Below are 72,089 nucleotides of genomic sequence, written 5' to 3' on the forward strand. Positions count from 1 at the left end.
ATAACACCGAAATCTGAAAGTCCAAATAAATATTAATATCGATATTATCCGTATTTATAAGACGATTCCTAGCAGGTGAATACGGCCTTATATGAGATATAGAGAAATAAAATACATGGAAATATCAGTGGAATTACAACAAACTCTATTGTTTTAAAGAAAAGTACACGTATTGTTAAAGTACTTTCCTTAATTTATGAATTTACAACGAATGTCTCATTTCATCAGAGTAAATGTTAGCAAATAGATGTGGGTAATTATAGATGTTGCTTATAAGCATATATCTTGCAATTTTAAATTAGGATGATAGTTTAAAAAGGATACTCAAAGTTTAAATAATAGATAAACAGATGGATAATACTCTTTTTTTATCTAAGAAATTTTTATTTATAATGCTATGAATAAACGATTATATATTATTTTAAGTTTTAGTGAGTCTTAAAATCTTTTAAACACGAATACAATTAGTCGATTTGTCATCAAAATTTACTGAACGACTGTAATCGATAATAAATGTTAGTTCTCCATTAATCCTTAACTCTATAACCTATCGAATTTTTGTATCCAATGATCATCAAACGGAAGAGAATCGAAATTATAAAGCATCCATTTAAAACCATTATTTTCTATTTTATGTTATTACAATTCCAAGCAAATTATCGTCAGTTTGTGTTATATCGTATAGCTGTTTGATTCTACAATAATAATCGAATCCAGACTGTCCGAGTGTACTTGTGTAAAAGATAAATTTAGTTACGTTATAAGTTGCTTTTACCAGCATTTTTATTTTTAAATTTCAGAAATATTCAATAATGTTTTTATTATGTCAAAATAGATTTAGACGTGTGATATCAAATATAGACTCTCATTTCTTAATTTCAGAGATCATTTAACGATATGAAAACTTTATATAATGATTTAATTATTCGTAAAAAACCGTTCTGTAAATGTCTGTAAACATCCGAATATCTTTGTCAATCCGGTTTCTTTCCGTGACACCGCAAGGGAAACATTGTTACATAAAACTTATCGAAAGTTGTGATGCGATGTAATTTAGTTCACGTATACATTTGTTTTTCATTTTCTCCACTGTTCTTTGTATGAGTTTTTAATGGAACTCTCTTCTATATATCTTGTATATTTTCAATGCGTGTCGATAATAAGCTGACATCAAATCTACTATCTGACACTTCCCGCATTTTAAACGCCTGAGGCGAATCGAAGGGCGCTTCTCGTACTCGTTGACTGGACTTACAGCGATTCGAGATTTAAAAGCACGATCCCTAATAAAAATGAAAGCTTTTCACGTTTGCATTTAAATTAAGACATTTTAAAGTGTATCCAGAATTAATACAAAAAGCTTCGTCTGTCGTCACATATGTAAACTGTGGTCGGGTTGTTTTTGGCGGTAAGTTTTACACGACAGATATAGCATTTCTGTTTTATTAGAATGGTTACCCTTACCAAAGGTCAAAGTCTGTATGAGGATAAGAGTTAATGACTGTCAGGTGGTGATTCAACGCCACGATGATTAGCAATTGTTTAAAATTATTTGTGTGTGTTTCAATCAAGAAGACAGTTTTATTCGTTATGCTTAAACATATGAAACGATCGACGGTTGGTCATTAAATGGTGATGACAAAACGTATAAATGTATAAAAGAAAAAACCTGTACAAACACCTCATACGGCACAATCACGTTGGCACACCGGTTCTCGCTAAGTCACGAAGTTAAGCAATATTGAGCCTGTGTCACATGGGTGACCATTTGGGAAGGCTCGGCGCTGTATGTACGTTCTGGGAAGGTTGCACGTGGGGCCAGCATCCTTGTCCCCCAAAAGAACACCTCGCTACAGAAGCATCTAAAAAAGTTGTGGATGGCGTATACGTTTCCAGGGGCTCAAGGCTATGGTTGAATTGACAAAAACATCACATATGTATGAAAAAGTATTTGCTGTTAGAAATATTACAATATTGAAAAGTATGCTTAAAGATTGGATGGAGATGCATTCGATAATGTACGCGTTTACTGCGAAGATAACGATGCGCAAACGATGCGTAAACTGATTTATTTCAAAATCATTTATGTGAATGAAACGATAATGAATTCTAAATAATTGTTCAAAATTGTATTTTCTTTTTACTTGAGAGACACTGTTTATCAAGTCTGGAAGGTTACTCGAGTAAATGAGTGTCAGGTGGCCGGTGAGACAACGCTTTGATGATCTGTAATGATGGAACATGTGTGGTGTTACTTTATTAAAGAGGACGGCCAACGAGAATTTGTTTACATTATACTTAATAATGGACACATGATATTGAAGCTGTTCTAGGCTTTAGGAAGGAAATTTAGCTGAAGTAGTTTTCATTTATCTTATGCACAGATAAAGAGCAAGGGAAATTTTTGACAGTTGTTGTCACTAAATAAATGTTTAACGGGGGAGGGCAAAGATAGACGCTCAATTCATATTAGTCAGTAAGTTAAGTGTTAGATTCTATATCCATCAGTAAATGTGCAGACTGAATGAACGTCGTATGCCGTTGCGTCGGTTGAAATAACGTTTTAAAACACAATACATCGTTATACAGGCGCTGTATTCAAGTCGACTTGTAACGTTTCAAATTGTGATCGAAAAGAAATATTTTAAATCATAATATCTTATATATCATCTTTTTTTTAGTGTTCGGTCAACGCCATTATCAGAAATTATTTTACATTAATGTTTATATAAATTTTATGCATAACAAAGTATAAGGAAGGCTATGACCGAACATAATAATACGCACTTTGTTTCAATATATACTAGCTATGGTATTCAGCGTTGTTCGGGCTATTAAGGCAAATGAGAAAAGATTTAAAAATGTGTAAAATATTTCTCTATCTTTACCCATCTCTACCTGTCATTCTATCTTTCTTCACTTTCTCTATTCCTCATTTCCCTCTCTGTTTTTTTAACCTGTTCTTTCTCCTTTGCTTATATATAAAAAAACAAACGTAGGAGGCTTTAAGAGAGCTAGAAAAAATAGCCAACTAAAATTAAGGCGAGCTCTTAAGCACTGCCAAACCAACTTTTCCGGGTTTCTTAATACTCCTTTATTTTTGGAAGAAAAATTATGCTGAATCATTTCCTTTCCAAATAATCTATTATTTAAATCTAACCTGTCTGTTAAAATATATGCATGTATGTATGTATGTATGTATGTATGTATGTATGTATGCCTAAAATATTCGCCAGAGGCGACAGATTTTTACGACATTAGTATCGTTTTTAGCTCGACCCTCCAGACAACAAATATCGAAAATTGAAGAAAAAAATTAATTTTTTACCCTCAACTGGACACTTTTCTACAAAGAGGGGTCGCTTTCTTCGCCGATATTTTCGAAAGTCCCCCTCTTTCGATTAGCTATCTTAATTTAAAGCGTTCGCCACTTCCGGTTTGGCGATGGACGCGCCGGAAAGACATCACTATTTTTACGTTCGTTTCCTCTTTCTCGGTACGGTTTCGAGTCTGCCTGCCTACTACGACTTTTTTTTTTATTTTGCTCAGCACACACCTTCTAACAACGTCGGGCACATAGGATATTAAGGAATACCTTTTGAATGTCTGAGAATCCGAACCGCTAACAAAAAATGGGCTTGGTTACCAAAAGAGAAAGACCTATTTCTTTTAACTTTTAGATATTCTTCAGTAAGATCTAGCTAATAAAATATATCAACTTTGTGTATGTGTATTTTTATAGTTTATTTATATTTTAGGTGTGCATGATCACATACATGCACACATACGATAGGCTTTCCAAACTAATACCTCCTAGTTTTCATTCCTCAGAAGGAGATTGCAAATGCCATTATTATAATGACTGACTTTAGCATTCCTGATCTGAAAGTTTCATCCATCTGTTGTAGACATTGACTATATGAGATACTAAGAAAACAATATTTGGTGTTGTTGTATACCCTACGTTAATGTAGCCGCATATTAGAAGACGTTAGCCAGCCTCGTTATGATTTGCCAAATTAAAAAAAAAATAGACATTTTAGCTAAAGCTTAGTGCACCTTGCTTACATTGAAGTTCGTGAGATGTGTACTGTAGAAATGCTATGTAGATCTCCAAACAGTTTTACATTTTCTCATTCTGGTGTGTGTATAAACGGTCTTACATACATTGGAAACGCAGGTTCTGTATCATTCGTTGACAAACCGCTTGGACGCCGATGTTAATTCGTAGAACCCTTGATTAAAAACATTACATGAACGAGTTACATTCTTGAGCGCATAAAGACCGAGCGAGAAGGAAATAAAGAGATAAAGAGATGGAATACAGAGAGAGATAGAGAGAGGAAGAAAGATAGAGAAAGAGAGAGAAACATATAGATAGATAGATATCGAGTATATTTCGCTTTCTCTTTCTATCTCTCTCTCTCCCCCTCTCTCTGGTCTCTCACTATTCTGTTCTTTTAAATATTAGATCATCTCTGTGCAAGGTCTCACTGATTAAGAATATTCCAACTTCGTGTTTTTTTTGTGTTTATTATACATATTTGTTTATTTTTATATGCGCACATACGAGAGGCTTTCAAAAAGGAGTGTCTCCTATTGTTTTAAAATTCCGCTCGGATGTATCAGAGGGGGAAGCAATTAGCATTATTATAATGACTGAATTTATGCATCCAGGATCTTAAAGTGTCATCTCTCTGTTGCAGTTATTGACTCTATGAAACACTAAGAGCACAACTCCTGTCAGGGACTTGCGTCCAAAGCAGAGATGCGTCATTGAATTCTTGGCAAAAGTTCATTATTAATGGTGGTATCAATGTAGTAAATAATTCTGCAGCAATAAAAGTAACTTGTTTTAATGTGAACACTCACGTCTTCGTTGCTAATCATTTTCTTTTTACTTAAAATATAGTTGACTTTATTTTTTGAACCACGGCCTATAAATAGGCGAGCTTTGGGCGCATATACACAGTCATCGTTCTGCGCTGGAAAAAAGTGCATTAAGAATGGATACTATAGGTCGCTCGTTTATATGGTGCCACTCTTGCGTTCGTAGCTCTTCAATTCTTAGAGTTTAAAATTGTATGCTTTACTTTTGGAACGCTCCTCGTCCATATAAACATACATACCTGTCATTTATACAAGAGAAACATTGCACAAATGATAAAAGGAAATTAAGCAGTATCCAGCCTTATTAGCAGCTAATTCAGTTTTGTTTAAAACGTATTAATATATTATAATGGATGTATTTAAAGTTACAACAAAAAATCATGGAAATAATGTTTGCCTGATGAGTATTTCTACGTATTATGTATGTCTATATATTTATATAGTTTCATGGATATCGTTTAATCCTACAATAATTAACCGATCATTATGGATACGAGAACATATGGTAGTATAAAGAGTTAAAGTTTAAGCTATATTTTGCTACATCTGGGTTTGTAAGATTTTCGTGAAAATTCAGGTACCTCTGAGGTTTCTGAACTTTTAAAAATATGTATTATTCATAATTAATAAATATTGCCAGCATTTAATTTCTTTAGTAATAGATAATTTAAGGGGTTAATATAGACATGTGACAATCCCAATCTCTCAGATTGAAAACTTCATATACATTCGTACCTTATAAATATTTAGACAATATTTTTCCTAACGTTGTTGCTCAATGTGTATACTGTTATCACCCTTGCCATGGCCCAGTCGTAAAATACGCTTAAGTATAATTTTGAACTCATGAAAATGTTGTGTTTATTATTAATAATTCTCTATTCTATTGATTACTGCAATGCACATAATATATACTAGTTCTTTTAAGAGTAAATAAAAAAAAACTTAGGTTTCATGTACTAGAATCACCCCCAATACAAATAACACTTTAGTTTTAGTCGTTTCAGTTTGAGCTATCGTCAGATAAATGCTAAAACGTTAACCGGCTTTAACGTACGTATAAATGTAAATATGTGCTTGCGTACAAGAGCATTCCAGGTTGACTGATACCTGCGAATTTTAATGTTTTTTCAACCTATCCTCTTAGCAAATACTTTTACCGATTTAAAATCTAATGTGTTTGTGTGAGCGTATGTGTTGAAATATTTAATAGAAATACAATTGTTGAATTTGTTTTTTAATGAACACATTTATAAAAAAAAAATGATTATCGTCTCGTAAATAAATCTTCATCAGAATTTTATTTATTTAGCAACGATGGTATTTGATATAGTCTTTAGTTGTTCTTATTTAAGTTCGAACGTTTAATGCACAACTCAATGTGTCGACGTCGGTCAGCGCTTTAAAAACTAGAACATACACTATTGGCATCTCTTTTACGAGTGACGACTTAAATTTTTAATTAAAATATTGGTTTCTATTAATTAAATTTGCAATTAACTAGTCTTTTAATCGTTATTTTTCCATTTAACCCGTACTTATGCAGTTTAAATTCCATTTATTCATAATTGTTGCTCGGCAACGATCGGCGAACGACGAACACCGGCCAGTAAAATCCGAGTCAGCTTATTCACTGAGAAGCCGAGTGACCAAATGAGACGCGAGGGAAGAGACGACACCAAATTCAAAGAAAAAAAAAAGAAAGGAAAGAGAAAAGTATCATTCTCCTAAAAAACAAAAGAAAGAAAGGAAAGGGATGAGTATCATTGTGCTTCAAACATCAAGTCTTTATTCTAATTGCAAGAAAGAAAAATGAATAACTCTAGGCTGGAAGCTATTGTTAAGTCTCCGAAAACGGTCCTCGCGTGCTGAAAAAAAAAAAAAGAAAAAAAAAAGGCTGCGGTGGAAGAGGACGAGTCCGTCTTTAATAGATGAAAACATAATATCGGAAGGGTCGTCGAACTGATCCGGGTCTTCGAAGGATACGACCATGCTGCGAAGGAGTTTTGTTGTTGTTTTGTTTTGTTTTTGTCACAGTCATTAATTCACAGCCGAAAAATTTTCATGCAAAAAAAAAAAAAAAAAAATCCCGCTCCAAATCTTATAACAAAAAACAATGTTCACTTACCCAAACAAACCTTTTATTACCAAAACAAATAATAATAAAAAAAAACGGTTGATAAAACATTAAATTTTATGAATCCTTTAAGACTAAGTTTGTTTTGTTTTCAGCTTTTGTATTGACTTACGTTCGCTCTGTATAATCCGATGGTTTTCGTTGTTCGTCGGGCGTTACCGAGGTAGACTCAGGGTAAAAAAGGGATGCAAACTGCAGAAGCTAGGTAACATACAAATATCCGTGCATGAGGTCGCCAAGCTAATCAAGAACCTAGATTCCAGTAAAGAAACTGACCCTGATGGCATCCCAATTATAGTGTTAAAAAAGCTTCAACCATAACTTGCTTCCATACTTTCGAAACTATTTAAGAAGTGCTTTCCGACTCCCTGGAAGACCTCATCAGTTTGCCCTGTATTTAAGAATTCAGGTGATAAGTCATCTCCCTCTTAGTAAAGACCAAAAGGTCTCCTGTGTGTTATGAGTAAGTTGCTGGAATCCATATTAAATAGAAAAATAGTCAACCACCTCAGCAGGAATAACCTTCTTAATGACACACATATGGTTTCCGCTCTGCAAGATCTACCGCAGATGTGCTGACGGTTATATCCCACAGGATTAGTGAATCTCCTGACAAAGGCTTCCTTTCTAGGGCAATTACTCTTGACATATCAAAGGCCTTCGACAAGGTATGGCATAAGGGTCTACTTCACAAGATTTCCAGCTACGGTATAACTGGAAATGTTTTCTCAATCATTAAATCATTTGTCTCCGATAGGCTCATAAGAGTAGTAGTAGATGAACAAAAATCGGAGGCCTGCAATATAAATGCTGGAGTCCCTCAGGGGTAAATCCTGGGCCCAATTCTCTTACTGATTTACATCAATGACCTCCCTAAACACATACTTAAATCATTCATTGACATCTATGCGGATGACACGACCATCTACGGCAACACATCAAAGGCTGTAAATGACAAAGTTCTCTCTTATTTTCTCTTCTCTGATCTCGATCGCGTGGTTCAGTGGGGGAAGACGTGGCTGGTTACCTTTAATGCATCTAAAACCAAACTCCTATCTTTACATCATCAACGCTCTGATCCCCATCTAGCATCAATTGTGATTGATGGCTCTCGTCTGGGTGAGGCCCCGTGTTTTGACAAGCTTCTGGGTTTGACCTTTATTCCTGATCTGAAATGGAACACGTACATCAAGTCTTTTGCCAAGGTCGCTGGAAAGATGGTGGGATTCTTCTACCGCTCCAAAAGACATCTCACTACTGATACAATTCTCTATCTATATAAAAGCCAAGTACGTCTAAGGATGGAATACTGTTGCCATATCTGGGCTGGAGCTGCCAAAAACAGCCTATCCTGCTTGACAGAGTACAAAATAGACTTCGTGGCTTAGTGGGGATGCCCTTTTCTCTACCCTGCAACCTCTCTCCCACAGAAGAGACGTTGCGAGTCTATCCTTGTTTTATCGTTATTTCCATGGCAGGTGCTCGTCTGAACTCCAATCCCTGGTCACCCCTCGCCAATCTTTCACGAAAAACACCCGTCTAGCTGAATCCACTGTAAAAAATTCCCCCCACTCTATATCTGTGCCTAAATCAAAACGCGGAGTCCATGAACAAAGCTTCTTTCTTAGAACTGCATGCATGTGGAACTGTGTTCCGTCTGCCTGCTTCCCACCGGACTTCAACTTGGATGTCTTAAAGTCCAATGTTTACAAATTCCTAATGAGCCGCCCCCTTAAGTAAACACTTCATCATATCTCCACACTAATGTAATGTACTTGCAATAACTCTTATACCTGAGTGGCTTGCGGGCCTTGATAAGTGGTGATCACTGTGTAAAAAAAAAGTGCTATTTCAACATAACAATATTTTATAAACGATGGAAATTCTATTTTTTTTATACACGTGTACTTGCTAGAATCCTAAATCGAATCGTACGTAAAACGGTCGACCTTCGACACCAACTACGTGTTAGATAATAGCAGGGTAAAAAGGTTTTTATTAGATATTATCGATCTATCTATCTATGTATCTGTATATCTATCTTTCTATCTATATCTATATATCTATATATCGATCTATCTATGTATCTGTTTATCTATCTATCTATCAATCTATCTATCTATCAATATCTGTATCTATCTATCTATCGATCTATCTAATTGAAAGTAAAGAAGGGTTGACATTTGAAGCTACGTTTTAATAAAAAATGTCAAAACATGTTGAGGTGTAAACTGGACAAGTTGCACCGGAAGATATTAACCAACATCGGAAGTTCGTTTCTGTCTGTCATGTGTTCTGGTTAGCTTTGAAAATAGATGAGTTTGAAAGAGAACGTCAAACAGAGTGAAAATTTTAACAGGGAAGGAGCTGATATGTCTCAGAATGGAGACTAGGATTAACCACCTAAACAAAGATCGTCGATAACTCAACTGTTGGACGGAATGCCTGCGTGGAAAAATAAATTATATAAACATACACATCGTATTGGGTTCTCTGTTAAAGTGTTTTTAATTACACAGAATCCTTCTCCCCAAGATGGGTTGAATTTCTTCCAGGGCCCGACAGCAGAAAACCAGGTACGTCGTCAATAAAATGTGTTTATGAAATAATGGCTGCCACACACGCATGCGACACATTAAGACGATCACGGAACGTAAATAGTTTATAAGATGGTTAAGATACTAAAGAGTCTTACTATAAATATTTAGAAACAGAAAAAGAAGACCAAGTAAAATACCATCATGACTAAAAAAACACACATTTTCCTGATAAAAAAAACACATTAATATCAGACAAAAATTTGAATATCAAATTTGGATTCTATCTAACTTTAATATCCAATTTAGATTCTATCAAACTTGAATATCAAACTTGGATTCTATCAAATTTGAATATCAAACTTGGATTCAGTACGAGTTGTATGCTTTATTGAACAGCGCATAAAATGAAACTTACAACCTACTTTGACCTCATCTTCTAGTAAGGACGGTTAGTAATAACGTAAGGATAACTATAAGATCACTCTGCAATTTTTGTATTATTATTAGTAGTAGTAGCAGCTGAAGTAGTATCACTAGTATAGTTTAAGGAGTATATAATCGTAACATTTATTCTATTTTTGTACTTTATTTAAAATTATTTTAATTCATTTACCATTCATAAATATTTAAATGAAGAAATAAAAATATAAAATAAATAAAATAAAATGTAATAAATTTAAAAGATCATCGAAATTAACAACATTGCGTCAATAAAAATATATTTACCAGCTTCTTTAAGTGAGTTTCCATCCTTTTTTTCGTATGGCCTTCAAAATGATCTTCTTTAGCTGACATGCACTTATTGTACTGTTCCAACAATTTCTAGATAGCCCCATGGAACATTTGTGCGAGCTTGTTAATGACTCTCGTCACAGCCTTTATCTCCTCAATGGATTCATAAGAACAATTACTAAGGTTTTCCTTGAGCTTAGGAAATAACAAAAGTCACAAGGAGTAAGGTCTAGGGTTTGGTAGGATGAGGAATGGTCATGATACTGATCTTGATCTTCTATGAGCACCCTTGGGACAACTTTAGGGAAAATCGTCCGTATCTTCAGTTCTCCGCGAATATGTATCTGTTCAGTTCCTACACTATCATCAAACTGTGCACTTATTTCTCTATAGACACACGGCGGCCGTTGTCCATGAAATTATTTATTTGTCTAAACTGTGAGAAATTCCATTTAAATTAGGCGTCTGTTTTGTTTGTTTAGGCCGCCCACGCAGTTTGGTGGTCGGCCTTGACTGGTTAATTTTGAATGAGTGAAGTGAATTGCTTGGCGCCGTTTTTGTATAATGCTTCTATTTATTTAGTCCAAGCAAGGGATTGACTCCAATTCAGCATCTCTCACACGTGAAGGGAGCTACGTCAGTTTCTTCATGCTGTATCACCAAACTGTTAGTGAATAAAGATCCCATGTCTATAAGCAAAGACAAATTTATCTTGCTGAAATTATCCTAATTACAAGATGACATTCATGAACATTTCTTCTTGATTTTTTTTACCAAATATTGGATCTTATCTCAATTAAACTAGAATCCCAAGCGACTCGCATTATGCCTAATTATAGGGGCCAACATTCCCGCCGAAATTAAATGGATCCTTTCGAGGAACAAAGCACTAACATTCTGGCAATAGGGGATCATACTACCGGCTATAGCCGCAAAACTTGCCACCGTTTTGCAAATGGACAATACCAGAAGCAATACACTTTCATTGCTGTTACATTTGAATAAATCCTGTGTTTGAAAGGTATGCCTTTTTTATTTGTGGATTCTTTTGCCTCTGAAGGGTGTAAATTGGGAGGTGAGAAATAATTTCTTACAAATCACCTCTACTGTTCAGCTTTCCTTGCTTCTTCTAAACATCTCATTTCCTTCACAAACTTCCTGCCTCCCTTGAATACCTTATGTCATTCAGAAACTGATACTTAATCCGTGCAGGATAGTGCAATACTAGTGTGAAGTAATCTATACTTTTCTGCGGCATTTTGAAAAGTTTAAAACATAATTTTATTACATATCGTTTTTCTAAAGTGTCTTCACGTTCAGATGGCATTTTGTAAATTCACCAGCTGTTACAATCAGGTTTAATGGAATGTATTCCAATTCCTGCTGTAGCTATTCCTTCATAAAAGTTGCCCAGTCGTATCATAAGATGAACAGAAATAACATCCTAAATTTTCAAGCGTCTACGACGATTTTAAATGCATATACAGGGAAGTCTTGAAAGTTATTTTAAGTACCTACGAAGATGCATTTTAGGCCGGCCGTGCGCATTGCAGTTGCATACAAGATAGTTGTATAAACATGATTTCTAACGAAAAACATCGTTATTTTCTATTTTGTAAATATGTAGTTGGTATTTTAATTATTTCTATGCAATATCAAAATAAACAGTGATTCGAAATTAATTGAGGGAGTAGAACTTAATTACAGAGCGCACAAGTATCGTGCCTCCGAATTGTATGATTTGTATACAGTCATTTTCGTTGATCGACACTATTCTTTTCGCAGTGAAAATTGATATGGTTTTACTACTGGCATCGAAGGCAACCAGACTATCTAACTGCATCCGAAGTCGGGGATAGTTTGACCCAGAAGACATAAAAAAAATCAGATAAACATTCTCTTGTCACTTTAACTCAGTTACACTTTCACAATTTACCGTTCCGCAACTAATAGTTCTTGTCTTCAAAACGCAGAAGTAGAGACGACAAAATGACGACGCATATTGATGTCGAGTTATTTTCGATATTTACTTGAACCGTTTAAGCGGGATGTGTCTCGAATGCCGCTTGTTACCAGATCTCTGCTGTGGTTGATAAGAGCAAGAGTTTCAGACGACATAATACTTGTCTCGTTATTCACATGAGCCTTAGCCGTTAGTGTTGACATGTTACAAGGCGGTATGTTTAGTGAGCTGCATGTTTGTGTTGGGCGCTAATAACATATTTATTGTGGTAAAGATATTTGACTGATAGAAATGCGTCGCAAAACCATACTTTTTATTTTTTATTGTCTAAAAACTGGTTCCTTGAACGGACTTTCATGCTGACAGATGCAGATATTGAAAACAAAACGTGTGTGTAAATGAGGTGTCTTGCTCTCGTAAATACGTACTCAGGGTGTTCCAGATTTAATGGCTGTACTAATCGTGGATAATTTGTGTGTTTCAATATTTCATTAACCATTCTCATAAGTGGTCAGTTTTCGGGTCTCTGCATAAGGATATTACTGAGATAAATATCAAACAACTAAGATTTCCGTACAAAAGTAGATATATTTGATGTTATGGGCAAAACCCCACTCCTCTTCTCTGCAAAGTAGTTTGGTTTTCTCTGGTCTTGCAAGCAGTTTAATTTGTGTGTCTCTCATAGAAAGGGCTTTTGGCTATAATCTAGGATACTCGTGTTTCTTATTTAGTGGGGTTTAGATTTCCAAACTGCAAGTTTAATGGGAAAATACGAGAACCATTGTAACTTTCAAAAATAAGACTTCCCTTGCATATTTTAAACTGTAGTTGGGGTTCAAGTTGAAAGAAGAATTAATCTGCACTAGCAATGACTTGACGACCCGCATTAGAATCAAACAACAACAATGGACTTGTACAACGAGCGGGCCACCACAGGTTGTACAGTGAACATTCAAAGTACAGGTACATAGACGTGGGCGTCGCAGCTAATGCACTGTGTGGATTAAAAAACTCGTGCCCGAATTTAAAATAGAGATGTCATATGTTATGGTGTCTTTGCTAGCGCGAATAGATTTTTCTTGGTTTAATCTAATTAGGCAATAGTACGTAATAAATGGGAAATATATCACATTTTGTCAATTTCTTGTGCATACGCCCAAGCATTTAGGAAATGTAAACGCTCCGTTTTGTTAATAAGATTGTTGAGTTGAAAACTGAACATGGCAAGCTCATAATATGATACAAATATTTTTATTATATAAACTAGCAATGGGTGTCCGGCGTTTCCCGGATGTTTGGAGGTGTATGCTGAGTAAAAAACAAAAAAACAAAAAAAAACGGTATTTTTAAAAACTTTGCCCCCTATTATACCCCCTTAAAATTTATTGTTTTGGACTCAAAGCAAGTTATTAAGTTAGATCCATGTGCAAGGAACCTATATTTAAAATGTAAAGTGTTTAGACCCAAAATTGTGTGAGGAGTTTGGTAGAGTTCTCAAAGGTCCAATCGGTGAACTTTTTCCTCGTAACAGCGAAATTTCTGGCCGAAATCCGATCACATCGATTTTCCCAAATCTCAGTACCCTGAATATCAAATTCCGAGTCTGTAGACTAAAAATTAACAGAGTTATTGCGTAGAGAAATGTACACAGACACACACACAGACACGTTCAATTTTATAGATGTGTATTTTACAGGAATGACTGTATTCATACATACTCTTTTGGTGCGAGACTTTCGCATGTAAAGTGAGTAAACTGCATTCATGTATTGTATTATCATATCACTTTTTTCTATTTTCCAGTGTTCATACTTTTATCGTTTTTTAACTGAACACACTGATACCACGTGTTCTGTTGTTCTCTTACTTTGTATTTCGTTGTTATATTTTAGTAGCATTAACAAGACGATCGGCGACATGAAAATGGTGGTTTGCTCAAGGCTTGCTAAAGGCGTCCGGTATAGAAAATAACGAAATCAATATATTACTATTCCAAAATTGTGTCCTATCCTCAGAGGTAGCTTTAACATTGATTCTTCTAGGCCTTGACAAGAGTTTATCTATGAGTAACAAAAGATGATATTTTAGAAGATTTCGATGTAATAGAAGCGATTGTAGAAATTATAATGATACGGTTTTAAGATCTTGGCTCATAACAGTGTCTTATAAAACAGTGATGTGTTATTGTAACAGTATTCCTCCAAAATAAAATTATTTATGGAAAATTAAATCTTTAGAAATTGGGATGGATATCTATCTCGGGTTTGTAAATTTACTCTAAATGTAATTACGTTCGATGTGTGCATTACTGGTGAATATAAGATGATTTGGAAAACGAATGTTTTTCTCCCGTTTTCTTCTGAAATTATAGAATTAGCCAATGTTTGAAATGATAGATTTAGTCAATGTTTGAAATGAGTACAATTGAGGATGGGATTAACAACTCATTATCAAGCTGATTTATCTCAATTTTACTATAAATATGTTTTACCTATTGTATTAAAAATGTAAAGAATTTAACCATTTTCATTAAGAGTATATACACTAAGAGTATATACATAAGAGTATATACATTAAGAGTATATACATTAAGTGTATATACATATTAAGTTTCTCAATTTTTCAGGTAAGTATTGGTTATTCGTATTATTAAAATTCTTCAAACAACTGTTCTCATCTTGAGTGTTATTTTAACAACGTTTCGGTCGATGTAACCTCCGATCCTGTTCATGCAATATCTTATTGAACATGGAAATGTTTCTGTCGATCTCGGGAGGTTGGACAGAATTTATGACGGAACCGTTTATTTACTTCACGGAGTAGCGTGCACTCTTTCCGGTGCGCATTGATAGCAATTTATAACTTCAAAAGTTCTAGGTTTACATCGATCGAAACGTTGTGGAAATGACGCTAAAAATGAGAAACGTAGTTGAAAAGAATGTTTAAACAATCGAGTGTATATATATATATATATATATATATATATATTTATATATATTAGTAAGTTATAAAAATATGTAGATGTAAATTAAGCTACAGAGGATATTCTGCGCTTCATCCACCCTAGGATTAATCAGGGTTATACGAGGATTTTGTAGTTGTTTCGCGTTTTTATACACGCACCTTCTATTGTGTGTTTAGTTAGTCAATCAGCTTTCTAATTTCTACCGCATCTTCCTAATAAGCCAATGAGCAGTCACTTACAGGACAAAGGCCCAGTTGACTTGCGGTTAACCCGTTCTTTTACGTGTGCTGTTTCGGCAGGGAGCGTAGGTATCTGGTGTCCTGACCTATTTTTAACCAAGGTTTAATGTGTTTTTGTGTTAGTATATATATATATATATATATATATATATATATATATATATATATATATATACATATTTTTACACAGTGATCACCACTTATCATGGACCGAAAGCCACTCAGAGATAAGGGTTATTGCAAGTACATTACGTTAGTGTTGAGATTTGATGAAGTGTTTACTTAAGGGGGCGTATCATTAGGAATTTGTTAACATTGGACTTGAATACATCCAAGTTGTAGTCCGGTGGGAAGCAGGCAGACGGAACAGAGTTCCACAGGTGTGCAGCTTTGTTCATGGAATCCGCGTTTTGATTTAGGCACAGATATAGAGTGGGGGAAATTTTTCACAGTGGATTCAGCTAGACGGGTGCTTTTCGTGAAAGATTGGGGAGGGGGGACCAGATATATATAATTTATGCATGGTTATTATATTGCAACTGCCCACTTCAAAATAAATGCCTACTCAAAAGCATAGTTTACCAGGCCACAATGTTTGCGAAGGAAACCCCGAATAACAAGGAATATTTCATAGGTATGACTTCCTTAGATTTAAAAAACCCCGATATTATGACCACAGAAGTACATTCAAAAATAAAAAAAAGCACCAAAGGAAAACAACCCTAGCAAACAAATACTGGGAACTCAAAGAAAGCGGGCGTTCGGTGGTAGTCGAATGTAAAATAATGAGACAATGCTTTTTTTCTATCCTATACTTTAAAGAACCCCAACATCTATTAAACTGTAAGAGAAAAATAGCGAAAAACTGTGTTCACAGGTTAAACTTTACTCTAGGATAGTTATAAACTTTACACTAGGATAGCGATACAGAACTATTTTACAACTAAAAATAAAAATAGAAAATAAATAAATAAAATAAACATACATATACATAAATTATATATATATACACATACATATACGCATATATATATATATATATATATAAACTAACATAAAATATACAAACACATTTAACCTAGATTTAAAATAGGCCAGGACACTAGATATCTACGCTCCCCGTCAAAAGAGTCCGCACAAAGGAACGGATGAACCGGAAGTAAACTGGGACTTTGTCTTGTGCCTGCTCATTGGCCAATGAGGAAGGGTGCGGTGGAAACTAGAAAGTTGATTGACTAACTAAAAACACAATACAAGGTGCGTGTATAAAACCGTGAGACAACCACATAAATCCTCGCATAAGCCTGATAAATCCTAACGTAGATTAAACGCGGAATATTCTTTGCAGCCTAATTGCGATATATATTTTATAATAGCTCACGCTCTACCTACGTATTGAGCACTGTTGAATTAATTCATACTTTCGTACATTAATTTATTTTATTTAATTAAGTAATCAAATATATATATATATATATATATATATATATATATATATATATACTCGTGAGCAAGGAAAATGGGCCAAACAAATGTTATACATTTTATTGCACTAAAAACTATATTTAAAAAAAGAACTATTGAACAAGGAAACTTAAACGAGACTAATAGCACAGAATAAGACATTTACTTTAATAAATGCCTAGTATGAAATCGCATTCCCATTTGATTTCTTTAAAATATCAATCATTTAAGATATGTTCTCAACCGAAGTGGAACACTGTGAAGAGGAAATGCTATTCCATTCACATTGCACAGCTTCCCATATTTTGTCGTTGTTCAAAAAATTTCTTCCGTCTAATGCACGAGATATTATGAACCAAATATTCTCGATTAATTTTAAATCGGGGCTTTGACCTGGCTAAACTATCACATCAATTGAATTATTAGAAAACCATTTTTATCTTACTTTAGCAGTGTGTGCTGGGGCATTATCATGTTGAAAACTAATACTCTGGGATGTTCCCAGCTTCTGGATTCTTTGTAACAGTTCTGTTTCTTATATTCGATTAATACTTTGCCGTGATTGACTTTAAACATCTACTAAGTTCCCCAAATTCTGCTGCAGTAAACGTTCCCCTACCATTATCCTCCACAGTTTAACTGTCGTTTTCATTCAACTTGGCAAAACTTTTTCTCCAGTTCTTCGATTGCACCGTTCGCGAGCATCGGAAGCATCACTAACAAGTCAAAATCTTGATGCATCTAACCAGAAAACATTCCTGAACCAGTCTCTATCTTTCCTGCCAGAACATGAGAAAAATTATTTCTATCATTGATGTACTTAGTTAAAGTATGACTTCTTTGCAGGCCTTTTAGAGGAAAATACCATTTCCTTCATTCGTCTTGATATTGTATATCTAGAAAGAGAATTTCCAGCCCCTCTTTTGAATTCTTTGCTATTATGGTCATATAAGTTTTCTTTCCATCCTTCAAAACAGTTAATTTAAGCCTGTGGTCGTCCTGCGGATGCCCTAGGGGGACCAGATCTAGTTATCCCTTTTACCAAGCGTTCGACTTCCAAGCTTTGACCAATTCGCTTTACTGCAGAAAAATATGTTTTCACATTTTCTTTGGTAAAAATATAAAATAATAGCTTGTAAGTCATTTTGAACTGCTTTAATACTGCAATTCGTTTTTTATATCCTCGCCAAGACGGTCTTACCATTTTTAGCATTAATTCTTCCACTTATTATTTTATGCTATAATAATAATAATTTGCAAATTAAAAATTCCAGTAAAAAGTAAAAAAATTCATAAAAAAATATTGAAAAATCGATTTCATCCTTCTTTCACTCTTGGCACATTTTTCTTGCTCATAAGTATATATATATATATATATATATATATATATATATATATATATATATATATATGTGTGTGTGTGTGTGTGTGTGTGTGTTAACGAAACTTATATTAAAAGTACTTATATTTCTTAGCTTGTAGGATTTATTCAAGCACACGTATATCTTAATATAACACATACCTCAGAAACAGCGCAATTAAATATTGGACTGCAGATAGCTTCCGATACGTGACAATGAAAGGGTTCAGTGGAAAACTAATTTCCTGTCATCTCACGAAGGGCAGATAACTGTAGTTCAAAACGGTACGTTTCAATATAATACCAGCAACTATAGAAACTATAATAGCAATTATGTAGCATCTCGTATCATGCGTTTTCCATAGGAATTAGAAAATCGAATGACATATTATTTAAAATATTATTTACCCAAAATAACACTTTATTTCAAATGTATAACTATGAAGATTGAAATATATATTCACATTCTTGTAATTTTGCTGTAAATGTAATTTCGTTTGATTTGTGTACTTTTGGCGATTTAAAAACTATTTTGATATCAGATTTTTTTGTTAGCAATATTTTAAATGTAAACGCATTTGGATCAATGCATGCAATTAGGAGAAATAAAACTGAAATGAAAAAAATCGCTACTAAGTTAATTAAATAAAACTAAACTTTATAAGCATTATTATCACGTATGACATTAAATAAAATACACTAGATACATTCATGTATATTTGACACGATTTTAATCGATGCGGCAAGTGATTAAATAACATCGATTTAGTAGCTTACTTAAAGTATTAATAATATGTAAGAAAATATTTGTATTGTCTAGACTACATAGTGGTACGGTTTTTGTGACTAGCCCAGGGGTTTGGCATATATTGCGATCCCGGCGGGAGATCCTATTTGCCGGTAGCCTGGGGTTAAGTATTTCAAGGGGAAATTCTTCTCCCAAACGCACGTTGTAAGATAAAAGAAGATATGCATGTGCCGGTTGTAATGATATCACAACCAAATGGCACTTGCCGAGATTCGAACCAGTATTATCGTCATGAAAAACCTTACTTATATTCACAGTTAATATTTAGAATAATCCAATAAGAATTACAGTGGCACAATCGGGTATGAACGTACTAGAAATACATTAATTTATTTATATGAGTGTAATACATGTGAATGAAAAAAAAAAAGATAAAACAACGATAATGCAACGGGGATGCGGACAAAATTACGGGTTGAGATGAGGAGGCAGGGGGCGAGCGATAATAAGCTTTTTCATTGTCTCTTTCCCCCTTTTGTTTTGAACAAAATTTGAGTCACAGTTATTGTTCGGAATCAGACAGTATTATGTTTTCTCCTTTCTTTACGCATGCAAAAAGTAAATGTATGTACAGCAAGAATAACAGTTGAGTATAAGGACATGCTATTCGGTTGAGCGGATTGGGGAGAATGAAATTTGGAGGATACTGAGCTCTGTTAGTGATTACCCATTCCCGAGTAGCGTGCGTTGTTTACGTAACTGCCTTTTCTTTCCTTCGTCACCGTCTTTTTTTTCAACATTATTCCTGGCACGTTATTTTCGGTATATAGTCTTCCATTGGAGGTATATTCATCTCCAAGAATAATAATCGGCCAATGTAAATCCAAGCTTTGGGTTGATTTCCCTTTTCGGTCCGTTGGGAATCAGGTTTGAGTGGGCTGTATTTTATTCAACTCAGCGACTTTCTGTGTTGGTGTTCGACTCCATTTTCTCAGGAGCGATTATTTCGCGAAGTGTCCTCGTTGCTTGCGGCAGCACAACTGAATTTCCCGCTCAAGTCTTCTGTTCGCGTGTTTCCTTCTGAGATGGGTGTGGGTTAGGGTTTCTTTTTGAGACGCATCCGTTCACATTCGCCATCTCCTTGCAAGGCGATAGGATGGGGCGGGGAATCTTGTCTCGGTGACTTTCTTTGCGTGGGTGGAATGAAAATAGGTTGGGGTGGGTTGTCTATTTCGACTTGGTTTTCAATCCTCACTGGTCGAGGGGTGTGGGTTGGGGAATGGGGGGTCTGCTTGACTAATGCATAACTTTATTATGACATAAAGAGAAGGCGGTGTATAGTCTTTTCTTATAACAATAGTAATGCACATAATTCGGTATGCGATTTATGAACATTAATGACTAACAGAAATCAACAAAGTATTTAAAAATATCCGAAATAATAGTGAGTTACCTGCACGACTATTTATTCGCATGTTTAAGTCGAAAGTATATAAGGTATACGCTTGCATCTGGCATTACCCAATTGTAAGATACACTTAAATATGGTAGTATAATTCAAGCAGATTACGTATTTATTATTAAGGAGAAAATTCTTTTATCGATTATCATATTGAACCTAATATGATAGTGAAATCAAAAGTATGTATATATATATATATATATATATATATATATATATATATATATATATATGGGTGTGTGTGTATATGCATATATATATTATGTATACATACGCCCCCATATATATATATATATATATATATATATATATATATATATATATATATGACTTTGGTGCCATCAGCAAGAATCGAAACCAAAACATACAATTCTCCACCCGATTTAATCAAGTATACTTACCTAATGGTTTGTACCGAAAGTATAATGTATTCGGTTTAAAATTGATCGAGTGTTAACTTTGTTTATCGCTGGTTATGAAAATTGATATGTATGATTATAATATATAGTTTGAACTGTTCGGACTACTGTTCTTATCTTGATTGGTATTCGCGCAACGTTTAGGTCGATGAACTTCTGACCTTCCTTAGGTGTATCTCGTTGAACTCGTGAATATTTCTTCGGGGCTCGTTAATACACGCAAAATATCAAAGGGAAATTTTTTTTTTTATCAACGGGGGTACAAGCCTCAAGTAATTCGCAATTCTCGTATTCTTATAGCCGGCACTGAGAATGCACTTTTTCCGTATACCAACACATGTTGTGTTCAATCTAGTCATAAAAGATAAAAATAATAGAAAATAATTCCAACTCGATTTTTGGTTCCGTAAAAGGATCTTTATTTCCTCATCTTCACATCAGTTATGTCGCCCACGTGATCTAGAACGTTCTTCACGTCTCTTACGAGATTTCGAATGTTATCTCGTCTTTCATTAGATCTCACGAGATATTTGTCGTTCTCTTTTTATAGTATTCCCCCCACCCACCGGTGACGTCACTTCCTATGCATTTACATTCACACATCCGCGTTATGTTACAAGGATTGAAACTTGAACATTAATACGTGTGTCCAATACAAGTGAATTACCTAGTATTTTATCCATCGCGCCAAAGAATTTTACTTTTCAGCGGTCATGAATGACAGAAGATGAATTACATTGTGGATTCTGTTCGAAATTCTGCGCAAATTCTCGACTGCGACAAAAATATTCCCGAGTTCCACAAGATACAGCAAAACCTGCTCCGATGTCATATATGTCGAAATGTTAGGGAATAACACCCATGATCGGATCAGTAGTCCGAATAATGTGCATAATGCAGATATATTTTCTATATAAATAGGATTTACAAATATATTGAGTCACATGGAAGCCTGCCTTCCAAATCCCGGACACATTATGAAGATTAGTGAAACGACATCATCTTTTTGTTTCTCTTCTTATCCGTCTACATCGATATTAGTTTACAAATTTATTTCCTTAGAAATACAATATTTCATTCATACGCCCAATGGTTCGACACATATGCTCGACCAGTGTATGTTCACCTCGTCTCAATTTCCAAACATTGACAATGATTCAATAATTGAAAAGAATTGCCACAAATTGTATATCTTTCATTTCTCAGATCAAGACGTGTCCAATATCTCCATCAATCACACACACAGTAACCGCACACGCATACGCACATTCAAATACGTACACTCGAACATAACAATGCGATTTATATTAGAACACTACGAACAGTCATGGAGATAAAAAAAAAAGAGATCTGATGTATACGATGTCTTCTCTGCTAGAATAGAAAATTGTGAAATTATTGAGCAAGAACTTAATATAGTAATAAAGGACAATTCGATCTTGCGAATTATTCATGATACATCGATAAAACATATACATTATTACCATATAAGCACGCGATCATATGATTTATTACTGAAATAACTTAAAAAAATAATCTCATATTAACATATTAAATGATGAAAACAGTAAAAAAAAGTAAATAATTATCATAATTTTATAGGAAGTCAACAAAATTTAATTACAATAATAAAAGAATGAATTAAATTTATTCCTTCTACAGTCGTATAGAAAAAATGTACCGGGCTTAAAAATCAGAGGCAACAAAATATCTTGGAAGAATTTTTAAGTTATAGAGGATCTCTTTTTATCGAAAGAACGCAATTCTAAACTGTGTACAAAGGTCGTTCCAAAAGAAGAAAACAATTTTTTTTTTAACTCAGAAGAGAGCTACTAAGATGAGAGTGGTTTTATATAAACAAGCAACTTTGTTGTGCTCTAGAATTTATTTTCTCCATAGCCCCCACCATACTTAATGAACTTTTTGCCATTAATTCAATTACGTATCTTACGCGCGCCCCGACAGAGGTTGCTTACTTAAAATCTCATACCGCCATTATCTGCAACAAAGGGATGAAACTTTCGGGCCATAAATGCATAAGTACAGTTATTATGAAAATGCAATTTGCAATCCCCTTTGAGCCATTCAGGTGGAAAAAATAGGAAGCTTTGCTTTTGGAACACTGCTCGTAGAAATAATGAAAAACAAACTAGTTTTTACATTCGACTTGGTAATATATATATATATATGAAACAAAACTGATAGAATAAAGTAAATGAAACTAAAAATATGCCAATAAACTGTGCGTAAAATCAATAATGTATAAGAACCTTTATTGTTCAAATATTTCAATGTACGCCATATTAGTATTCAATATACGTAGAATTATCGAAACTTTTCCTCATATATATATATATATATATATATATATATATGTATAATGGTTGTATAGATTGGTTACCTAGATATAAATCTAATGAAACTCACGTGATTATTAACGAGTGCTCAATGGAGGACAGAGCCGGTAAATAGTCTGAGTATTATACAAACATTATTTGTTACATATGCACATGCATGTTTCAATAGTATCTCAATTAAGAGAGACCGCCCCTCTTTTTGTTTGAGGAAGCAGTATCTTGGAATCGAGGTTCCATTGAAACATGTGTGCACATTTTAACCAATAATATTTGTATAATTACAAGACAGTAATGGCCATTTTTGTAAAAATCTTTCAATATATTCAATATCAATGTTCAATATAAATGTTAAATATAAATGTTCAATATAAATGTTAAATATAAATGTTCAATATAAATGTTAAATATCAATGTTCAATATAAATGTTAAATATAAATGTTCAATATAAATGTTAAATATAAATGTTCAATATAAATGTTAAATATAAATGTTCAATATAAATGTTAAATATCAATGTTCAATATAAATGTTAAATATAAATGTTCAATATACATGTTAAATATCAATGTTCAATATAAATGTTAAATATAAATGTTCAATATCAATGTTAAATATAAATGTTCAATATAAATGTTAAATATAAATGTTCAATATAAATGTTAAATATAAATGTCCAATATAAATATTCAATATAAATGTTACATATTAATATTCAATATCAATATTCAATATCAATGTTCAATATCATTGTTCAATATAAATGTTCAATATAAATGTTCAATAGAAATGTTCAATAAAAATGTTCAATATAAATGTTCAATATAAATGTTCAATATAAATGTTCAATATAAATGTTCAATATAAAAGTTCAATATAAATGTTCAATATAAATGTTCAATATAAATGTTTACTATAAATGTTCAATATCAATGTTCAATATAAATGTTCAATATTAATGTTCAATATAAATGTTCAATATTAATGTTCAATATAAATGTTGAATATAAATGTTTAATATAAATGTTCAATATAAATGTTAAATATAAATATTCAATATAAATGTTAAATATAAATATTCAATATAAATGTTAAATATAAATGTTCAATATCAATGTTCAATATGAATATTCAATATAAATGTTCAATATAAATTTTTAATATAAATGTTCAATATCAATGTTCAATATAAATGTTCAATATCAATGTTCAATATCAATGTTCAATATAAATGTTCAATATAAATGTTTAATATAAATGTTTAATATAAATGTTAAATATAAATGTTCAATATCAATGTTCAATATATATGTTTAATATAAATGTGCAATATAAAGGTTCAATATAAATGTTTAATATCAATGTTCAATATAAATGTTCAATATAAATGTTTAATATAAATGTTTAATATATATGTTCAATATCAATGTTCAATATAAATGTTCAATATAAATGTTCAGTATCAATGTTCAATATAAATGTTTAATATAAATGTTTACTATAAATGTTTACTATAAATGTTCAATATAAATGTTTAATATCAATGTTCAATATAAATGTTCAATATACCTTATCTCATCGAAAATATTTTTCGTACTTGTTTCATCTCATTTGCAGATAATTGGGTTAGCATAAACATGAGTTTGCATATTACGTTTGTGAGTTTTGGTTACTTGGAAAAAATCAGTTGTAAAAGTGACATTTTTTGGAAGGTTCAATCTCTTAGTGTGGGCGACCTAAAATACAATTACGAATTTCTAAGGTCTTTTATCCAGTCATGGCTGACTGATGAGTGCATGTTAATTAAATAAACGGTTCCGTCCAACATTCTATGCAGACTCCCAAAATTGACAAGACACACCCGAAGAAGGTCGGTGGTTAAATGGATAAAAAAATGAAAATGGCACTCAAGATGAGAACAGTAATCCGAAGAATCCATATAATACGAATGAGATTGCATCATTTAAGAAAATACATTAATTAAAATCTGAAAGCGATAACGTGTTTTTCTTGAATTTAAATTACATATATCACTGATTGCATTTCCAATATTGTAACACGCTGATGTAATACACGTAATTGGATCATGATGTTTATTAAGGAATGAAGATGTTGAAATCATATTCTATTGTTAAACTAGCGGGGGTAGTCGGCGTTGCCCGGGTGTGGTAAGGTTTGCCTGGGGGATAATCAAAACAAAATGGAAAATAAAGAATAAGCGAAGGTAATAACTTTGTTTAAATATTATATTATTTTGTACAATTGGAAAAACAAAAACAAAAAAGAAACAGCGAACGTGATGGAAGACAAAAATATGGTATAAATAACCCTGTTTCAATATTAAAACTTAAAAAATCGAAATATATATCTGATATCACAGCTCAAACATGCAATCTTAACATAACGACGCTGCCACTATGACTACTGTTCTACGATCACGTGAGCGAAGTTACGTGTTTTTTTTTTAAATTTAAACTAGTTCAAGAAAGAAGGTTTTTGCGCATGCGTGTTTAGATTAATTCTCATGAGGGAACGTTATAATTTTTTAAGTATTTGATAAACAAATGAATTTAAATATATATATATATATATATATAGATAGATAGATAGATAGATAGATATAGATTCAAAACAGTTATATTCAGAATGGAATTATTCTCTGCGATTTTTAAAAAGAAAAAATCATGGACATAATAAAGTAAAGAGGTTGGGAAGCTTATGGGAGTGAAATGAAAGTGAATGATGATTGGGAAAGGGCGACAGTTTAACGAATTTACGCAGTCAAGTACACTCCAAACGGAGGCCGCTTGTGACAAAATACCTTTGCACACACGTTAGCAGATTATACATTTACGAGTTACTAAACTCCTGGAGGAAGATGAGGCGGAACAAATACATTAAAAGCACTGTTAAGGTTGGTGAAAAGAAGGTGGGGTTTCTCTACTGTGCTAAAAAGTTACTTACACCTGAGATTATCCTATATTTTTTCAAGGCCACTATTCGTCAATATATAGAGTATTGTTGCCACATTTGGACTGGTGCATTTGCTACGAACCTCCCACTGTTGATCAGGGTTTAGAAGAAATGTTATATAGTTATTATTATTATTATTATTAGACTATACCACTTGTGCGCGTATGTTACGTGAGTTCTTATTAGTAATGATATGAGTCTTAGTGAGAGTTCTTGTCTTATTACATATGATGTTGTATCTTAGAGAGAGATATGTTGTTGTAATGACATTTTATAACACAGACATATAATAACAATACAATTTACCTTTTTGTAGAAATCACAAACACAAAGATGAGCTTTATCACAAACACATGATGAATTTATTTTCTGACGACCGGTCGACTTCCTCATTAAGAACTCAAAGTTTCACATTTTAGTTTCTGAAGTAACGTCTCGCTTCAGACGTCCGCCTGTCTCTGAGTTTTCTCACTGACTGTCTCCCCTGACTGTCTCTGACTCTCTCTCCATGTCTCTGACTCTCCCTCTACTATATTGAGAAATCCATGCATCCCGGCCACGTGAGCAAAATTCACGTGTTTCAACATGCGCGACTTTGCACGTTTTCGACATTGATTTCCCAATAACCTATTTTTCTTGTGTTGTTTCCACAAAGGAATTTAACCTACATATCTAACTTATTTAACCATATTTTATTATCCACATTCTTTTAACAATTGAATAGCTTATTTATTATTTATTTCATCCGAATTAACAATTTACTGGACATTCCATTTAAACCTATTGTTCTTTAAAACTTATGTCCAGGGTTCGATTTCTGCTTTCTCTTATTTCCATTTTAACTAATCTCTCTATTTTATACTTACATGAACAGGGGACAGCCCTTATCATGTAACAGAAAGTCGTCAACCTAATAGGTCCCGCACTAAGAGCTGTTATTCAACCGCTGTTCCATCGACGAAATATTGCCTCCCTCTGTCTGTTTTAAATGCATTTTAATGGGAGGGGCTCCGACGAACTGCAAGCCCTTGGACCCCCTCCACCTTAATACCCCGATAACTTCGATAAGAAGTAAAATCCCACCCCTATTCAGTAGAAATCCCTCGATATAAGAAAGCCTTCTACTTTAATAGTTGCTTCCCTAGGACTGTCAGACTTTGAAATTCCTTTCTGTGATCCTGCTTTCATAACTGCACTGACATGCACAATTGAAGTGTAATGTAAACATACATCTTGCTGCTCAACTCCCTATATAGTACTTCTGCGAATTTTTGCCCCAGATAGTTACCTCCTACTTTAAATGACATTGTTCTTTGTTTGGGGTGAAAATGCAATTAAACAGAAAAGTAGCTGCCTATCGTAGTTCATCATTTTGTATACTTTTTTTAACAACGTTTATCAACGATTCAACTCGAAGGGTAAAGGTTAGTAAGTTTGTTATAGGTACAGTAAAAACAGTTAAAAGGTTTGTACCGATGGTTGCAAATATGCACAATGTAATTACTCATCAATAAATGAAAACTGAAAGTATTACAATCAAAATTCTGACAAGATGTAGGTTAATTAGAATGCCGGAAAAATGAAATATAAGAGCTGTGGGGGAATTTAAGCATATCTTGATTAGAAACAAAATTATACAAAACGAATGATATGCAATAGACTATTTTTCTTTTTTTATATTCAGTAGTTTTTACTATCTTCAGCCAATCCTGTGCTATATATTATCCAAGGTTAGTTTTCAATGCTAAAACGTGCTATTTAGATGAGTTAATTTTCGAATTCACGTGTGTGTCGTTTCACCGCCTGAACAAGAATATGAAAGTGACCTTTCTTTTATGTAGCCTCATTTACGAATATAATTTTAATTATATATTTTTGGATCCTTATGCAATTCTTTGAATAGTCCGGTCTCCTTGCTTGTGATTTTGATAAAAAACGATGTTAGTTAATCTTTAACCCGGTGAGGAATGAGGCTATTATTCTTTTTAAAATGAAACTGTTGCATGGATAATATCGTCGCTGTTTTTAAACTAATTGAATGGATTAAGCAAACGTGTTAAACGTTTTCTGCAAGTTCCTTCCTGAGATGTATGTAGATGATTAACGGAAGAACGACTCACGTCTTGTTATTACTGTATAAAGAGTAATGGTTAAACGTGTATTTTTGTAATGTTTTTTCGAAACAGAGGAAATGATATAATACAACTAAAAAAAAACTCATAAATTTGTTTCGGGCTCAAGCAATGTAAACACATCGGTTCTCATTCTAATTTTGTGAGTCTGCATAAGACGGTGGGATGTAAATCGTGTATATACAGAGTACAACGATAACATTATCGCCATCGATACGACGACATGATTCGAACTCCGTTTGATGTAAGCTAATTTTCTTTTTCTTTTTTTGATGTCGAACATGTACTAGTTAGACAGTTGTGTATAAGCCCTAAAAGCGATAGGAGCCTACTATCATGTCAGAAAGTGGCACCATGTTCAACGAACGAGATCAGAGATTCGTTGTTGTACAACTCATACTCTCTATTGATTTAAGTTTTGACAACAAAACTATTATCAGCACCATCAAAATGCAAATCCGGACGGTTCATTTTTATTATTACCAGGGCTAGGACAACAGCATAGTATTTTTGTTATTTTGACTCCCGAATGTGTATCCGCGCATATCTTATATTCTTTTATATAGAGCCATGTGGTTGTCGGTTGATAAACTGTGTCTACCTGTGTCGGATATATACTCGAAAGTCAAAACAATGAAAACAATATGATGTCATAGCTCTAGTTATTACAATAAGTTTATTTATTCATTATTTTTTATTAACTTTGTTATCAACAAATTAATATATATTTGTATTATTTGGATTGTTATAACACCCGTTCCCATACTGAATGCCATTTTCACAATGATCCGGTCGAGATATCCTTTGACCCTCTTCTGATACAGACTTTCCTTTTGTCACTTATGACTGGGTAGGAGTCCCAAGGGATTCGTAATCGTAGTTTTCGGTCGCCCACCTGATAATTCTGCCTCCAACATTCAGAAAAAAATGCACTTTTGCAATTTTTTTCCAATTGCTCTTACAACTGCGCTATAGGTATTTGTGTATTTATATAAACATACATACATATAAAGGAAATCTGTTTACCCTCTTCCTCTCCCTAATAGATTAATTCGATGCAGGGGAGCCAATCGCTATACTCTCTCTCTCTATCTATCTATCTCCCTCCCTCTCTCTCTCTCTGTTTATCAAAAGGTAAATTTAAACTATATTAATTTCAATACTTAGTGGCGCTATTTTATTTTAGAGATAATTAAGCAAACAACTTGTGAGACTAACCGTAGCCCTCGGCGTGTGTGCCTGGCGTGCGGGGTGGTGGCTGATCCTGTGGTCGGGGCAGCGGAAGAAAGAGTTCCAAGATGGCGCCTACCTGCTTTTATTAGAGACGGAATCTCGCAGGATCGTGCGAGATCTCGCGGGGATGCAAATTAGCTAGGCCATCTTGAGGAATAAAAATCGGTCCATTGGAGGGGCGAGGCAGTCGGGTTTTGACGTTCGTGGCGATCAGTACAGTGACCGTTGGGTTCCGTTTCTATTCGTGCAGTCATCTGAGCTTTGTTAATTACATTCGCGCCGTGGCTGTCATTGTTTGTTGGTTCGCTGTGTGTTGCCGTGGTTCTTCAGTGAAACGCTTCGTCGCCCACGACGAGACTCCCCGTCTCCTACACGTCGGAAACTACACAAGATACTCTTTCACAACTAAATATGAATCTTTTAATATTTATTAGTAATCGTTGTGAATTAAAAGAAGATATCTATGATATCGTTTTTGGATTTTAAGGAACATCTCTTTATTTATAAATTGACAAGTACTCGACTAAAATCCACACAGTAAGCACTTTTCTTGATATTACGCCTGCAAATAATTTCTTAGCTTTTCTTGGTTATCTAATTTCTTTCCATCAAACGAATATTTAGCACAAGGCCAAAAAAGAGGGAAATAATTCTAAAAATAGCCATGGCAGTCTTCTATTCATTCTCCGCTCAGGGCGTTTCAGGCAGTAAGAAATAAAGTACATTAAAAGCAAAGAAGGGAGGAAAAACTATCATTAGCTCTAAATATAAAATAGCACTGAAATGGTACAGTTTCTGCCATACTGAGTAATAGAATGTATTCTCGACTGCTATGCGTAGGCCGGCGCTTCTCATAGAAGTGCTGTGGCGAGATTGCTACTCTACGTCACTTGTGTCTCAAGAATTAAACACAATTTCTATGAATAGAATACATTTCCAAATAGTTTAAAATTATCAAAACAATATTGACACTGTGGGGTTTAAAATATGATCCTCTTAAAATAGAATGGTAATCTTACTATTACCTTATTTTATTCATAAATTGTATTCAATCCTCTTGCAATGTTTAGCACCATTTTATTAAACTTAATTCACGAATGTAGTGTTGATTTTAAAAGTGATGAGGAATGACTTAAAGGAAATCTGCCTCTGTAAATAAAATTGTAATCATATTATTCATTTGAGAACGTATTTTATTTTGTCCAAACAACATTTTGTCTTTGTTCCCACATTGTTTTATAAATGTGCTTTCAGTCTGAACTGTTTCGATTACACCTTTTCTTGCCCTATGCCACTTCTCTGATGGTGGTTTATTTAAATGAAAAGCAGAGCATACTTTCTTTTAGGTCGAATTGATTTAACTGGAAATGACATATGCCTAATGTCCTGCAGCCCACAATTTGGTCAATGCTATACTAACCCTCAAGCTTTCCCAATTCTAAATCCTGTCAGATTATATCGAAGCAAACAAAAATGCCCCACATTCGATGAATGTGTGTTTATTCAATCCCGCATTTCTTTTCCTTTTTTTCCTCTTTTTCTTTTTCTCGGTTGGATCATTTCCAAAGCAAGAACTAAATGATTCAGATGCATCCATTCACTTCGCGCGTTAATAAATGAGAATTCTATAGTAAACTGATGTGTGAGCGATCAGCGAACAGACTTGATGGAATGACATTAACTCACATACATTTTGCATTCGTTAAATAAAATGTCTTTCTCTGCCGGCTTTCATGTCGAAAACAGTGAAACTGAAACGAAAAAAATTAAATAAACGCAATATTTTTATGCTTCATTTAAATTTTATGAAACTACTCTATGACTTAATTTAAAAATTAACTTTATATCTACATGTTTGTATAAAGCCAAAACGATATCATTTTTTAATGGGATGTTTAGTTACTTTTAAAACGATGAAACAAGCTTTGCCCCGATCGAGGCTCTTTCAACCGAATTCTTTGTACTCATTATCTATTTCCTCATTGGAGATGTGAAAATCCATCAAGGTAATAATATATTAAGATGGTAAATTAACATTTTATAAGTGCAAGGACGCGACACACGTGACAATGTAATAAGGAATAAGATTGCACTATTTTCCGGAAATATCGTTATGTATATATTTTAAAACTTTTAGCTTCTTTCCTGTCTTTAAAAGTAAATAAACATCTGCTTTAGCGAAAAAAAAATTTACATCGTTTTAGTTTTACTCAAAACTTCTAATATTCATCATTCCGATATTATTAAAAAAAAGTGTCACCCTGTTTCTTATAAACTTATAGTGTTTTATGCATGCTTATCCAATACTTTACGTCACATAAACTTGTAAAATAAATATTTTCATACTTAAATTATATTTTTTAAAGTTATGAAAGAATTACATTTTCGAAATATATTTTTCACTTAAATTAATTTTTATACCTTTAAAATATTTTAATTGTGAAAATAAAATATTTTAAAAATTATATGAATTTACTTCACATAAACTATTTTTTTCGGAATGAACATGCTGGTTTCGTATTTCGTTTAAGTAAAACTCTGTTTTTGTTTTTACATAACATCCGACATTAGGTACACATCACGTTGGAATGGCGCCGTTTTTAACGATTACTGAGATTTGTGGACGCATCTAACATGCATATGGTGTTATTCACTAAAAACAGATTTGCCAGGAAACACGTAACATTGATCGATTTGTGTTGAAATAATTGTCAGTATAATTGCATAGAAGTGCAGTTACTCGAAAAGTAAATGATATCTTGGAAAGCAGAAAGAACCGAAAAACGAAACAAACAAACATAAAAAAACAAAAAAAAATTTACTTTATTCAAAATAAGACTCCCTAAAACAAAGGTAGTAAACAGTGGATTTAGGTTTTAATCCCCAAGTTTTGACAAATACACAGAAAACCAGGAAAAACAAAACCAAACAAAAACAAACAAAAATAACGGAGAGATTGACGCCAATTAAAAGTGTCCATGGAAGCAGACTATTTAAAGGCTATTAATCCATCAATGTATTATTGTACCTGACCCGTTTTAAACTAACAATGTTTCAGATTATTTATGATATACGTATAGACCTTGCCTTACTTTACAGCGCATGTATTATCTTATAACTTTCATTAATAAAGAAAAAGCAACATTCCTACCCGCCATTGCAACCATCCCGTATACATACTTTCTATTTCTTAAGCAAGTCAGTCACAAAGTCAGCTATGTTTTTAAAAATCCAGCGCTTTCACGCATAAAAATAGCATGGGAAACTACGTCAGCCTCTTTTACTAAACACTACTCATCATATGGACTAACCTCTTTACAGAAAAATATGGAAAGACTGGCAACACGGACTATTTAAACCTGAATAAAAACATACCTCCACTCGATTACAACAAAGCCAATACGGATTTGATCTAAATTGACACAAACCATATACAGTTGTGTTGTATTAGTTAGTTTTCGCCATGCATATATTGTCTTTTGTGGAAGGATTTCTTTAAGAGGCTTGCTCTTATAAAAAACCGGCTATAGGACTGAGCTGGATATATTGCACTTTGTGTGCCTCTGATCTTCTTAATGCTAAGGATAAGAGTTTATCCTGTTTTATGGAAGCCGTATTCTGCTTACACTCGATAAACGCCTTCTAGCTGTCTGCGATGGTTCTACGTATTAAAAGGTAGACGGGCATTATTTTTCGACTTATTATAAGTTATTGCTTATCAAGAAAGATTCGTACAGTTTTAGTTAGAATAAGATATGATGGTACAAATAAATTAAAAAAATACATTCCGGTTGTAATTAAAATGGAAATATAGCGTTCTTATCTGAATTCAAGTTGCAATTTAGTAAAAACAAGCAATTATAATCTCTCCATCAATCTATCTCTCTATCTACGAAATTATCTTTCTATCGTCATATTTATCTATCTATCTATCTATCTATCTATCTGTGTAACTATCTTTTTGTCTATCTATCTATCTATCGTATTGATCTTTAGATTTATATATATTTATTTTATCTATTTATCCTAAGTATGTGTGTATGTATGTATGGATGGATGTAGCTATCTATCTATCTATCTGTCTATCTATCTATCAATCTATCTATCTATCTATTTACCTATATATCAATATATTTATCTATTAATCTATTTGTCCATTTATCTATCTATATATCTAGCTAGCTAGGTATCCTTTTTCTATGTATGTATATATCATATCTATTTTCTATCTACCTATTTACCGATCTATCCATCTATCTTTACTTCTACCTATAAATAGCTTTCTATCTATCTATCTATCTATCTATCTTTTTATGCCTTATCATTTTATCTATCTATTTTATATCTATCTATCTTCCTTTATATTATGAATACCCCTTCATATGTTGAGCCTGTTAAATATTATTGATTTAATCTGATTAAAATTGAATTGACATACATAAAATATGGTTTCAAATAAAATGATAAGCATGGTTGCTTGTTTTAATTTAATTCATATACGACGAAAAGATAGAAAACCCACCCTTAGCCTTTGGTTAAATATTTGGAATGAAAAAAGGCCCCAAATATTTAGAATACTCAGCGTTTATAAAATGATAGATACGCACTAGCATAATTGTTATAGTTGATCAACTGTACTGAGCAGAAAAATGAACATTTGCCCTGTACCATCATGATATATGTTATGTAAATGAACTGAGAACATGTATTAAAATTGACAAATAATACCACGCAGGTAACCAGGGTTATGAAAGATTATATCACCGTTTTAATACATGTAACGCGTATATATTTTATATTCGAAATGCTGGCGTTCCTCTTGCTTAACACACTGACATATGATGTGGGTTATGTCTTTGGGCATGGAGTTGTTTCAGATGTTGAAGATGAACAACAATGACGGTATTGTGAGACAGCTAAAGAATACAGAACGCATAATATTTGCGAGAACTGAGCCCAAGAATTCGCTAGTCAGCCGATTATTGCCAATCACATTTTCAAGAACATAATGAATTTCTGCACGTAAGCACATTATAAAACAATAAAGCGCATTCCGTCATGCATAAAACTTCAGAATAAACCTACTTACTTTTCCCACAAGGCTACACATTTTAATCCAAAGTTAATCGATTTTTCAACCTTTTATACCTGTATATTATTGTCATTATTATTAAAGTTTAAAAAATGTGAGTATATGCATATATGTATGCATATATATATATGCATATATATATGCATATATATATATATATATATATATATGCATATATATATATATATATACTCGGTTTTTTTATATCCAAAAGAAATGGACTAATGAATTCAACGAGGTTGTTAGATAGTGCTCAATAAAAAGAGCTGATAATACTTGTTTATTGTTATATAAACATGCTCACATCCCGCTGCTACAAATAGCCACTTGTTTCAATCAAACAACAGATATCATCAGGCAGCGACTTGACTATTCAAAAGTTCATTCATTGAAATATATATATATATATATATATATATATATATGTCCTGCGCCGTATAATTGGACCTCCGCTGCCTTGTGGGCCAAGGTTATTTTACCAAAGGCTAAGGGTGAGGTTACCCTGACAGAAACCTCCAGAGGAACTTAGGCCCTGTTAACTTCCGCATATATGCCCCACCGGCGTGTGGAATATGCTCTGGTGCCCATCACTCTAATTCCCAGTCATGGATCAAATTGCATGTTGGGCGGAGAGGGCTACCGTAATCCGTGGTGAAGGACACCTCTCTAACAGAAGGAAAAGTCTGATATAAAAACTGCGGTTACTGCTGCATCCAATGATGTTGACTTGCTCTTCTTTTTGGCTTAGAGAGTCGGAGTGTCTCGGTGCAAAGTCTTTCCTCACTATAAAAAAACTCAAGCACAGCCATTGCTCGATATAAATTAGATACACTTTTTTACCTTCTCGATAACAAAAAGGCTGGATGTAGCCTTATATGGCAAAATATTCTATGAAGTTGGCAAATATAGTTATGAACGTAAATGGCAATGACGGAACTAGAACTTCCAGGGCCTGGACCGGCAGGTGTCTCAGGCCTCTACAGCCTGGGCCCGGACGACATCATGCTACTGCAAGGAAATATATGACAATGACCATCACCTGTTGGAATGCGTGGACGCTGTTTGACTTGCCGTCAGCAATAACGCGTCCAGAACGTAGATCTGCTCTCGTATCTCAGGAACTTTAACTTATAACATGGACATAGGTGCTCTGTCTGAGACCAGGTTGGCAGGTGAGGGGCAGTTTTCTGAGTTGTTTGGAGCCTACTTCTGGATGTAAGAGGGAATAATCGTGGCTTTTGCTATAAAGGTATCAATTTTTTCTAGCCTAGAAGAATTTCTCCGTGGTGTGAGTGACTGGATCATGACTATGATATTACCTCTGGTAAATGGTCGTTATACAACTTTTTTGAGTGTCTATGGATACACCAGAAGATGAAAATGCTGCTTTCTACCTTGGTTTGCGCAGTGTAGTTAGACGCATTCCTGATGTTTTTGTAGTTTTCTTCAGAGATTGGTTTTAAAATGTGTAACACTGTATTTTAGCTGAGGGACAAATACAAGAAGACGTGGATGCACCCTAATTCCAAACAATGCCACTTGAAATACTATGTGTTAGCCAGAAAACGCGAGATGAGGGATATCTTCAGTGTTCGTGTCATGCGTTGTGTAGAGTGCTGGACCGATCATAGGTTGGTCCGTACAAAGGTTAAGTGTGTTGTGAAGCTTAAGATGAGGGGAGCACGTGTGGCTATCCCAAATCGACTTAATGTTGCCCATCTAAAGGGACAATATTGTGAGGGAGAACCTAGTTAAGTAGATGGAAGAGATTAATTGTGAAAACACTTGCCCTGCTTTTAAGGAGTCTGCCCATGAGGTATGTGATAGTGTATTAGGTTATTCTGAGCGGAAACATCAGGAGTGGTTCAATGAGAATGATACTGAAATTCAGGCTCTACTTGATTCAAAAGCCAGGGTATTGCACGCTTTTTTCAGGGTTGGTTTGACGGATGGTGAGCAAGATAGATTGAGGGACAATTTTAAGGCAATCAAACATAGGGTGCAGACGAGGGTGCGAAACATGCAGGATGAATGGTAGAGACAGAAAGTTGAGCGTGCGGTTTACTGACCATCCAGATCATCTATCACACCTCTGCGCTCGAAGGATGGTGGGGATCTTCTTCGAGGCCCTACCGACATTCTTCATAGATAGAAGGAGCATTTCGATGACCTCCTCTTACGCTGATTTTTGTATTTTGTAATGTTGATTCCTAACAATCCGGTCAAGATTATCTTGGCAGAGGTTCGGTCTCTCCAGGAGGTTGAAGCAGCTGTTAATAGGCTGAACAATAGAAATTCTACTTATCTGAATCGTTTGCATGTTTGCATGCAGAGATTTTTAAATGTTCTGGAACCAAGATGATGCAACGCTTAGCGGACTTGTTGCAGACTGCTTGGCGGGATCAGTGTGTTCTGCAGGATTGGCCGGATGCATTGATGTTGGTGCTATACAAGGGGGCGCGTACCACAGATAAATGTGGAAACTATCGGGGCATCTCTTTGCTGTCAGTATTCGGTAAGGTGCTCTGTAAAATCATGCTAGACAGAATGCTGGAGTACATTGACGATGTTTTGCGTGAGTCGCAGTCTGGTTTCAAAAACTGTCCAGTGACAGTGGATATAATTTTTACAGCAACGAACTACAGGAAAAATGTATAGAAAAGCCAAAGGGTCTGTATCAGGTGTTTATCGATTTAACCAAGACCTTTGATACAGTCAATAGGGATGCTTTGTGGGATATTCTAAAAAGGCTTGGCTGTCCTGACAAGTTTGTAACAATCTTAAAGCTCTTCCACGATGATATGCAGGCTGTGATCAACGTTGAAGAAAACCTCGCTGATCCTATCTCAGTAGGAAATGGTGTTAAGCAGGGAGACATTCCAGTACCCACACTCTTTGCGTTATATTTCACCATGGACTTTTGGATGGGATTTGGGGGTTGCTCTGACGGTGTCTATATTCGTTACAGAACAACTGTGGGGTCGCTCAACCTTAGGCGCTTCAATGCAAGTACAAAGGTACTCACCAACACGATCAGTTACTTGCTCTATGCGGATGACTGTGATCTGGTGGCTCATATGGTGGCGGATATGCAGCATCTTGTGGACGCCTTTACGCTTGACTACAGCGCATTGGGCCTAAATATCAATCTGAAAAAAAAACCTTAATGTATCAGCCTGTTCCAAGCATGCCATACTATGAGCCATCAGTTTATATCTGTGGGTCAAGTATAGCGGTTGTCACTAAGTTTGTATACTTGGGTAGTATACTACGTATGTCTGGTGTGCTGGATGATGAGGTATCGTTACGGATCAGCAGGGCAAGTGATGCCTTTGGAAAGTTGGACAGGCGTTTGTGGAGCTGATATGAGATCTCGCTGCTAATAAAGATGAAGGTTTATGCCGCATGCAGTTTCTCTGTTCTTCTCTATGCCTGTGAAACGTAGACAACATATAGGAAGCATTTGAGACGTCTCGGGTGGTTTCACCAGATGTGCCTACGGCGAATCTTAGGTTTGGCTTGGAAAATGTATGTAATTAATGTGGAGGTTCTTCAACAGACCAAATGTCTAAGCATTGAAGCTCACATTATCAAACACAGGCTGAGATGGAGTGGCCATGTGGTGATGGTATTATACAGTCGACTCCCCAAACAACTTTTTATGGCGAGCTCGCTGAGGGAAGACGTCTGGCTCAAAAGCCTAAAATGAGATCCAAAGATTGTTTGAGGTCAACCTTAAAAAATGTGAGATGGATGAAAGACCCCGGGAGAGTCTTGCTGTGGATCGTTGAGAGTGAAGAAGGACCGCGCGGGGAGGTGTGGGCAAGTTTGAGGCAGATCGAACCCAGTATGAGCGGCTGAGATATGATATCCGGAAATGGAGGATGAAAGTAGTATTGGATGGTCGGGGTGCCAAATTTGTCTGGAGTGTAAGGTGTGCGGAAGATAATGTATGAGCAGAGCTGGGTTGATAAGCAGCCAGAATACTCATCAGCGCAGTGTGCCACAAAGCAGACTTGTGTTGACAAACCTAACCTGTGTCAACTGCGGGCGGACGTACAAACAGAAGGTCGTTTGAAGCGGTATTTGATTATACATAGAAGTGACAATCAAGAAGGTGTTGCCAATGGTACACATGTCTGCACAATGTGTGCCAAAGAATTCCAGAGATTGGCAGGGCTTAAAATCCATGTTCGTGCGGCCCATCACTGATGTGTTTCTGTATATCTTTTTTGTGCTATATCAAGTGATGGCAATGTTCGAAAACGAATTTGCTGTCATCATATATATATATATATATATATATATATATATATATATATGCTGCCATCATATATATGTACATATATACATATATGTGTGTACATATGTATACACCCACACGCACACACACATATATGTATATATATATATATATATATATATATATATATATACATATATATGTATATACTATTATATAAAAGTGACACTTTGTGTGTGAGTTCCTTTCCCATAATTTCACACTAAGGTAATTTATATGTCTGACGATGTTCTTAAATATGTTTTGTACAGAAATCCATGCGATAAGTATCGAAAATTGACGAATTCCTTCTTAAAACTACTCTTTCCCTCTCATGAAAAACAAAAGAATTTTTACAGTGAAAGATTACACCTTACGCCGGCAAAAGGGAAATTATCGGTGTTGACAGTGTAGCGGTGTTCCCGCTAAATCTTGAGATTTAAATTATGTGATAATCATTGATGTTTTACATTGTTTGTTTTTAAGACTAGGTTATTTATCTTGGATTATAGTCCTGCTGACACTAATCCCACCTTCTCTGAAGTCGGTTTGAATTTCACCACGAATAACAAAAGGCGTTCTTTTATCCTTTAAGATTACACACCTTGATTTTTTTCGTTTAATTTCCTTGGTTCCCCACATCTCATAAGATTTATAACAACTTTACCACAGATTTCAAACTTTCTAATAACGTTTCCAATCGTACTAAATGATAGATTTAGTTCCCTTGATATTATTCGATACTCCTTTCCTTATTTGTGCTTATCTATGTTTTTTTACGAATATCTATTGACTGCTCTTTAGTTTAAGGCATGTTTATAAATGGACTGATTGACTTTAAAGCAAGTGAACACACACCAGAAGAATTTTATAAAATATATTTTAATAATTGGTTAGTGAAAACTCGCTTGAATTATACCTACACGCAAAGAAAAAATCATCTAAAATTATTTTAGAAAAGGAATTTTTATAAGTTTATCCAATAATTTTGCGTTTGGTAATTTATATTTTTCCTTAAATATAAAAAATAATCTAAACATTGATTTCGTAATTACTACACCAAATATAAGTTAGCATAGTATTAGGTATATGCTGACCAAATTTTAAGTAAAATCTTGTACCCTAATTAGAGTTATGAAGACACATGTAATGTATCTAATACTTTTGCGTGGCTCTCTCTCTCTCTCTCTCTATATATATATATATATATATATATATATATATATATATATATATATATAGTAATTTATAAAATATATATGGCGATTAAGCTACACTGAATATTCTGCGTTTCATCCAACTATAGGATTCGTCAGCCTGACGAATCCTATAGTTGGATGAAACGCAGAATATTCAGTGTAGCTTAATCGCCATATATATTTTATAAATTACTAACTAGCTTTACCTACGTATTGAGCACTTTTGAAGTAAATACTTAAAGTTTACGCATAAATCTATACTTTCGTATATTAAATTTATGCGAATTAATGAAGTAGTTATATATATATATATATATATATATATATATATATATATATATATATATATATATATATATATATATATATGAGCCAGTAAGAATGGAATATAAATTCACAAATACTCTATATTGGAAAATATAGAATGAGTCATATATTTACTAAGGATATACAATAATTTAGTTGGGGGATAAGAGGACTCTTTATACCAAGTATTTCAAAGCCTAATGATTCTCATAAGAAGAGTAGAGAAGGGGCTAGGTAACATAATAGGGATGTGATGTCTAGCGAGGGAATCAGCAGGAGCGCTTTAATTCTTCATCATACATACACCGTCTCTAAGTGCTTTGCCCCTCCCGGTTACTGCTGTCGATAAAAAAAAAACCTTTAGCGTAAAACCCCTGCATAGACATTATACATCTTACATACGGATAAAATAGAACCACAACCCAACTACCCCTATACCTCCTCCTGAATCTTTAATACATTAACTACGTACATTATTTAAAACTATGATAATAACCCTATACACCTTTTTACCCAACACTTTATATAGTACGCTTCTCTTTTATATTAGAATTCAGTATAGTCCCCCCTAACATCAATAATTTTATTTATTTATTTATTTCCTGATGATCACCTCGCTAGACGTCACATCCCCATTATGTAACCTAGCACCTTCTCTACATTTCTAATGAGAAGCATTAGACTTCGAAATATCTTTATGTTAACTAAATATCATTATGTTACCTAGCACCTTCTCTACTCTTCTTATGAATTGATAGTTTTTGCCTGAAATCAAATTAAAAACTTTGATCCATGCCCAAGTAACCTATAAAAAAAATTTCAAGTATTTAGACACAAAATTAGCGGAGAAGTTTGCTAGAGTTTTCAAAAGCTAAATCGCTTAATGTTGACCTCTTAACAGCCAAATTACTTGCCGAAAACCGATTTAAAAGATTTTCTTATATAAAGTCTCCAGTCTGTAGTAGTGCCGTCCGAAGTGTCACCTGAGCCATGTCTGTAAGTGGGTTGGCCAAACATGCATACACTTCACTGTCCCTCTTAAAAAGGTGATGCGCTATTCTCAGTCTCGTATATAATATTTTTATGATATATATATATATATATATATATATATATATATATATTTACAATGGTCTGAACTAGTCCTTTCTTCCTTTATCTAAGCTAGACTAGTTCCTTATGTGATGGGCATCCATTCGCAGTTTAGCTGCTTGATTGGAATAGATTTGAACATTCCTGCAGCTTTATTATCATAAACCATTAGGTTTGTGGAACACTCAGCTTGATTGTTTTCCTCTGTTGTGGGCGAATTACCCGCGTTACTTACGAGTTAAATGATCTATATGCAATAAATACTGTAAGACAAGGCATTCGTTCCATGTCTTGATCCTGAGAACGAAGTGAGCTTATACGTTGGCCAGACGAACAACACACATTTTGTATGTACTTATTAAAATATGTTTCTACTTTATCCCCGTGTTCTCTTTTCCTTGTAAAACTTTAACCAGATGGTGACATCTTCATATATATAACCTCAAGTATTTCAGAACTACAGTCAATAGGCAGGTTATATCTTTGAGCTAATTATAACTCGTTCTTTTTTATTTCCTTATATCATGTGAATTACTTTTACAGCGCTATACCTTTAAAAGTTATATATCTATATATCTATGAATACGAAATTGGCTATGTGTGTGTGTAAGTCCGTGTGTGTACATTCCCCCAGGAAATTACTCTGTAAATTTCCCGTCTACAGACTCGAGATTTGACATTAAGGATATTGAGATTTGGGAAAATCTTTTTTATCTGTTTTAATAATAAAACTCTATTAAATTTTATTTGGGCTCTAATCACTTGAAATTTTCGATGTAGCTTTCTTGGACATGTATCAAACTTTTAAACTAAATTTGAGCCAAAAACATTCAATGTTAAGGTGACAAAATTGAGGTCAGAGTTAAAAAAAAGTTGACCTTTCAGCCAATATTTCAGATTTTACATTAAGTGTATTCAGACATAGGAGAAGATTTGAAACGTTTTTTTGGTCGGGAATATGTCTACCAAAGGGTCAAAGATCAAAAGAGTTAACCTTTACGGTCGCTAGCAAACTATTCAGCAAATTTTGAATCTAGACATTGACAATTTAAAAAAAAAGGATATGCAGCAAGCTTTTTAATCAATGTTTGGGCGAAAATTTGGCTGCCAAGAGGTTAAAGTTGATCATTGCAGACCTTACAAAATTCCTTCGCCCATTTAATTAAGCATACGCATATTAAGTTTTATGCTCATATTTTTCTATTGTAATCCATGATGTTTCAAGGCTTCCAATGAATTCACTTGTTCTTTGTTTAATTTCAGTCTTATTTTTTGCCCCCATAAACATACCATAGACATATGAATTACAATGTACACTCGTCTGCTTTCAATAACCCCCATTTTCTCCCTTTTGTATTCTTTCATTCTGACTGTTTTACTTGTTATTTCTCTTTTCGACATCCCAGTGAATTAGTAGCAACACTAATCGCTGAAGCGATGTGGTTGCTATAGAAAAACAGCCATGAAAAACGTAATTCACCTCCTTACATTTTTTTACGAATTTTTACACCAGTAAATTCATCAGAACTTTTACTTCACTGAACGAAAATTAAATTTTTCTTTCACAATATAGATGAGAAACTGTAATTATTGTTTGAAATTTGGTCTCAAAATGAGTAAGCGGTGAATTTTTAAAGCAGTCCTAAATGACAAAAACTGCCACATAACCATATATTCAAACACTAAGGTGTTTGAATATATATATATATATATATATATATATATATATATATATATATATATATATATATATATAGGTGTGTATATATACTGGAGTATCAATGGCCCGATGGGTCAGTATGTTATATTAGGTATGGAAGTTACACTTGTGACGTAAAGAAAATAGTTTTTTGACATAACAGACACATTTCTATGGAAGTATATTAAAATGAAAAATCACAGACGGATCACTCAAACATGAAAACAATCCTCCCTATTCGTGTAAAGTTACCTATTTTTCCGAATAATCGCTCAAAAATCGAAAATTAAACATGATTTTTCTTCAAATCGAACAGCGACGAAAGTCATTTAGATGCAAAAACGCACATGAACCAAGCGATGAGAAATATAAGAATGAAACACCCATATTGGAATCCTTCAACTAACTTATAGAAACTTAAAATCTAAAAAACAAAAAAATAAAACCTGAAACAAAAAAATAAAACGTAAATAAATAAAATAAAATTAATATTGAAACAGATTAGTAAATGTGTCAACAAAAACACCGTCCTCAGACAACTATTGCGTATCTAGAAATGTAAACAAAAAATAAAAAAAGAAGGATGGAAGGAAAGAAAGAAGGAAAAGGGATGGATAGAGGGTAGTAGTAATAGTAATAGTAGTAGTCTTGGTTTACTACAAGTGTTCTCATGTTTGTCAATGGGTTAAAGTTGTTTGGATGTAAGAAAATAGCGACAGTATGGTTGTAATAAAGAATAGTTGCAACACCCCCCACTCTTCTCATGTTAAATAATAATTTCGAAATAATAACGTTAATATTTTCAGTGCGCAGGTTAAAATCTGCAAAAGAAGCGATTTGAGTTTATTTGTTTACGTTGTTATGGGTTAATGTTTATGCGCGCATGCGCAACCTGATGGCGTAATCCGGAAAGTGGGTTACATCACTCGTTACAATGTCATTTGAGTTTTATAATTATATATATAGAGAGAGAGAGAGAGAGAGTGAGAGAGAGAGACAGAGACAAATGCAGACAGACAGAAATAAAGAGACAGCGAGAAAAGGATAGAATTTGCAAATCCATCGGCACGTAAATGCATCTTGTAATAAAATATAAGCATATTTTTAATATACGCTCAGATGCAAAAAAATAAATCGTTTCTTATTCGTTTTACAGTTTTAATAAACATTAATTTTGGATTTAAAATCCCATATCAGAGAAAGAGTTCTGTAGTTTTTATGGTCGTTACTCCCTTTGCTGTATTCTCGGAAATAAAATATTCTTCCTCGTTATTTTTTCGGGGTTGTACTATCTGTTAATACACATTAAAATCTCCAGTGTAAAAAGTGTCAAAAAAAATATTTTGTCTGATGAAAGATTTTAAATCCGATGTGTATAAGTATTTCAATTTAAAAAAAAAAGAAGAAATTTATTTTTTTGTAATTTAGCGTGTTTAAAACAGTTTGTTTATTATTATTTGTGTTACAAGCTGCTTCTACGAGCCGGCATAGTTTCAACGGCATATTAAGAGAACGCGTGCGCCTTTTCAGCTAAACACTAGAGAGTTTTACGTGTATTAACAGAGAGTACAACATTGATAAAACAATACGAGAATGTTCCTTATAAACAAAACGTGTTCTTGCTAATGGATTATGGTTCGTTATAGCGGATTAGACAAAGTTGCGCACTGAAGGAGATAACGCTATCTTTCTCTCCTCTCTCATCAGCCAACTCTGACTGTTCTGTTTCTCCTCGCTCAACTCTTACTCTTTTCGAAACCTAACTTAACTGTATATATTGAAATTATATTTCTTTGTGACGCCAGAACGCGGTCAAACGTGCACTGGATGCACATGTACATGCAAACGCTTCGAACACGTGACCTGGCGACACCAAGGACATTCTTAAGTGACTGTTCTTTATTCCTATGACCTTACTTTGTTTTTATAGTTATTTCGAACTACAATGGATATTCCAGTGCATTCCTGGAATCATATCTGAATGACAATATACATATTCATTTTAACGTTTGATACTGGGTTCGTTTTCAGCATGGTCGTTTAGTACTAATTATTTTCGACCCTAATTACTTCGTTTCTAACTAAAACCGGGAGCTGTTCTCTTCACTATACAACACAACGTAAGGGATCGTTATATGTCAATGTTCCTCATCAACATAGGTCGTCTTGCTACTTGATTATTGTTCTCTATAACGGATTAGACAAAATTGCGCACTGAATTATTAGGACAGTCTTCTACGCTTTCCATATCTCTATTGGCTTGGAAGAAATTTGAAGCAGGTGTTTATTTTTGTAACCTTATAATAGAAAGGCTAAATGGAGGTCATCTAGAACATATGTGTAGAACGGAGGAAAAAAGGCCAAAGTCCCTTGTGTGTTGATGTGATGTTTAGAATATAATAAACTAATTATGACAAAGCTAACGATTTTCTTTGCTCTCTGGTATCTGGTCTAAAAAACATGGTTCTATCTCCTGGAGGGCGTGCTTTAAACACGGCTTAAGCACGTCGTTTAACTACGGTATAGTGACCTCCTATTATATCAGGGCAATCCAACAGGTTCTACCTTTTACCCAATTGATAAACTCAATAATATTTCCGCATACGGAAATAAATAAAACAGCTAGTATTTTCAAATAGTCACTTATGTGGTACTGGCCAGGCTCAGCGTTGTTCACTTATATGTATATGTATTAAAGACTGACATGACTATACATTAATCTGATTTCCCCTTCAGACCTCATCTTCCCTCGTGCATGCACATCGGTGTCACCACACTGAGGAAGGCCAAAGCATTAGTCGAAAATATTTTCTTGTAAAATAAGATTATTTTAATTTACTTTTTTCATACTATTTTGTATTTGTGCACGTTAGCAATAGAAAACAAATGAAGAAAAGTAATAAACTTTTATACTTTGTGTATTATATATATATATATATATATATATATGTGGAAACGGGAGAGACGATGTTTTTACATTACTCACGAAGGCATTTTATGTTTCTTGAAGTCTTTTTATTTAGTTTTTTTTTAAACGGTGTGCGTCAGATATGTATCGAAAACCGATAATCGAAAAATCAGGTTAAAGACAGAAGCCCGATTTTGACCAAAGTTTACACTTTTATCCATCTTAATATTGAAAGTCATATTTACAATTTTAATCCTGGCACATGCAAAAAGGCCAAGTCTAAAATATCAACTCTATATACTTTTAGAAGTCAGAGGCATATTCGTTTAAGAGCACAACTGGCTATAAATGAATGAAGCCACTATTTACGGATCATTTTATAAAATCAGCAGTAGATTAATTACAGTGCAATGTAAACTACATTGTATTCTGTTTTACGTCACTGCTTGGAAGAATGTGAACGTTCATCCCGGTGCACTGCGGGGGGTCCTTACTAGAGCAGTCGATCATATATTTAATAAACAAATAGGGAATTTTACCGATTTCAAATAAATGGAAAGGAGTGTTGAGAATTTGATCGATTCTCATTCAATACCGAGTAGAGAAGGACCTCCATTCTAGTCTGAATGTATATATATATATATATATATATATATATATATATATATATATATATATATATATATATATATATGTAACTATGTCAGTGTGTATACGAAGGATCTTTACTTAAATGTTCTGTCTATTTGTATCTACATACTTTAAACTGGATAAACATATGGTATATAGATCGGCGGAAAAATCGGTTTCAGTTTTTATCAGGAAAAAAGTACTGATAAATGGCCAAAAAAACATTGACGTTAGCAAGTCGACTAAATTTGTATTATTCAACATGCACATATGACACTTTCACTTTTGCAACGTTATTTGGCAAGGTTTTCTAGGCTCGATATAAATATAGTATTTATGAATATTTTAGGACTTAGCGACGCAAGACGACTTAATAAACACACCCACATACACACACATACGCACACACGCATATATATATATATATATATTTATATATATATATATATATATATATATATATATATATATTACAATAGAACAATGCGAGTGAGAGAATAAAAACAATATGGTTAAACAAAAGCATGGAAAAGTACGGGATTAATTGTTGAAACTGGATAAAAAAAAGATATTCTAGTAAAAATATAATAAATTTATAACTTTAAATATTGCAGCATAAGAATTGATTTTATAATGTTTAAGTGAATTTAAAAACTTAATGCTGCAATATACTAAGTTATAAATTCATGATATTTTTTACTAGAATATCTTATCTACACCGTTGTAAATCTAGATGTAGATAACCTCGACAGGAAGTCAAACTTTATATATATATATATATATATATATATATATATGTGTGTGTGGGGGGGTAGGTGTGTGTATACACACATATATATACATTATATATATATATATATTCATATAAAGTAAATAATAATGCATAAGGCCCGAGCAAAGTTGAGATTAACTGCTAGTATATATATATATATATATATATATATATATATATATATATATATATATATATGTGGGGGGTATGTGTGTGTATACACACATATATATACATTATATATATATATATATATATATATATATATATATATATTCATATAAAGTAAATAATAATGCATAAGGCCCGAGCAAAGTTGAGATTAACTGCTAGTATATATATATATATATATATATATATATATATATATATATATATATATATATATATATATATATATATATATGCATATACTAGCATGGGCGCCCGGCGTTGCCCGGGTGCTTTGAGGTGTATTCTAAGCAACAGCAAAAAAGAAAAGAAAAAAGCAGTCATTTTATTTATTTGACCCCTATTATGCCCCCTTAAAATTTATTGTTTTGGGTGCAACGCAGTTTATTATATTAGATCCATGTCCAACGAACCTATATATAAAATTTCAAGTATGTAGACGAAAAATTGTGAGAAGAGTTTGGTAGAGTTCTCAAAGATCAAATCGTTGAACTGTGTCCCCTTAATCGCCAAATTACTTGCCGAAACCCAATCACATCGATTTTTCCAAATCTCAGTACCCTGTATAATATCAAATTTCGAGTCTTTAAACTAGAAATTGAAAGAATTATTGCGTAGGGAAATTTACACAGACACACAGAGAGACACACAGACTCACACACTTTCACTTGTATATATATATATATATATATATATATATATACATATATATATATATGTATATATATATAGACTAATAGACTAAACAAAAATATCTACGTATGCATACATATGTATGGAAACAATTTTTTGTTTACTGTAAAGATTTTACGCAAAAATTATGCAAGTATAAATCATGTAGAATATGTGCATGAATATGATTACACGTAATAGTTAACTCTAGATGATCATCCCATAAGAAACCCGAAAAAAACTAATATGGAATTAATTAAAATTAATGTTTTAAAATAATATGCAAATAATCTAGATCTTTTGCTTGTGAATGCCATTCCACAACCCATCTATAAGAAAATTGTATTTTTTTTTAAATAAATAGAAAAGAGGGTTTTTAATCTGAATATCAATACACACAAAAGAAAAACGAATTTATAGGACTGTATATATATATATATATATATATATATATATATGTATGTATATATATATATATATATATATATATATATAAATATATATATATATATATACTAGCATGGGCTCCCGGCGTTGCCAGGGTGTTTGGATGTGTATGTAGAGCAAAAAAAAAATGCGGTAGTAGGAAGGCAGGCTCGAACCCGTACCGTAAAGGAGGAAAAGATCGAGGTAAAACCTAACCTTTATGCTATTACGACCACCGCCAAACCGGAAGCGACATTTTTTAAAAGTGAGGCTAGACAATCTAAAGGATATGATATATATTGGTAGAGTTCTCACAGGTCAAATCGGTCAACCGCTTAATCGCCAAATTACTGGCCAAAAACCGATCACATCGCTTTTCCCAAATCACAGTAACCTGTATATCAAATTTCGAGTCTGTAGACTTAAAATTGACAGGGTTATTGCGTAGGGAAATGTACACAGACACACAGACACACAGATACACAGATCCAGATACATAGACACACAGACACTTTCACTTACATGTATATACAGATAATAGATAGTGCAATGCTTTCAATGGGAGACCCATGTGTGTTATCTTATAACTATCTGGAAAATGTAGCATGATACCCAGAGTAAAAACTGCGATGATTTTTTTCTTTGGTATGACGTGGAATCATTTTGAACGCAGTAGCAATGTAAATAGAAACAGATAGAAGACTTAAATTGAACAAGGAAATAGATACTTATAGATGTGAATGTACCATTTTTTTAACAATATAAGATGTTTAAATTTCTCCTGGAATGTACTCTTGGCAAAAAACGAATACGGAAGCCGACACCCAGGGAGATAAGATAATATAATATTTCATGTGCCTTTCTTATTTTCGCCCACTCTTTATTTTGTCTATTCTACAACCGATTTAAGAAAAACATATTTAACGTAGAGACATTCTGTGGCTATCATCCTATTTCTAAAGCAAGTGTACACCCACTATTTACAGCATATTTTTTAATTATGTAAATATTGAATTTAAATCTTTATTAATCTAAATATTAATTGACTTGTTTGTCATCCGATGTCACAACAAATCAATCATCATCTCAAATATTATTTAATGAGAAATGAATTATCTACAATTATAGTCTCCTTTATCAGTTAAACATCATTAAACCCATTTCCTCTCCAAAACATTAAACAAAATAACATGGCTCTCTGTTTACTGTTTCAAATTGGCTATTTTATTTTATGATTAAAAAAAAAGCTTATGTTAAAAGAAGACTAAATTTATAGAATTTTCTTGTTTAATCACATACGCGCTTGGTGTGAGAGATAGAGAGAGAGACAATTTTTAGCAATAGTCTTTTCCAACTTGAAGTCTTCTCAATGCTCAAACTCTAATTCGCAGTGCATGTGATTCTAAGACTGGCTGATGGAACAAAAACACTCTACTATTATTGGTAAACCAAAGAGTTTAGTTCGAAACCTTCATATTCCAAGGTTTGGTGTAAATATTTTGAATAAACAATCACAGATATTATGAATCGGAACAAACACGTTGAGTACATTTCCAAGGCTGCTGCAAAGGAGACGGACGTCTTCTACCATGTTAGAAAGTAACTTACACTAAAGCTTCTACTCCATCTTTACAATACCACACTTAGCATGGATTATTGTTGCTACATCTTCGCTGATGCATCTAGCAATAATTTCACCATCTTAGAAAGGTTCCAAAAAAGAGTTCCTATGCAACATATCTCTGCACTATCGACCACCTATCACTCCTTGTCTCATCTCAGCAAATGCGCATGTTCGCGTCTGTTTTACAAGTATTTTAACAGAATGTCTTTTGACTCATCGACTTACACACCTCTGTAACATTAGCCAACACGTTGTTATCTAAATCGCAGAGTAGAGAAAGAACTGAAACTAACATCAACTTGCTTTTTAGTTGTACAACGAAATTTATTTTTCCATTCTCTCGTTACCACTGTGACGTATCTCATGTGATCGTCTTCTTTAACGTGCTCTCGAAGGTTATCGCCGTCACTAAATTGATCCTGAACCTATTATACAGCTCTCTTTTTTATGTCTTCTTTTTCTTACTATGATTTCATTTCGGTCACGGCTCGGTATTTACATAGATCAGTCCTCGTTATATTACAATTTTGACAAAGTCACCAAGCAGCAAAATCCCATTTCTTTTTTGTTTTTTAATTACATTTTCACCCCAAACAAGGCAAATTGCCACTTTGGTGTAGGGGGCTACTATCAGGGGCAACAACTACTGGGGTACTATGTAGGGATTTGGGCAGCAAGGTGTCGGTTCACGTTACACTTGAACTTCTGCACGTCAGTACTGTTGGGGAAGCAGGGACCTGGAATGGAATTCCAGAGTCTAGCGGTTCTGGGGAAGAAACTATTGGAGTAAAAAGATCTTTTACATCTAGGGATCTGTACAGTGTGGGGGTGGGATTTAGCAGCCTGTCGGGTTTGTCGAGGGTTCACACGTCGTGGGGGCACAAGTGATTGCAGTTCGTCAGAGCATTCACCACTAAAATACTTGTAGAAAAGGCAGAGGGATGCAACATTTCGTCGATGGGACAGAGGCTGAAGCTTAGATGCCAGTTCAAGGCCTATCAGGTTTGCGACTCTCTTTTGAACCTTGTCAAGGAGCGAAAGACTAGTAGCAGATGCACCAGCCCAGATGTGGCAGCAATACTCCATACATGGGCGAATGGTGGCCTTATAGTGGTACAGGATACTTTCGGGTGTTAGTAGTTTTCTAGCACGGTAGAGAGAGCCCACCTTTCTTGCAGCGGCCATGGCAATGCCTTCAATGTAATTGTTCCAACTTATGTTTCCTGTGAACGTTAGGCCAAAGAGTTTGAAAGATGGACTCTCAGATAAAGAGTCGTTGGCCATTGCTATGGGTGGTAGAGAGAGTTTCTTGTAATTATTGAATGAAACTAGTTTAGTCTTGGCAGCATTGAACGCGACCAACCACTTTTGTCCCCATTCCACTACACTTCCTCTAGTGTTTCTGCCATTTCTTTAGAAATGTGTTCATTCATCTTCCTGTCGTGCATGCCATAGAGTGTAGTGCCATCAGCATATATACCCATCTCAGAGGCAATGTTGTCGGGGAGGTCATTTATGAATATCAGGAACAATAGAGGTCCAAGGATAGAACCGTGGGGCACCCCCGCATTTATATCATATTGTTCAGATGTACGACCGTCGAGGATTTCCAAAATCCTCCGGCTACCATAGTTTTTTTTTCTCACCCGGACTACTAGACTTGAGAATCTATGCCCTGTGTCTTTCTTCGCTGACTGTACACTCCAACGCAAATTGTGAAGAGATAGCAAACATTCAAGGCCACATTTATACTAGAGTAGATATAGAAGACACAGTTTATAATGACATTAGATTCATTTATATGTCTTGTGGAAATGGGATGCGTATGAATCGGCAAATTACGAGTTGTTGACATGTTCGAATCTATTTCTTTGTTTTAAAGGAGTTTTTGACATAAAGTATTTACGTGAAGTTTTCTTATATCAATATGTAAAGGAACAGTTTGAACTCAGCATGCTGAGCTCGCAGTTCACGATTGCGCATTATTTTACTACGACGCCTTCTGTGTTTGCAACGGGAAACACAAACCAATATACGCAATGATAAGACGCAACATTTTTCTTCAGAATTTGTCCGCCTACGCTATAATTCTAGATGAGACGTTAATGGATTTTTAAAGAATAAAAACATACCTACACATGTTCTAATCATTTTTGAACAGAACCCGCATTCGTTTTTCAACGTCATTTTTAATTGAATTTTGTAAGTCTACAAATATTAACTACAGACATTTCCTGCTCACTTTCCTCCTCACATGCGGGCGTAAAACGTATAGAGGTTACTAAAAAGAACAAACCAATACAATGTTACTATTGCGAACAGAAATTGTACCTTAACGTACAATTCCAGAGCTAACCTGACAGGCAGCAAACTTCCATCCCTATATTATTGCGTCCATAGATATGAGAATTGTTTTACTCTATTATTGTTTCTTGAAATTCTAAACCTTGGAATTTCCAACTTGGTCCTCCTTTCTCTTACTGAATTAACCTGTAGAAAATAAAATATTAATAGACACCTCGCTGGATAACTCCATACATATTCCTTTGTAGACATGGAACAAGATTGCAGCCGTTTACATTCAGGTGGCAATATCACTTGTACGAGGTAAAAAGAACGTGCGATTTAAATGCGTATTTTGTGACAAAAACTGGTTTTAATGAAATCACCTGATAACATTTGTAGAAACCACTAGAATAAAGGGAGATAATGCTTGATTGTACTAATATCGTGTCTATAGTTTTTATTTATCAGGAGTCTATGTATAGAATGTGTAAACTTTATTTTTTTACTAAATTCACAAGAAGAACATGTTTCAAATAATAAAAATAGATTAAGAAAAAACAGTAAAGTAAATCGTTTTATAATTTTTTTGTATTTATGACAATTGTAAGTGTTCAACACAAAATGTGGAAACTTAATTTATTTTCTGCAAAATTATAAAAAAAAATAGTTTGGCCTTTTATTTTATTATTTAAATCTTCTTTTGTGATTTGTATATTTATTTATTTATTTGCGGATTGTTGTCTTCATCTTCATAGTTGTTGTTTTATATCGTTTCGGCCAACTATTCCTCTGGCCTTCTTCATGTCGTTAATTGCGACTGGATAGGAATGCCGGTCCTCTTAAATCTATCCACATTAATTACACCATTCAACAGTTGCTGTCGCTTCACCAGGTTTTGGCCCACTAATCGTCTTACCAGTTTTTGGGTAGCAGTGTTGAATATCTACGATTCCAGGTGAGCATTGTCTTAAGAGAGCGGTTTCAATCTTATTCAAAACGAGCCAGAGACTTTTTTGACTAAAAGGTGGTGAGATGACAACAACTACGGAAGATGACGATACAGTTAACAAACTAGCATTCCTATCCCGTCGCGGTTAACAATCTGACGAAAGCCAGAGGAATAGTTGGCGGAAACGTCGTGAAACAACAACTAGGAAGGCGAGGACAACAGTCTACAAATAAATAAAAGTCAGGTCTTTCTCTACATACATATATTTAATGTTCATACCAATGTTTACACTTAATTTGTACTCAGTAAATGTTACAAGCAATATGTATTTAATGTAACAGAGGGAGCAATTCCCTTGTTGATAAACGTTGTTCCTAGTTGTTTTTTTTTTCGTATAATAGCATCATTATCGTGTTCAAATCTTTTAATTTACAAAACCATTTAAATATCGAACAGTGCAATTAATTTCGTAACTAGCAGGAATTTATTACACACATTATTTTAACGAAACCTAAATTGTTTAAAAAACAATAGTTTTTACATTGCTTTCATTTTAAACATGTGCCCCAGTAACGGTGAAATAAAAAAAATAGAAAATTTGAGAAACCCGATAGCATAATAAGAATGAATATCATTAAGAATATAAAAAAAACACAATATTCCCAACAGCACTTAGCATAAACAAGTGAATAGGACACTCTAATAACCATTACGACTACTTAAATAATACTCACACCAATGCACACGCACTCACACGCTCACATATACTTTTGTGAACATAAAATCTCTCTTCAAAAGTCATATGCAGATCAAGAAAAAGCTGTATCGATATAAATAGGTTCAGAAAATTGAAACGTTTACAATCAATAAGTACTCGTCATGGGAAGAATTATAATATATAAACTGTACCAACTGTTACATAATTTGTTTGTACCTATCGTGCGGACGTTAGAAGAGAAGATAGCATTTTAAAGCTAACGGATAATGGTCGAGAGTAATTATTCTAATTCATTTCGTTTATCCCTTAAGGTTTTTTTTTCTCGGCTGGGCATACTGACTACAGGATGGAACGAAAAAAATTGTCGCTCTAAAGAACGCAACACTTGCGTTTTATTTTAAAACTTTTATTCAAAAATAAATAAGGTTACGTGATTATACAGTAGAACTGAAATCTATTCAATGTAGCTGCCTTCAGCCTCAATCACTGCGTAGTCTTGAACTGAGAGCATGCCTTTTTCAAAAGCGCCGGTGAGAGCTCAGATAATAATCGGCGGATGGCGGCAGTTCCGCTGGTTTTGGTGTTGTCAGATGTCTTGTTGGTGATGTTCTCGACGAATGATCAAACCAAGTTGTTCAGCGGCTTCAGGTGTGGAGAAGAGGTGACTAGTGAGAGAAGGATACAAAGTCGTAGCACTCTTTCTGAAGCCAAGCCAGCATCTATTTCGACTTGTGGGCCGATGCTGAGTCCTGCTGCCACACACAGGGTCTGTCAGCCGCTACCTGATTTCACTTGGGGATCACTACAATCTTCAGCCCATTTTCTTGTAGACTTTTAAGCCGACTTCGAAGATGTGAAGTTTAATGACGTGGCTCTTACTTGAAATTACCCAAACAACCATAATTGTGGCCGGAAACTTTATTTGTTTCCCTTGACTTGAACAGTTCAGATCTGCATTCTAAGGGTGCTGGTTATGGCCCATATGGAATAACTTGAATGAGTTGTACAGCGGCGAACTTGTTCGATGAACATTGTGTCACATTATACATGATAGAAATTTTCTATCGCTCTAAGCATTTGTACACAACTGGCTTACTAGTACATGGTCTTCAACAGAAAAAAAAACGGTTTTCATTAAAGAGAAATGGAACCACGTCGCCTTTTCTATGACAATTTTATCGTTCCAGCTTATATGTATCCTTAATATATTATAACACTAGAAGCTATCCGGAAAACATAAGTATTGTTATTATTTCCAATGTATATATATATATATATATATATATATATATATATATATATATATATATATATATGTGTTTAACGTTCTATTTTACTTAAAATATATATAACAGTAAGCAGGATAAAACCTAATTGATAATAATTGTTACATAAATGACTTGTATCTGTTGTAGGACCGGAGGAGAAGACATAGCTTTGTAAATCCAGTAGACGACGCGGATAAGAATTATTCTAATTAATTCTTTTGTGAGGTATTATTGGCGAATTCGCCCTCTTTCTCTATTTATTGCACCATCGAATGAAAATTTTGACTATTTTCCATTGACTGATTGTAAAAGTATAAGATATAGTTTAAACATTATTGTTTTATTTCAAATGTATACGCACCTAATTGCACATGGATACTCAGAAATAAAGGGAAACACTTAATTTGTACCAACTGTTACATAAATGGGTTGCATCTATCATAGGGACCGTAGAAGAAGACATATCTTTTCTAAGCAAAATTGAGACTGGTGTTGAGAAATTATTTTAATTTTTTCTTTCAATGGAGTATTTCTGTCAGTTTTGTTTACTCTCTCTTTCTCCCTGTCTTTATTTATTTCGTTCTCGGCGTAACATTATAACTATTTCTCGTTGGCTGATTATAGCAATAGAAGACACACTGTAAACTTAAAAAATTGTTTGTAATTAAAATGTACGCTTTTAGTTCTTAAAGTAACGCCTTCTCTTGTTTAGCTCTAAAACATTAAAAGGCTACAAAGAATTAAATAGCATCATTAAAACGGCTAAGCTTTTATGCCCCAGTAATTACTTTTTTACATAGTCACCACAATTCACAATACATTTTTACTAGCTATGAACGAAAGCATTGATGACTCAGTCGTAAAAGTCAACGCCTGCCGAGGCGGTCAAATTTTTAACGGCTACGATTATTGTGTTGTCGGGGAAATACTGCCCGGGATATGATTCTTTTTTTAATTTGAACAAGTTGAAGGCTGATGGCACGACATCGAGACTACAATATGGGTTAGATAGTACCGTCCAACCGAAATTTGTCACGTATGTTGTAGTCTTCAAATCTATGTTGCCGCCCGTAATTGTCGTGTGATAAATATACTGTCCCCCTTTTTACTAACCTTTGTACACGAGAAATCCGGTTTTTCAACTTTTTAATATTTTCATGTAAAGGTCAAAGTTTGAAGATTATGACGACCTTCCCGGTCGAGGAGACTGTGCACATTACTTTTCATGCAAATATCTACGTCTCGCCCTTTTTACCTTACTAGGAAGCGTGAGTGCTGCCATTTAATCGACTACTGTTTGGATTATCTCTTGAAGTGGTTGCATAAAAACTCGTCATCACTAGCGGTTCAAAAATCCGTCATCTTCGGCTTCGTCCTGATGTAACAATTCTTGATAGGCATCCTTTTTATTCCTGCATTTGTGGAGCCTACCTAACGCACACTTTGCTGTATCCTTGGATGAAACGTCGTTTCCAGTGTAATTACATCATACATTCAACTCTACACGTATTTCATTAACGGTTATACGCCAACCAGCGCGGATGAGTTTGTCGAGGAGCACAGAATTTTCTTGTGTGTTTTCTTTGCATTGCCATCCGGAACGCGCAGTGTCAATCACATCTCTGTCGCTATTATAATATCGACGAACTCATCTTCTAACTTTGCTAACATAAACTGCATCGGTCAACAAGAACCCACGAATACGATTCATTTCAAATTTTCTACAAGGAAGAATCTAATTACGCATCTTTGCTTCGGACGCACGTCCATGACCAGGATTTCGTGTCTCGTACCGTCAATATTTGAAACTTTCAGGTCAGTAATGCATAAGTTCAATCATCATATTAATGAAATTTACAACCCCTTTTGATCCATTTGGACTGAATAAAAAAAGGAGGCATTTACTTTAGAACGACAATCCTATATACTAGTAAGTATATGGTCTTTTTACATACAAAGAGAAACACATAAAGAAAGAGAACACTTAATTCATGAAAACTCTTATGAACATAATTTTTATCTATTGTGGAAACCGTAGCAGTAGATATACACATTGACTTCAATAAGTTTCCAGACATATTCCGTATGAGCAATTTATTGATAGTGTACACAGGAATTAATCTCCTCCAGCTGCAATTGAAACAGTAAAACAACTACCGTGCCAACAACTTCTGGAAGGCCCCATGTAAGTCCTCTTCGCCACAACCCCCTTAATCTCCTCAACTGTCGCATGACAACAGCTTCTAAGTGTTTCCTTGAGGCTAGGGAATGATTACAAGTCACAGGGAGCAAAATCTTAATCATAGGGAGGGTGAGGTACTGCTGTGATGCCCATATTTCTCGAATACTCTGTGACATGATAGAACACTCTCAGGACAAACATTGCGCACATTTTCCACATCTTCAGAATATACAACTGTGCAATCATTCTAATATCAAACTGTGCAATCATTGTTTTTATAGGCACACGACAGTTCTTATCCATGAAATTCTTTTTTTTTTTTTGCCAATCATTACTCGTGTCTTTTTTTTTGTTGTTTTCTTATTACATTTTAACCCCAAACAAGGCACATTGCCACTTTGTTGTAGGAAGCTACTATCAGGGACATAAGCATCAGGGGTACTGTGTAGGAAGTTAGGCAGCAAGATGTCGGTTCACGTTGCGCTTGAACTTCTGCATGTCAGTACAGCCGGAGAAGCAGGGACCCGGAAGGGAATTCCAAAGTCTAGCTGTTCTGGGGAAGAAACTACTGGTGTAGAAGGCTCTCTTGCATCTAAGGATTTCTATTGTGAAGGGGTGGAATTTAGCTGCTTGTCGGGTTTGTCGGGGGTATTTACGTCGAAGGGGCACAAGTGCTTGCAGTTCGTCAGAGTATTCACCGTTAAAGTACTTGTAGAACAAGCAGAGGGATGCAACATGCGACAGAGGTTGAAGTGTAGCTGATAGTGCAGAACCTATCAGATTGGCGACTATCTTATGAACCTTGTCTAAGAGCCAGAAACAAGTGGCAGATGCACCAGTCCAAATATGACAACAATACTCCATATATGGGCGAATGGTGGCCTTATAGAGGTATAGGATACTTTCAGGCGTTAATACCTTTCTAGCACGGTTGAGAGGTCCCGCCTTCTTCGCAGCGATCCTGGCAATGACCTCAATGTAATTGTTCCAATTCATGTTTCCTGTGGCCGAAATGTTTAAAAATGTAATTTCAGATAACGAGTCATTGGCCATTGCTATTGGCCGTAGGGAAGGTTTCTTGTAATTATTGAAGGAAACAAGTTTAGTCTTGGCAGCATTAAAGGTGACCGTCCATTTTGCCTTCATTCCACTACGGATCAGAGGTCTTCCTCGAGTGTTTCTGCATTTCTTTAGATATATGTTCATTTGTTTTCCTGTCGTGTCTGTTATAGAGCGTGGTATCGTTAGCATATGTACCCATCTCAGAGGCAATTTTGTCGGGGAGGTCATTTATGAATATTAAGAATAACAGAGGTCCAAAGATAGACACATGAGGAACTCCCGCATTTATATCATATTGTTTTGATGTACGGCCGTCAAGAACAACCTAAATCTTTCTTAGAAGGATCTAATTACGTTATGTATTCTTCCAGTGATGCCGTATGATCTGATTTTTTTAGGAAACCCTCATGCCCTACCCTGTCAAAAGCCTTACATATATCTAGAACTACCGCTCTACCCTCCCCGCTTTGTCCAGTGTCTGGTATACACTTTCTGAGATTACAGTTAGAATGTCAGCTGTGGAACGGGCTTGCCTAAATCCATATTGTTGGTCAGTCAGAAGTTTAGCATCTGTAAGGTGATGGACTAGAGTTTGGTTAATTATGGTCTCAAATATTTTGGCGAAAAGTGGGAGGAGGCTTATGGGGATATAATTTACTGGGTCTGTTCTTTCGCTAGTATTCTTGAAAACTGGCACTACAGAAACAGTTTTCCAGCAGGGTGGAAAGCAAGACTCATTACGGCATTTGTTGTAAAGTTTGGAGAGAACTGGAGCTACTTCGGCGGCGCACTTTTTTAATATCACAGCCGGGATGAGATCAGCTCCACATGCTTCTGCAGTGTCAAGCTTTCTTATGATAGCATGCACCTGAGAAGGGGTGATTTTCAGATCGTCTAGTGTAGCGTCTGTCTGCAAAGGGAAGTCAGGGAGAGTTGGTTAGCAGAGTCCCGTGTGGAGTTGGAGGCAAACAGTCTGGCAAGCATGTTAGCCTTCTCAGTTGTTGAGCAAACAACCTCATGATTGTTGGATAGTGGAGGAATTTGTTATTGCCCATTATTTACTGCTCTGTTGTAGATTTTCCAGAAGTCTCGGGTTCCTAATTTCTCTGCTTCGATGCGTTTTTGGGTGGTTTCAGTAAATTCTCTCTTAGCTGTCGATCTCATCATCAATTACAGACTCCCTGCTTTCCTTGAATCTTTTCTGCCACTCAACATCTAATGCTAGATACATGTAATATGGTCTAAAGCCAGTCCAAAGCATGTCATATATTTCTGTGGCATTTTCTAAGTTTCGAACAAAATTTAATGCATATCTTTCTTCTAAAGTGTCCTCAAGTCCAAGTCGCATGTTTAAAATTCGCAATCAGTTTTAGTAGGGGGTATTCTAATTCCTGGTGTAGCTGTTTATTTGAATTTGAAATCAGAAGAAAAGGAATTAACTCATCTCATAAGATATATAAAAAGAACATACTGAATTTTTAAGAGTTTACAACAATTTAAAATGCTCGGAAACTTATTAAAGGCACGTCGTATTTTTCGAGCCAATAGGGAATAGTTGTTATTAGTTTCTTCTTATTTGTCTGAGGGGTGTTATTGTCGGTTCTACTCTACATCTCTCTCTCTCTCTCTCTTCATTTATCTCTTCTTTGAATGTTGGTATTATTTCTCATACACTGATTAATAGAGTAGAAAACATGATTAAAACTTAAATATAATTTGTATTTTTACTGCTAAGTGCAGTTTCGTTTTTCCCTGCTTTCGAATTATGATGATAAAACGCATATTTGAATTAGAGTTTTTATTTCAAATGCATGCGCAGTTTCGTCCTTCGATTTGTATACTTAGAAAAAGTGTCAGAGAAAAAATGTCAGAATTTGTATGCTGACATGTCGCTTACCCTTGCCCTCCTAATATTATTCCTCCTTTTTCTTTACACTCCTTTAAATTCACTCCTCAATATTTGAATGTAAATAAGGCGGGAGATTAACCCGCCATTTTTTAATTAAGCAGTTGTTTCCGAAACCTTGAACAGTCTACACGAATTCGACGTTGCTGACAATGTTTTTATGAGAGTCACCACTCGTAAATATATGTTTTTCTATTTAAAAATGTAAACATAAATTATTGAACTTAATATGGTATTTCTTCATGCTCTAAACAATTGTGAAAACAAATCAACTAACAGGCTACGCCACTAGAATGTACTTACTATTTTGGCAATGTTGAATCGATGTCTCCCAAGTGAATCCAGGTAAATGTTTGTCATTATTTGCAGTCCATTTCTGACACATCAAATCTAATCAGATCATGAGAGTTACTTTCTCCCAAGTAAGAACTTAATTCATAATGATCTCTCGTCGTGTACTCACCTGCCTTCAAAAAAAAAACCTTGTCGTTCCTATCCGTGTCTACATTTTTTTTACATTATCAAATTAGATGTGAATTTCCTAGCGTCTATTTATTCACACAAATCATTTATTCCCACGCAAAATTTTAATCCTTGTCACTTGCAGAAATAGGAAACTCATGAATAATTTTCTGGGGGGAAAAAATCTGATTTTGAAGTATTGAGGCAGAGTAGACAGGGTGACGATTGCGACCACAATTCATTCAACGCAGGTTTTGCAAAAGAATATGCCACACTGTAATACGACATTTCAAATTGCATTATATGCATATTATATGCAGATAATTGAACATACCGGTTTAGAATCACATACATTAATCAATAAAACAGCGTATAAATATAAATAATTCAGAAAGCTTTCAAATTCAGCGAGCGTACATTAACAGAAACAACCACATAAATTTTAATAACATATACAGTCCTAACTCTAAATATTCATAAATGCACACTGACATTGACTCATATATATATATATATATATATATATATATATATATATATATATATATATATATATATATATATATATATATATATAACGGAGATAAGATACTGATAGGATTCAGATGAAAACCCTGATAGATATTACTTAAAGTAATACTTTCAAGAGGATCCTAGCCAAAAAGAAAAAGCTCAATATTTAAGATTAGAGCAATATGTAAGTTTCGTGGTTAAATTTTAAATTATGAAAAAACAACATATAGAGGCATATATTCGATTTAAAAATTTATTACTTGACAAAGGAATATATAGAAAGGGTTATTTTAATTTCCTTAATCCATGGATTTTCAACAATGGATCATATCATCATTTCTCCCATGGACCTATTTTCTGTCCACTCGGATTTATAACCCCGAATGACATTGGACTCCTTCCGATAATGGGCTACACAGGTCGTATCAACTTCTCTCTTTTCGTATAATTTTCTCCATATAATTATCCACAACCACCCCAAAACTATTAAAATAATTGTGCTGAAAAGCAAAAGAGCGTCAATTCGCAACTGAACATTTTACTAACTGCATTTCATTTCCTCTGATGATCTGAGCCATATATTGTTTTTTTCAGACTTTAAAATTAAACTACGAAACTTATATATATATATATATATATATATATATATATATATATATATATATATATGGTTGTGTGTGTGTGTATGTGTGTGTGATTTATTATTTAACCGTTTAGCTTGTAGTATTGGTAACATTTAGTCGGAAGAGTTTAAAATCTATACTTAAAAAAAGTTGTTTTAAAAAAGATTTTTAAGTGATTTAAATTTCTGATCAGCAGAAGTATATATATATAATTGGCCATTTTTGTACCCTTTTTTTTTCACTCTTTTGACATTTTAACCGCTTTTCTGTATTAATATGTGCTTTTTGAAACTTATAAGTTGATTTTAGTTGAGATTTGGATAGTTTTGTTTTGTAGGCGTATATAGGCGTGTAGGGCCATCCCTATATAGAGAGTGCTACCGCCTCTCTGATATATGTGTATATATATATATATATATATATATATATATGTATGTGTGTGTGTGATTTATTATTTAAATGTTTAAATATGCGTATATCTATTTACACATATTCTACGTTCATAAAATTAAGTTATCTGGAAAATATTTAAATAAATATATATTCAAATATCTAAAAAGAAATAATTACAAATAATAGGCCTCAAATATGTGGTGTCGACCAGAATATAAACAAAAGCCAGATAAGCTCTTCCTTTAAAGCACTGAGGAAGTGAAAAAACGAACACCGTATTATCGATTATAAAAAAATAAATAAGCAATATTATATATATATATATATATATATATATATATATATATATATATATATATATATATATATATATATATATAATTGCGTTGACACACCTGGCTCTGGTCATATCACCGACGTTAAGCAACCTGGAGCCTGATTATTACCAGATGGATGAGCAATTTGGAAGTCTAAGCGCTGTATGTGCTCTCCGCTTATATCGGCATTTGTTTTCAGTCGTCCTGTGCATACACTTTACTTGCCATTCGTATTTAACAATGCCGACTCAGAAGATATGAGGTTGAAGATTGCGCACGTCCTGCCACAGAAATTTTAAGCGCAGAAACCACATCGTCGTAGTCCGTCAAAAACTGAAGGATCACACACACACACACACACACACACACACAAACACACACACACGCACACGCACATACATATGTATGTATATATATATATATATATATATACATATATATATAATTAGAAATAATAATTTTTCATAATAATGACAGCCACTATAAATCCATACGTCCGTAATAATCAGAGTACAAGAGTACAGTTTTTACCGGTTAGGAGATTCGAACCGATTCATCCAGCCAATTTGACACCACTCTTTTCTCTTTGCCCTCGGACAACTAAACAATTGTCATTGGAATGTGGTAAGCAACAACTTGTAAACGAAAAATGTATCGTAAATAGTAGACATCCTGGGTGTTCAAATGATCTAAATACATAATTATTAATTCAGTTATTATTTTTCAGACAATGTCAATCCTTAAATATTCTTAAACATCCTTAATAATTATGATTAAAAGAATGAGTATTCTTTGTCTCTTTTGATAAAATGCACGCATCTTTTATTATTTTGTGTTTACCAGTTTAAAGTAGACGTCATTTTTTTAATATAAAAACAGATCATATATAAATGAAAAACGCTTTTGCTCTATTAAAATATTCACGGTGGTATTAACCATAACAGTAATGTTTTTAAGAAATTATAAACTTCAGTACATATTACACCTCTGTTTGGTTCATGCGGAGCAATCGATATGTGTGCGTCTACATTGAATATTCCTTTGTGTAGACTTGTCCGAAAAAATCCCCAGAAATTAATGGAGAAAAAATTGCATCACGATGTCATGAAGTAGATTCAGAAGCAGAGAAAACTTAGGGCGGCTGCATTCTGTCGGTAGCTATTTTTTGTTTAATTATATATGTATATTTAGGTAGCATTTTTCCCTTAAACATATTTCATTGCATTAAATAGTTTTTTTTTTGTATATTAATCTTATTTTGACCTTTTTTCCGAATAACGGACTTCACATCTGACAAGAATTGTTTTAGGTTATTGCCATATTAATCATGACTCCGATGACGACAAATCCAGACGGATAGGAAGTACTCAGATTTATAGTCAATATAGCCATAACATCAGCCACTTCATACAAGAAGTGAAGACAATTATTCGTATATTTGTAAGGATAAAATATAGAATAGATAGACAAAAACGCCTATATTATTTAATTATATATTTATATACATATATATATATATATATATATATATATATATATATATATATATATATATATATATATATATATATATATATATATATACAATGATGATCATATTTATTGGCACGGTAAAATAAAAGTTTAATTTTGTCTAATAAATTCTAAAAAAGGGATTAAATTAAAGAAAATAACAAAGTGTGTTATGTATTTTTAACTGGCCTTTCCGATGCAGCAATCGGATTTTAGAACAAATAAATAACAAAGGAACAACAAACATAATTGCAAAAAACCCTTGTTCAAAATTATTGGCACGATTTATTTAATAATCAATTGTATAGCCTTTGGCCTTGATTACCTTCCTCAGTCGCTTTTCATAGTTTACAACCAAGTTGTTGCACTCTTCAGTAGTAATTTTAGCCCACTCTTCCTGACAATAATCCTCCAATTGAATAAGATTCTTAGGCGTCCTTTGCATTACCCTCAATTTTAATGTTCTCCATAAATTTTCAATTGGATTAAGGTCTGGGCTTTGTGATGGCCACTCCAAAACATTAATATGATTGTCCTCAAGCCATTTCTTAGTCAGTTTAGCCGAATGCTTTGGGTCATTATCTTGCATGAACCACCAACGACGACCAAGTGAGAGCTCTTTAGCAGAGTCTTTCAGGTTTTCATCCAATATTTTAACATAATCTTCCTTTTTTATGCTACCTGTGACCTTAACAAGTCGCCATGGTCCAGAGGCAGCAAAGGATCCCCAAAACATCAAACTGCCTCCACCGTGCTTCACTGTGGGTATGGTGTTCTTAGGCAGGAAAGCTTCGCCAGATTTTCTGTAAATATAAGACACTTTATTATAGCCACATAACTCTATTTTCGTTTCGTCAGTCCATAGAACACGTTTCCAGAATGCAACATCTTTATCAATATGACGTTTTGCAAAGGCTTGCTTTTCAATAAGGGAGTCTTTCTCGGACGACATGCTTTTAAACCAGCTCTCTTCAAAACTCTACCCACTGTATGTCGAGATACATTCACTCCAGAGGTGCTCTGTTCATCAACAATCTCCCCAACAGAGATCCTTGGGTTTTGTTTTACTTGTCGAACAATTTTCCGTTCATCTCTTGGGGAAAGAATCCTTTTTCTCCCTCTACCCTCTAAACTCATAACGTAGCCTTGCGATTTGAACTTGTTTATTATGGCTCTAACAGTGGATTTGGGAAGGTTTAGCTTCTTTGAAATCTTATCATAGCCCTCCCCATTGGTATGGCATGCTACAACAAGCTTCCCGACGTCTTCGCTGTGTTCCTTAGTTTTAAACATGGCGATTGAAAATTATAATTTAGTCACTTATAATAAATCGCTATCTAAAAATTATCTGAAAGAAATTATTCACTGAATTAGCGTTAAACAAGCATAATGTGGCTATAAAAAAGTTCAGAAAGCACGTAAACCGGAAACTGATTGATATTATACTGATACTAAAAGAAAAACAAAGCCGTGCCAATAATTTTGAACAAGGGTTTTTTGCAATTATGTTTGTTGTTCCTTTGTTATTTATTTTTTCTAAAATCCGATTGCTGCATCGGAAAGGCCAGTTAAAAATACATAATATACTTTGTTATTTTCTTTAATTTAATCCCTTTTTTAGAATTTATTAGACAAAATTAAACTTTTATTTTACCGTGCCAATAAATATGATCATCACTGTATGTAGATATATACGTACATATGTATGTATTTATATGCATATATATAGTTATATATATATATATGTATATATATATATGCATATCTTTCTCTCTCTCTCTCTCTGTATATATATATATATATATATGTATATATATATATATATATATATATATGTATATATGTATTATATGCATCTATTCAGCTGGCGAACATTATAATAAATCAATATAATGCCCATTCTCATGAACCACATGTCAGCAAATTCTGGTCAAATATAGTTATTCGGTATTCTCGCAGGTAATTTTTCAGAATTCTGTTTATTCTGCAAAATATGATTAGTGAAGCGTTTTCAGTTAATATGCAAACATGTCAGGCGATTCAATTCAGAGTGACAGAAGAAACGTCAAACGACAAGAATAACCAAAAGAAAAAAAAATGCTGGCCGCAGCAGAATAGCTCAATTTTGTTTAAACGGAACAGTATAGATTTTTATATTATTTGCTATTAAAATCACTAAGTTTATAATGACGATGATCAGGTTTGACTCTCCACAAAAGATGTCCAATTCATATTTTTTCCTACATTATCATTTAAAAATTATTTTATTTTATTCTTGTTACTTACAGAACGTTTATAAACATTTACATGAAATGCTTACTGATCCAGCTTAGAACAATTAACTCCAATGCGAATTAAATAAACATATCAGTTCAACCTTGTAAGAAGATTCTGGTATTGGGCATAATGATTTTCCAGTTGAAGAGGTTATCTGCTAAATTTTGTAATTAAAACGTTAAAAAACAGGAATAGTTGTTCGAATTAAAAAAAATACAAACAATATACAGCAATATCTAAAAAATACTTCAAGAAATAAGTAGATTTTAGTATTGATAGCGTGGGATATTTATTATTATTATTATTATTATTATTATTATTATTATTATTATTATTATTATATTAGGCGATGCGGATTTTTACATTATCGTTCGATGTATGCCTGTTAAAAATAATATAGATGTAATGAAAATATAATTTTTGCATCTATGGAAATACAAACAAATTAATTGTAATACTATAATCTAAAAATTTAAAGCTCACCATATTATTTGCGCGCAAATTAAAATATGTTTCAAGATAGTTCTCCTGGTTTCATTCAGTTGAGCAAGATCCAGCGTTTGCTGCTTAGGTCAGTTGATGTTTCTTTCACCTGTTTTTTTTTTCATTTTTAATTTTTATGAAGTATATTTTCTACTTAAGATATTGGAGTTAGTTTACACAAAGAGATACACGTAAAAAATACTGCTGGGATCTCATTGTTTACGCTACTTATTAATGCTCCTTAGTTGTAAATATTTAGTTGAGAAATATACTAAAATTTCTGTGGGAGTTTATCTATATTTATGAATGGTTTGCATTATACCTAGTTGTGTAAACATGCGTTCCTATCGATCTAATGGTCTGAAAAGGAAACACTAGATAAATGGATAGTCCTTAATCCGCGGAGTTTCGATTACATACTCTCCTTCTCATCAGAGGGTAGGAATTAGCAAAATGCGGGACCGGATTTTGCATGCAGAAATATTTGATGAAACAACAAATAAGTCAAAGCTCTTACTTGAAAACAAAATAAGTTAAGCAGAGGGAATATGGTGAAGAAAAAGCTGATTACACATTAATGGATAGTCTGGTGGATGATAAAAAATCCAGTGATGGTAAAATCCAAATGTAAAACTTCAAGAAAGTTAAAATAATTTCCATTTGTACAAATAAAACTCAACGAAATCCCGTAATTGAAGAAGATGGTCCATAATAATCCAAAGGCAGAAATTCATAGAATAATTCACAAAAATGTGTACAAGGAAAAATATTATTAATAAAAGAAAAATAAGATGTGCTTTTCACTCTACTTTCGAGACATAACTAGTTATGGCCTTATAGCAGAGTATATCAATCATTCGTTAACTAACATCGTAATGTGCCCTAGAATGATTAAATTTTACTTATTTTTTAATAAGAACACACGATTCCTCACTTATAGTTGAAGTTCTCCACTATTCGTTAGTGAAACTTTTTTATCTCTACTATCTTACTGCGTTATAGTAACGGAACATGTCTCGTATATATAATGCGCACACATTTTTTTATGCTGTGAAATATTACATATACCAAAAAACTGCATATATACACATATTTTTTAAATTTTTGACACATTGTTTTTACCAGGAGCAACTTCTTGACTAATATAGCACGTGGTAACTACATTATATTAATTAATCAAAAATTGACAAAATATATCGTTTTTCCCTTTGAAAATCATAGTCACATAAGCAACATATGCACATCTCCAGAGATTAGATCAACAAATAACGTCAAAAAGTAAGCTACCCCCCATATATATATATATATATATATATATATATATATATATATATATATATACTTATATTAATTATTAATATTTATTAAAAAGTAAACAGTCATATTTGGCATCTACAAACAGCCATCTGCTTAAGTCAATGAGACATCGTCCCGAATTGTTAACGGTCCCCTGATAAAGTATCATTGACGTAAACAGATGGCTGTTTGTAGCGACGAAATTTAACTGTTTACCTCTGAATAAATATTAAATAAATATTTTGCTTTTGTTGTCAAGCACAATCAATTAACCTCGTTGTATTAATTAGGTCTCACTTCTCAAACCTATATATATATATATATTTTGTGTACAGAAAGTTGTTAGTTGAGACAGGTCATTGGTACCGTCGGTTTCAAGCCCGATAATAAGGCCCGTTTAAGGTATCCTTATCAAGCTCTCTTCAGCCAATATTCGTCTATCTTATAACCGGAAGTGTGAAGTATATATACCTCGCGAATCCACGTTCAAATCTCGTTTTGTTTAATCCCCCCCCTTTTTATCTATCTATATCTATATATATATATATATATATATATATATATATATATATATATATATATATATATATATCGGGTAATGTAATACCTAATTTTCAACTTTGAATTATTTAAATTTAAGATCTAATTTCGAAAAAATGTTTTTTTTATATGAATCGATTTTAATTTGAACCCCATTTAATTTTAAAATCTCTTTCCTTATGTATAAAAACTTTAAAATCTGTATTGGTATCGGTTAAAAACTTAAAAATTCGTTTAATTATATCGAACATTTAAAAATTTCCAAAAATACGTTTAAAGTTTTGAAAATTAGGTATTACATTACCCGATATATATATATATATATATATATATATATATATATATATATATATATATAGATATAGATAGATTAAAAAAAAGGGGGGGATTAAACAAAACGAGATTTGAACGTGGATTCGCGAGGTATATATACTTCACACTTCCGGTTATAAGATAGACGAATATTGGCTGAAGAGAGCTCGATAAGGATACCTTAAACGGGCCTTATTATCGGGCTTGAAACCGACGGTACCAATGACCTGTCTCAACTAACAACTTTCTGTACACAAAATATAAGTACGCTCTTAAAATTTGGATTTTCCTTTTAATTGAGCACTCTGCTGGAATTCTTTTTCCAAAAAAACTAATCATATATATATATATATATATATATATATGTGTGTATATATATATATTATATATATAATATATATGTACATATATACATGTATATATGTATATATGTACATATGTATATATATGTGTGTATACATACACACATATATATATATATATATATATATACATGTATATATCTATAATAGAAAGCTGAACGTCTGTGTGTGTGTCTGGTCACGAATATATACATATATATATATATATATATATACATACATACATACAAACATATATGCATATATACATATGTATGATGGCAACACATACGTATATATATAATATAATATAATATAATATAAAACTGAACGTCTGTGTGTGTGTGTGTGTCTGGTAACGAATAGGCTCCTTTATGGTTGACTATTATAGAAAACTGATCACATATAATGATAGATGATGTATCGAGACACAGGAATGAGTATGTTTGATCTGGCATAATGATGATTACTTAAAAGTGTGGGGTCTGCGTACGCGTCTGGCCCACAAAGTATGGAAATAAAACTAAAAATTAAAAAGAAAATAGGTTTAAAAGTGTTTTTGACATAGATGTACATAATAATACTTGTATAACGATAGACGATGTATCGAGACACCGGAATGGGTATGTTTGATATGGCATGATGTTGATTCATTAAAATTGTAGGGTCTGCGTACGACCATGGTTTACAAATTATGAAAATAAAAATGTAAAAATTAAGAAAAAAACGTTTACCAGTGTTTTTGATATAGATGTTCATAGTAATACTTTGATAAGTATGTTTTAACTTAAATAGGGACGGTATAATAAAATTCTGGGGTCAGCGTTCGCACCTCGTCTTCATAGAATTGAAATACGCACAAACTTTGATAATAATCTTTCAGTTTGAAGAAACATGGTATAATAAAATTATGGGGTGTTCGTTCGCGCCTGATTACCATATAATTGAAATATATCATAACATTTAACAAGGCTTTTTTTAATATAGATCCACGGAATATTGTGATAAATGTTTCAGTGTGAACACGTATGGTCTGATAAACTATGGGGTTTATCTATTTTATTTTTACTTTCATCATGATTTGCTTAGGTTTTGATATCCCCAAATTCGAAGCTATTTCTTTACGGCCCTTCATTTTCATAACCTATCATACTTTCATAAATAAGAGTGCATTTTCTGTCGGCTGTTTTTGAACCCAGTCAAGGACGCGTACTTTTGCTAGTATATATATGTATACAGAGTGACCGCCCCACCCCCAGAAAAAAAACAAATATATGGAGGCAATCTAGAACAGTTATGTAGAACGGAGAAAAAAAGGCCAAAGATCCTTGTGCTTTGATGTGGTGTATTGAATATAATAAACTAGTTATGACCAAAGTTTCATTTCATTCAGACAAACCACTAACCCACGGGGCCTAATTATAGTTGGGTCCGGTTTTTTGGGGATTACCCTGGATATCTATATATCTATGTGTATATATATATATATATATATATATATATATATATATATATATATGGCTACTTCATTTACTCACATAAAATTAATATAGGACAATATAGATTTATGCGTAAACTTTAAGTATTTACTTCAAAAGTGTTCAGTACGTAGGTAGAGCTAGTTAGTAATTTATGAAATATCTATGGCGATTAAGCTACACTGAATATTCGGCGTTTCATCAACTCTAGGATTCGTCAGGCTCATGCGCGAATTCTGTGGTTGTTTATTGTTTTTATATTAATTTATTTAATTGTTTATTTTCTATTGTGTTTGTTAGTTTTAAAACTATTTTGTATCGCAATCCTACAGTAATTTTTTTGAGAACACAGTTATTTGCAATTTCTATTCCACAGTTTAATAGATTTTGGGGTTCTTTAAAATACAAGATAGCAAATTTTTCATGAAGACATAATTTACATGGGCCGTCTAAATGCTTACACGTGGCAGCTTGTCTTAATATTTTCAATTCGACTACCGGAGAATGTCCGCTTTCTTCCTTAAAAATGAAAACGTAAACAAAAAAGACTCCTATGGTTTAAAACCCTTAAAATGCGAAAACAGTAGACCTTTTGATAAATTTTGATAAGGACCTTTGAAACGTAATTAAAAGCTAAGAATTCCACAATCAACCTAACAATTTCGAACGGAAACTACACACAATCG

Source organism: Euprymna scolopes, chromosome 23 (genome assembly GCF_053919585.1).
Source record: "Euprymna scolopes isolate OS-2025 chromosome 23, ASM5391958v1, whole genome shotgun sequence".
Lineage (NCBI taxonomy): Eukaryota > Metazoa > Mollusca > Cephalopoda > Sepiida > Sepiolidae > Euprymna > Euprymna scolopes.